Source organism: Magnolia sinica, chromosome 1 (assembly GCF_029962835.1).
Source record: "Magnolia sinica isolate HGM2019 chromosome 1, MsV1, whole genome shotgun sequence".
Lineage (NCBI taxonomy): Eukaryota > Viridiplantae > Streptophyta > Magnoliopsida > Magnoliales > Magnoliaceae > Magnolia > Magnolia sinica.
This window is the reverse complement of record NC_080573.1, coordinates 44,645,918-44,718,006: the sequence shown is the minus strand read 5'-3', so window position 1 is coordinate 44,718,006 and position 72,089 is coordinate 44,645,918. Positions and strand designations below refer to the sequence as shown.

At 38.9% G+C, this 72,089-nt stretch overlaps 2 protein-coding genes across 2 annotated transcripts; both read right to left on the bottom strand.

The window, feature by feature from the left end:
* Window positions 1–30,358: 30,358 nt before the first annotated feature.
* Window positions 30,359–38,457, bottom strand: LOC131246000 (mannosyl-oligosaccharide 1,2-alpha-mannosidase MNS2-like). Its single transcript, XM_058245848.1, has 7 exons — window positions 38,357–38,457; window positions 37,293–37,422; window positions 32,942–32,989; window positions 32,544–32,730; window positions 31,125–31,242; window positions 30,783–30,848; window positions 30,359–30,608 (listed from the first exon to the last, which is right to left on the bottom strand). The coding sequence occupies exons 1-7, from the start codon at window positions 38,455–38,457 to the stop codon at window positions 30,359–30,361; spliced, it is 900 nt and encodes a 299-aa protein (XP_058101831.1).
* A 221-nt stretch (window positions 38,458–38,678) lies between these two features.
* LOC131245992 (ribosome-binding factor PSRP1, chloroplastic-like) lies at window positions 38,679–65,621 on the bottom strand. The gene is made up of 7 exons (XM_058245838.1): window positions 65,586–65,621; window positions 65,343–65,438; window positions 64,647–64,840; window positions 63,110–63,163; window positions 39,208–39,418; window positions 38,983–39,126; window positions 38,679–38,906 (listed from the first exon to the last, which is right to left on the bottom strand). Exons 1-7 carry the CDS (start codon window positions 65,619–65,621, stop codon window positions 38,679–38,681), a joined length of 963 nt encoding a protein of 320 aa, XP_058101821.1.
* Between the last annotated feature and the right edge of the window lie 6,468 nt (window positions 65,622–72,089).

Below are 72,089 nucleotides of genomic sequence, written 5' to 3'. Positions count from 1 at the left end.
CTTTATGTACGAGAGTGTATACACACTTGCGCCTTTTCATTTTAAACCAAAGGATGTGTCCGTTCCGGTTGGTCGCACCTATTGGGTTTACACCCAATGGACCTAACATTTTTCCAAAGGGTGCTTAATGCACCACTTTGCAGTCTATATAAAGACTTCCGTTTTAGTTTCTAAAGTACGAAAATCATTTCTTATATTATAAAATCTCTCTCTATTCTTCTGGTCTAGTTTAAGAATTTTGTTGAGTTTGTTATTGAGTCAACTCAACACTTTTGGGTTAAACTGCAAGTGGTTCGAGCTTACGTATAGTGATTGCACTGCTGGGACTGAGTTATAGTCGTTGTATCCTAGAGGTCGATTACTCTAGAAACCTGTTGCACTTGGGATGCTGTCCAAGGGGAGAAAATTCGATTTCAAGCAGAGTAACTTGCGTCACACCTCGAGTCAAATATAAAAGTTTTCTATCTCTAATTTTCTTTTTCTTTTTTATTATTGATTTTTAATTGTTTATTTAATTCAACTAAATATTCCAACAATCTTGAAATCGAATTGTTAATTAAATACATTATGGCTACTGTAACAATAAATGCTTCCACTCTTAAAGTTTCATATATACTATCTAAATCATTTACTATAAATTCAACAAATTAAACTAAAGTAACATATGAAAATAATTATAAAAATTATATTCTAAACTCTTTATCCAATAAACTATATGACGTGTATGTTTCTTACGAGTCTGCTAAAGACATATGGATTTCTTTAAAAAAGAAGTACATTTTGGAAAATGCAGGCGCTAAGAAGTACATTTTCAAAATCTAGTTCATGAACTGTTGACAGAAGGAATTAAGTTGGATGAAGCATTTCTATCAAGAGCACTGATAGAAAAGCTATCGCCCTCCTAGAAAGAATATAAGAATAAAATGAAACATAAAAAGAATAGTGTTTCTTTGAATACTACTATCGTACACATACAAATAGAAGAGGCCAATAGAATCAGAGACCAAAAAGAAAATAGAAATAAATCAAGGACCAATCTTGTGAAATCAAGTCAGGAAAACAATAAGAAAAATGACAAATGTCATAACTATGGTAAACCTGGATATTATGCAAATAAATGTAGGCTTAAAAAGAAGAATGCAAACAATCAATTAAAGAAAAAGGGAAATTGCTACAACTGTGGAAAACTTGGGCGTCACATTAAAACCTGCAGGTTTAAGAAAAACAAAGATAAGTCGCAGACTAATCTTACAAAAATAAGCAATTAGTCTGACATAATAGTAGTTATGGTATCAAAAGTCTTCCTTATAAACAACTTTGAGTGGATACTAGACACTAGTGCAACTAGGCACGTGTGGAAGGATCGTATCATGTTTACCTCCTACCAAGTATCAGGAGATGATGAACAGGTGTTCATGGGTAATGCTAGAACATCTTCAATTATAGGAAAAGAGAAAGTACTTCTGAAACTCTCTTCTGGAAAGACTCTAATGTTGAATGATGTTATACATGTGCCTGACATTAGAAGAAACTTGGTCTCTAGTTCGCTCCTTAATAAGACTGGTGTCAAGTTAGTATTTGATTCAAAAAAGCTTGTAAAGACTAAGAATGAAACTTTTGTTGGTAATGGATACTGTAGTGATGGTTTATTCATTGTAAATGTATCCAGTGATAATAATAAGAAGACATCCAGTTCTATTTATATCGTTGAACCCATTTATTTATGACATAGTAGATTAAGTCATGTGAATGTAGTATTTTTGAAGAAAATGAAAAGATTAAGTTTATTATCTAATATATCTAATGAAGAATTTGATAAATGTGAAACATGCATAGATTCAAAATTCATTAGAAAACCCTTTGAACGAATAGAATGATTCTATGTTCTATTAGAGTTGATACGTAATGACTTAGGTGATTTCAGAAATCACATGTCCAGAAGTGGAAAAAGATATTACATAACTTTTGTAGATGACTACTCTAGGTTCACTAAGTTTCTCTTTTAAGAAATAAAGATGAAGCTTTAGATGTTTTTTCTAAGTATAAAATTAAAGTTGAAAATCGGTTAAATATAAAAATTAAAAGACTTAGAACGGATAGAAGATGTGACCATGAATCTTCTCAATTTACAGAATTATGTGAAAATAGTGGAATAGTTCACGAAACTACAGCTCCTTATACAGCAGAACAAAACGGAATAACAGAATATAAGAATATAACTCTTAAGGAGATGATGAATGCTATGTTAAATAATTTAGGCTTACCCTCAAATATGTGGAGAAAAGCAATTTTATCGGCTTGTTATATCCTAAATAAGATTCCTTCTAAATTTTCTGAACAAACACCTTATGAATTTTGGAATAATCATATTCCTAGTTATAAATATATTAAAGTGTAGGGTATCTTGCTAAAGTAGGATTATCTGAAACTAAGAAAAGAAAGTTAGGCCTTAAAATGACCGACTGTGTATTTATAGGGTACACACAAAATAGTGTAGCTTATAGGTTTCTAGTTTTAAAAACTAAAGATAATATTCTAGATCTTAATACAATTATAGAAGCTAGGGATGCAGAGTTATTTGAGAATGTATTCCATATGAAATCTAAATCTATAAGAACAGAGGAAGTTAATGAATCATATATCACGTCTACTAGTAAAAGTTCTTGTGAGCAAGTAGTAGAAGAGATACAACAAAAAAAAATACTAGAGTTAGAAGAGAAACTAACCAATGAGATATTTTTTTCACCTTCTTAGTAGAAGATGATCCTACAACTTATATAGAAGCAATTAACTCTCCAGATACAACATTTTGAAAAGAAGCAATAAATAATAAGTTAGAATCTATTTTATCTAATAATACTTGGGAACTTGTAGACCTACCACCTGCAAACAAACCAAGAGGCTGTAAATGAGTATTTAGAAAGAAACCAAAACCAGATGGAACTATTGATAATTTTAAGGCTAGGTTAGTAGCAAAAGGCTTTAAACAAAAGGAAGGAATAAATTATTTTGATACATATTCTCTTGTAACTAGGATTACAATTATTAGGGTCTTAATAGCGATAGCCTCCATATGTAAACTGGTGGTACACCAGATGGATGTTAAGACAACTTTCCTAAATGGATATTTAGAAGAAGAAATATATATGGAGTAACCTGAAGATTATAAGATATCAGGTAAAGAAAATAAAGTATATAAACTAATTAAATCACTATATGGTCTAAAATAGACTCTTAAACAATAGCATGAAAAATTTGATGGTGTTTTGAAATCAAATGGTTATCATATAAATGATGTAGATAAATGTATATATAGTAAAATTTTTAGAAATGATTATGTTATTATATACATTTATGTTAATGACATGCTTATTTTTGAAACTAATATTAAATTATTTATTAAGACTAAGAAATTCTTATCATCTAAATTTAACTTGAAAGGCTTAGGAGAAGTTAATGTGGCCTCGGGTATTGAAGTAACTAGGAAAGATGATGTTAACGTGTTATCATAATCTCATTACATAGAGAAGTTACTGAGGAAGTTTAACCATTTTAACTGTTTACTTATCAGTACTCCTTATGATTACAGTATGACTCCCATGAAGAATACAGAAAGTAGTATGTCTCAATTAGAGTATTACAGAATAATTGGTAGTGTCATGTATCTAACAAATTGTACTAGACTAAACATAGCTTTTACAGTAGGAAGGCTATGTAGACATACATATAACCAAACATAGCTTTTACAGTAGGAAGGTTATATGTAGACATACATATAACCCTGGAAAAGAACATTGCAATGTTTTGTCTAGAATTTTAAAATACTTAAAAGGCATTATAACCTATGTTTTACATTATAATAGTTATCCTTCTGTATTGGAAAGATATAGTGATGCTAACTGGATCAGTGATTCAGATGAGATAAAATCCACCGGCGGATGTCTTCATTATGGGTGGAGAGCTGTCTCTTAGAAGTCTACTAAGCAGACATGTATCGCTCGGTCAAATATGGAATTCGAGTTTATTACCTTAGAAAAAGCTGGATCAGAAGCCGAGTGGCTTAGAAATCTCTTGGGGCCCGTTTGGACGGGTGGATTGGAAGGGATTGAATGGTATTAGGGTGGATGGCATGGATTTCAAGGCAATGATGGTGTTGTCAGTGGATTGTCTTAAGATCCATGGAATTGCTATATCAAGTCTATTTGGCACGCTCGGCCAATCCCGGGATTAAACCTTCCCATCCCTTCCAATCCCTCGAACCAAACACGTCCCAAGTAAATTTGAACGGATTAGGGTGGATTGGATGAGATTTAAAGGTAATGATGGTGTTGTCAGTGGATTGTCTTAAGATCCATGGGATTGTTATATCCGGGGATTAGATCACCCAGTCTGTTTGGCATGCCCTGCCAATCCCAAGATTTAACTTGCAATCCCTTCCAATACCATCCAATCCCTTCCAATCCGCCCGACCAAACGGGCCCTTAACTGATATATCATTGTGTCCAAAGCCTATATCGGCTATGTCTATTCATTGTGATTGTTAAGCAGTTATAGCAAAGGTAAGAGTAAAATATATAATGGAAAGAGCAGACATATTAAGCTCAGACACAACATAGTGAAACATATATTGCGTGATGGAGTCATATCTATTGACTTTGTGAGGTCAGAAAAGAATCGAACAGATCATCTGACCAAAAGACTATCTAAAAGATTAGTCAATGATACATCAAATGGAATGAGGTTAAGCCTAATATATGAGTTGTTAGTGTCGGCAACCCAACCTATATAAGTGGAGATCCCAAGAGATAGGTTCAATGGGTAAACAACAAGACACAATGTAGACGATTGTACTAAGTTGTATGAGCCTCTTCTTTGGTGTATAATGCGAGCAGCAACATAGAAGAATGAATTTTTAGAACTCTTAATGGATCCATAGTCATATATTTGGTGGTGTATACAGTTGTTGCATACACTTGATGGAATTCACCTATATGTGTGTTGAGATGGAGGCCGCTTCCTATGAGAATTTAAGTGAATTCTCTAGAGCACTCGTGAAATTCAGATAATGGTGTATGGTCAAAACACACCAAACTGCAGAATCACTTGCAGAGGAAGAGTTGTGTGAGTGGCATGTACTTGCGATTTACATTAAAAGGATTAAAGTTCAAGACTATAGTGTCACGTAATTCATGTAAATCTATCTTGCTTACTCTAATGTTGGTTTAAGTTTATGATGACACTAACACCATTAAACAACTATTACTCTTGTAAGACCCGTATCCTAGTTCATACCATTCCGTAGGCTTCCGTGGTCCTTCCAGTCAAATTTCGGCAATCCTCGACCCATATCTGACGTTTGTGCGATCCTAAGTCGGGTCCCACATGCCAATGTCGGCTCGATTCGAAACTTGTACCTTAGCGACTGCGCCGTCGCCGCTGTTCTAATGCCACATCTTGCGCACCGAACCGATACTTAGGTCAGAAGATGTGGGCCCACATTCAATTCGAAGAAAACGCCACATATTACGAATTTTGAGGGAATCTCTATAATGTGTCTCATCAATCAATCAATCACCCAAGTCAAGTACACACCATACCCTAAGTACAACAACCCATCCCTCCTTTTCCCTTAAGTCAACTCTCTCTCCCCCCACCATCCCTCTTTTACAATTTTTCAAACAAACCCATCACCTTTTAACAAAAAAATCAAACTCACCCATACCTCCTATCCCCTTCCTTACATCATCCCATCCATATCATCCCATCACCCCTTTTTCCTTCTCATTTCTCAAATCTCCCAAGCATCCCACATCCAACCTCTCCTCTCCCAAACAACAACAACAAGTGTGAACCACTTTCCCTACCCTCTCATCTCTCATCCACACCATCAAAACCTCATCAACCTCCATCAAAAGAGAAGGCAAGGAGCTAAGGAGGCTAAGAGACCAAGGAGAAGGCCTAGAGGTGGGTGATCCACCATTGATTTCAACCTTGGGGCCACTTGATGTGGGACCTAAATGATGTATGCAATGATAGAGGGGCCATAGTGGCGGGGACCCTCTATCTCACCGTATATCTCTTTCTCTCTCTTTCTCTCTATCCTTTTCCTCTCCCTAGAATGTAGAGGGTCCCACCGAATTATGTAAAATCTACTCCATCCATTAAGCAGGGTGGCCCACCACATTTTAGGGAGATCTCATCTCTTAGACAAAAATATATGTAATATATTTATATATATACTATACACACACATGCATGGTGGGCCACGTCGTCCGTGTGAGACCCACCATAATGCCTGTGTTATATCTCTGCCGTCCAGCATCCCTAGACGTTGGACGTGAAGACAGTAGGGTGGCTAACATGGAGTGCGTGTACTAGCATGGGTGTGTACTAACTAGCTAGACTTGGGTGGGCCGCTCATGCAGGCCCCACCTTGATGCATATACTTAATCCAAGCCGACCATCCTTTTCCTCAGATCATCTTAGGCGTTGAGCCGAAAAATGGACCCAATCTGATTTTTCCTGGTGGGCCATTGAAAAGGCCAAGCTATATGTCCTAGAGGGGGGTGAATAGGACAGTGCCAAATAAAACTTATAACAGCGGAATAATAAAGAATATGATAGCCAAAGTAAATCACAATGTAGTAAATTAAAATAACCTCAAAATTCAAATCTTCAGAGGTTGATACAAACGTTGTTCTAAGGACAACCTTACACCAAAAACAGAGTTTATGGTAGGACAACCTTATTTCTAGAAAGATCTTTGTATCAAGTCTCAAACCGAAGAGGAATACAAAAAATAAATACAAACTGAATTGAAATAACTTGAATAAAAAATGTATTGTTCTAGGGACAGCCATACACCATAAAAATGGCAGGGCAACCTTGCTGGAACAACTTTCAAATGAATTGCAAATCAAGCGATAAAGGAATAGAAGAAAATAAATTCTAAACTATTACAACATTCCCACAATACTTGAATTAAATAATTACAACATTCACCACCAAACATACATCCCACAAAAGAATAATTAAAAATTAGAAGAATAAAACAATCAAACACAGGGGTTTATAGTGGTTCGCCTGTGTGTTCACCAATTGTTAAACAATAGCCACACAAAAAGCTACTCCACTCCTAATATCCTCACACAGGGGATATTAGCGTTCACTAAAAATAGGTTTTCCCAGGTTCACCCAAAACCCTTACAATTGTGTCTTTGTATGTGGGCTTACACAATTAAAAAACCCCACTTCTGAGTTTTCCTGGCTTTCCTCAGATAACCAATATAACAAGATTTTTCTGGCAAATCTTGAAAGAAACCAAAATAATAGAAAGAAATTTACAATATGTAAAATACCTGAATATCTCCTTCGTTGTAGCAGCCCGGTAGAACCAAATCAAAGTAGATGATTGAATGTCCAAGTTCAATGTCCAGTACTCGATTACAATGGTTCTAATTCTAATAGATTTTAAATTAAACCAAATAGGGCTTGCCTTAATTGATTTTGATTCCAAAGAAAGGGAATAATAATTCCTCTTATCAAATTAGATTGGAATAACAGAAACAAAATCAATTAAATAAAGCTAAGGAAAGAGAATATTAAATAAGCACACTTAGCTTAGATGGAGCACAGAATTAACTCTCAGAAGTTCGATGAAGATTGGCTTGAATGAATTAATTAAATCGATAATTTCTTCTGAGATTCGTGCACTATTTATAGGTGAGAAGATCGGGTCTTCGACTGGTCTAGAGTGTTCTTCGACTAGTCGAAGCCATAACAGATATTTGAAAAATCCGGCAGGATATGCTTTGACCGTTCTACAACTGGTCGAAGCTCTCCTACGACTGGTCGTAGGTCACCTACGACTGGTCGTAGGTTTCCTTTGACTGGTCCTAGGTCCAGAAAATCTTCGCTGGACTTCGAGTCGAAGATTGTACGACTGGTCGAAGATCAGTCGACACTGTTCCTACGACTGGTCGAACAGATTCCTGGACTAGTCGAAGGCTAACAGATTTTATCCGAAATTTGTAACAAACTCACGACTGGTCGAGGATTTTCTTAGACTAGTCGAAGCAAGTCTAGGACTAGTCGAAGAAGGCCTAGGACTAGTCGAAGAATAGACCAATCACATGAAAAATAAACATTCGGTTTATGTATCCGAAATGACCTACTTCTAAGGTCAACCTATGGTCAGTCAAACTTCAACCATGAAGTATGGACATTGAAACATTCAGAACTTGAGACCTTGAAGTATGAGCCTTGTAATCTTGATGTAGATCAAACCTTGATGTAGCTCAATCTTGAAAGTGTACAACCTGCCTTGAACTCTTCTTGAAGTCTTGCAGCTTGAGTCTTGTCTTGTGAGCTTTGCTTGTTGTGAGCGTAGCTTGTTCATGAATGTTGATCCTTGAAAGAGCTTCACTTAAGCAAGTTATATATATAACATAACATTGATTTTGGCACCACAAATTTGACAACAGACAGGGATAAAAACTATAGCACTTACAATCTCCCCCTTTGTCAAATTAGTGACAAAACACATAATCAAGATAAACAAGAGTAAAACAACTGGTTAATAATTAATATTCAACATTCAACACTCAACCAGTTTCAACATTCAACCTGATTCATTCAACAAGATCAAACATATACTCCCCTTGACTCCCCACTCCCCTTGAGTAACATAACCAAAGCTACTCCTCTCATAATCACATTAAGGACAAACCATTCTCCCCCTTTTTGTCACAATATGACAAAGGAGAACTAAATAAAGGAAGTCATGAGAGGAAACATGAAGAAGTAAGAGAGTATAGCAAAAGATTCATAGAGATACTCAAGATAGCATCACATATATCCAGCATAAATATTACATCAAGAACAAATATCCAGGATAAAATCCAACTCAAACTCAAGCAAATAAGTACTAAGTTATAAAGTTATTACAGACAAAAAGTCTCATAAAGACTAGTCAGAACTAGAACTTGATGAAGGAGTAGGAATAGAAGGATCAAGTTGGTGCATGCCTTTGTTCAAGCGCCTAAGATATTTGCGCATGTACTTGAATTGCAAATCATGAGCCACAAATATGTTTTCCAACTTAACATTTATATCCTCAACTTTACCCTCTAATGCACTCATACGTGCATCAACATCAGATGGTACAAAATCTAGATCATTTGCTAAGTCAGAATCCAGTTCCTCAAAAATTCAAATATCTTGCAAATTATACAAAAATTAGAATTCAATCTAGCAAATATATACACTATAATACAAGAAGGCATAAATTATCAATTTAAAATACACATGCCAAGATCAAATTTCATCTTTTTGAACCTGCTTTTATCGAGAGGTTTTGTGAAAATATCAGCACGTTGATCTTCAGTAGGAATATATTCTAGAGATATAACTTTTTCTTCTACTAATTCCCTTATATAATGAAATCTAATGTCAATATGCTTAGTACGAGAATGCTGAATAGGATTTTTTGAAATATTTATCGCACTGGAATTATCACAATGTAATAACATAAAATCCTGTTTAATTCCATAATTACTTAGCATTCGTTGCATCCAAACAAGCTGTGTACATGCATTACCAGCTGCGATATACTCAGCTTCAGCTGTTGAAAGTGATATAGAATTTTGTTTCTTACTAAACCAGGAAACTAGACAATTTCCAATGTAAAAACAACCACCACTGGTTGATTTTCTATCATCTAGATTACCAGCCCAGTCAGCATCCGAGTACCCAGCTAATTGGACACTAGTCTCATGAGGATACCAGAGACCGAGATTTACAGTACTTGCGACATATCTAATAATTCGCTTGACAACAATCAAGTGAGATTCTTTTGGATCAGATTGATATCTTGCGCAAATACCAACACTTAGTGAAATATCAGGTCTACTAGCAGTTAAATATAACAAACTACCAATCATACTCCAATAAAGTTTTGAGTCAACATTTTTACCATTAGAGTCTTTTGATAGTTTCAGGGTAGTACTCATAGGAGTATCGAAATTCTTGCCATTTTCAAATCCAAATCTCTTGATTAGATTCAAGGCATACCTAGATTGAGAAATGAATATTCCTTCAGGTTGTTGCTTTACTTGCAATCCAAGGAAATAAGTCAATTCCCCAACCATGCTCATTTCGAACTGTGATTTCATCAAATCTGCAAACTCAGTAGTTAAGTCAGTACAAGTTGATCCATAAATAATATCATCAACATAAATCTGCACCATTAAGATATGATCATTATGTTTTTTAACAAACAGAGTTTTATCAACAGATCCCATTTGAAAATTATGACTTAAAGAAAATTTCGTCAGTTTCTCATACCATGCCCTAGGTGCTTGTTTTAATCCATAAAGTGCCTTTTTAAGCCGATATACATGATCAGTATTTTTGGAATCTTCAAAACCCATTGGCTGTTTAACATAGACTTCTTCATGTAAATCGTCATTTAGAAAAGCACTTTTCACATCCATCTGATAGATCTTTATCTTTCTAAAACATGCAATGGATATAAATAGTCTGATAGATTCAAGACGTGCTACTGGTGCAAAGGTTTCATCGAAATCAATCCCTTCAATTTGAGTATAACCTTGTACCACCAGTCTAGCCTTGTTTCTAATTATATTTCCACATTCGTCAGACTTATTTTTAAAAATCCATTTTTGTTCCAATGATGTGTTTATCTTTAGGTCTTGGTACGAGATACCAAACATCATTTCTTACGAATTGGTTGAGTTCATCTTGCATCGCAACAATCCAGTTCTCATCAGCCAGAGCTTCTTTTACGTTAGATGGTTTAATTTGGGATGTAAAACATACATAATTACATATATCCTCAAGTTATCTACGGGTGCGAACACCGGTGAGAGGGTTTCCAAGAATTTGAGTGGTTGGATGATCTTTAACAGTCTTCAACTCAGAATCAATCTGATTCGATGAAGTATCGGGTTTATCAATGATTAGTACTTCATCATTATCTGAATTAGAAATTGGTGTGTTTAAGTGATCATCAATGACAACATTAATGGATTCTTGATCACACTAGTCCTTTTATTCAGGACCCTATAAGCTCGACTGTTTAAAGAATATCCTAGAAAAATACCTTCATCACTCTTCGTATCGAACTTTCTCAAATTTTTACGATCACGTAAAATATAGCACTTGCTGCCAAAAACTCGAAAGTATTTAATAGTAGGTTTTTTATTGAACCACAATTCATAAGCCGTTTTATTATTATCTTTGCTAGTGTATACTCGGTTAATAATATAGCAAGCTGTGTTGACTGCTTCAACCCAAAGATTTTTAGAGAGCTTCATGCTATTCAACATGACGTTAGCCATTTCTTGAAGCACCCTATTCTTTCTTTCTACAATTCCATTTTGTTGTGGAGTTTTGGGAGCAGAGAATTCATGTAATATTCCTTGGTCGGTACAGAACTTCTCAAAATTGCTATTCTCAAATTTCGATCCATGATCACTACGAATTTTACTGATTTGAGAAGATTTTTTAGTTTGAATCCTTTTGAGAACTTTTCTTACTTCATCAAGGGTTTCAGATTTGTCCCTTAAGAAGACTACCCACGTATATCTGGTGAAGTCATCAACTATTACCAAGATATACTTTTTACCACCACGACTTTCCGTTCTGGTAGGTCCTATCAGATCCATGTGGAGAAGTTTGAGTGGTCTTGATGTGGTATTTGAATTCACCTTTTTGTGTGAATTCCTTGTTTGTTTGCCTATCTAGCACTCACCACATATTTTATCTAATTTCTGAAGTTTGGGTAAACCTCTTACAAGTTCTCGTTTGCTCAATCGATATAAATTTCGATAATGTACATGTCCAAGACGTTTGTGCCATAAATCAGTCTCGTCTGTATGGACCATATAACATGTTTGATTAGCTGAGCTGGATTCACTAATAATATAGCAATTTTCAGACATTCTACATCCAGTTAATATTACAGAATCCTTATTGTTTAGTATTTCACAGCTTTGATTAGAAAACCGAACATTATGGTTATTATCACATATTTGTGATATACTAAGCAAGCTGTGCTTTAGGCCTTCAACGTATAAAACATTTTTAAACACAGGAAAATTAAAAAGTTGAACCATACCTTGGCCTATAATCTTGCAGTTGCTACCATCACCAAATGTGACTGAACCATCAGTCATATCTTTCAGATCGGTGAATAAAGCTTTGTCACTTGTCATATGCCTGGAGCATCCACTGTCTAGGTACCACTTTGAATGACTTGTTGCTTTGAAAGCAGTGTGAGCAACCAAGCAGGTGACTTTAGGAACCCATTTCATAACTGTTTTGGGTTTAGGAACATAGTTGGTCTTCTTTTGTGTACATTTGTAGGAATGACCTATAGAGTTAGATTTTAAGAGCTCCTTGAGTAAATCAACTATCTTTTCAGCTAGTGGATTTCGTTTCTGATTAAAGTTGACATGGCTGTTTCTAAGTTTTTAAAAAGTTTTTGAATTTTTAGAAAAATCTTGATAAGTACTTTTCCCTTTTGAGTTTGAGGACTCTCCTTTAACAAACATAGGAGGAGTATACTTTTGTTTAAGAGGTAAATTTTTATCATAACCCAACCCGGATCGATCGCCACATTTTCTTGATCCGGATAAAAGTTTCTCTAACTTTGGATCACCTTGGGCATATTTTCATGTGTCCTTTAAACTCAGAAGAGAAGATACTTCAGTTTTAAGTTTCTCAATTTCAGATTTTAAATCAATAATTAGGGAGTTTTTGAATTCCAAATCGCATTTTGATTTTTCAAAACAATCTGAAATTTGTGATTTTTCTAAGACAAGTGATTCAAAACAATTTTTGAGTTTAGAAAACTTTTCTTTTTGAATTTTAAGTTTGACAGCAATTTTACAACTTTCCTTATATAGGGCATTGTAAGCGTCTTGAAGATCATCTTCATTTTCACATTCACTATTCAGATTTTCTTCACTTGTAGAGTCATTATCTGAAAATGTGAATTTACCTAGAGTCATAAGAGCTTTAACCTCATTGCCCGACTCAGTTTCAGAATCTTCTGATTCAGAAGAACCTTCAGAATCAGATGATTCATCCCATGTAGCCAACATACCCTTCTTCTTGGGTTTGTCCCTTTTAGGACATCTATTTGCTAAGTGCCCATATTCTAGACAGTTGTAACATTGACTATCTTTCAAAGATTTTCGAGATTTGGGTCTAAATTTCTTTTTGTCATTTGATTTTTGAAAATCAATCCTTTTCTTGCTTTTGAAAATCTTGTAAAATTTTTTAGCTAAAAGAGCCATATCATCTTCTGAATCAGAATTTTCTTCTGAATTATATTTAGAAGATTTTAGTGCGATAGATTTTCCTTTAGGAGCTTTAAAGTTTAACTCATAGGTTTGTAGTGAACCAACTAGTTCTTCTACCCTCATATTATCCGTATCACGAAGTTCCTGGATCGCGGTTACTTTAGAATTGAACCGTTCAGGAAGTGAGCGTAGTATTTTTGCACACACTTTACTTTCTGGGATTTTATCGCCAAGACCCCACATTGAGTTTACAATGTCATTCAATCTAGTCTAAAAGTCCATAAACATTTCATTTTCCTCCATATGAATTTCTTCAAATCTGGTTGTGAGGAGTTGGACTTTAGATTTTTTGACAATTGTAGTACCCTCGTGTGTCATTTCTAATATATCCCAAGCTTGCTTTGCAGTATCACAGGAAATGATTCTTTTGAACTCATCCGATGATAGTGCGCAAGTAATTGCATTTAGTGCTTTAGCATTTGCACTACTCTCACTTTTCTGAAGAGTGGTCCATTGGTAATATGGTGTTACTTTCATTGATTTTGAACCATCAACCCCAGTAACTTCCATGATAGGAGGATTCCATTCAGTCACTGTGGCTTGCCACACATTTTCATCCATTGATTTGAGGAAGATCCTCATTCTGGCTTTCCAATAGGCATAGTTGGAGCCATCAAAGGGTGGAGGCCTTGTGACTGAAAGGCTATCAAAATTTGACATCTTAAATAGCTTAAATCGTTAGCTCAGGAATTAAATCCAAGAATAAAAAAGAGCTATTAGGCTCTGATACCACTTGAAAAGGCCAAGCTATATGTCCTAGAGGGGGGGTGAATAGGACAGTGCCAAATTAAAACTTATAACAGCGGAATTAAAATGAATATGATAGCCAAAGTAAATCACAATGCAGTAAATTAAAATAACCTCAAAATTCAGATCTTGAGAAGTTGATACAAATGTTGTTCTAAGGACAACCTTATACCAAAAACAGAGTTTATGGTAGGACAACCTTATTTCTAGAAAGATCTTTGTATCAAGTCTCAAACCGAAGAGGAATACAAAAAATAAATACAAACTGAATTGAAATAACTTGAATAAAAAATGTATTGTTCTAGGGACAGCCATACACCATAAAAATGGCAGGGCAACCTTGTTAGAACAACTTTCAAATGAAATTACAAATCAAGCGATAAAGGAATAGCAGAAAATAAATTCTAAACTATTACAACATTCCCACAATGCTTGAATTAAATAATTACAACATTCACCACCAAACATACATCCCACAAAAGAATAATTAAAAATTAGAAGAATAAAACAATCAAAAACAAGGGTTTATAGTGGTTCGCCTGTGTGTTCACCAACTGTTAAACAACAGCCACACAAAAAGCTACTCCACTCCTAATATCCTCACACAGGGGATATTAGCGTTCACTAAAAATAGGTTTTCCCAGGTTCACCCAAAACCCTTACAATTGTGTCTTTGTATGTGGGCTTACACAATTAAAAAACTCCACTTCTGAGTTTTCCTGGCTTTCCTCAGATAACCTATATAACAAGATTTTTCTGGCAAATCTTGAAAGAAACCAAAATAATAGAAAGGAATTTACAATATGTAAAATACCTGAATATCTCTTTCGTTGTAGCAGCCCGGTAGAACCAAATCAAAGTAGATGATTGAATGTCCAAGTTCAATGTCCAGTACTAGATTACAATGGTTCTAATTCTAATAGATTTTAAATTAAACTAAATAGGGCTTGCCTTAATTGATTTTGATTCCAAAGAAAGGGAATAATAATTCCTCTTATCAAATCAGATTGGAATAGCAGAAAAAAAATCAATTAAATAAAGCTAAGGAAAGAGAATATTAAATTAGCACACTTAGCTTAGATGGAGCACAGAATTAACTCTCAGAAGTTCGACGAAGATTGACTTGAATGAATTAATTAAATCGATAATTTCTTCTAAGATTCGTGCACTATTTATAGGTGAGAAGATCGGGTCTTCGACTGGTCTAGAGTGTTCTTCGACTAGTCGAAGCCATAACAGATATTTGAAAAATTCGGCGGGATATGCTTTGACCGTTCTACGACTGGTCGAAGCTCTCCTACGACTGGTCGTAGGTCACCTACGACTGGTCGTAGGTTTCCTTTGACTGGTCCTAGGTCCAGAAAATCTTCGCTGGACTTCGAGTCGAAGATTGTACGACTGGTCGAAGATCAGTCGACATTGTTCCTACGACTGGTCGAACAGATTCCTGGACTAGTCGAAGGCTAACAGATTTTATCCGGAATTTGTAACAAACTCACGACTGGTCGAGGATTTTCTTAGACTGGTCGAAGCAAGTCTAGGACTAGTCGAAGAACAGACCAATCACATGAAAAATAAACATTCGGTTTATGTATCCGAAATGACCTACTTCTAAGGTCAACTTATGGTCAGTCAAACTTCATCCATGAAGTATGGACATTGAAACATTCGGAACTTGAGACCTTGAAGTATGAGCCTTGTAATCTTGATGTAGATCAAACCTTGATGTAGCTCAATCTTGAAAGTGTACAAACTGCCTTGAACTCTTCTTGAAGTCTTGCAGCTTGAGTCTTGTCTTGTGAGCTTTGCTTGTTGTGAGCGTAGCTTGTTCATGAATGTTGATCCTTGAAAGAGCTTCACTTAAGCAAGTTATATATATAACATAACATTGATTTTGGCACCACAAATTTGACAACAGACAGGGATAAAAACTATAGCACTTACAGCCATAGCATAGAGAATAGTACTTTTACCATTGAAATACACTCTGAGATTTTCTATACACCAAAACTCATCGAATATTGGGCTTGATGGGTTTGTATCGAGCTATAGAGACCAATGGATGCGGGCCCTACCATGGAAAAACCACAGAAAAATCGATTTTTTTCAATATATATATATATATATATATATACACACACACACACACACACACACACACACACACAATAGCAACGTTGTTGCTATCAGCGTCTCTGACGCTGCAGCAAGCAGCGTCCACTGCTTTTGGGATGGCCCTGGTCAGTGGGCCCATCTCATGCCCCACCACGATGTGAGTCGAACATCAATACCGTCCATTTGGTGGACCTCCCTCCTAGCTATGGGCCACCCAAAATATTAGCCGTATATGTGACTTTGGTGGCCCACAATACAAGAAACAGTGAGGTGTGTGTGATGGTTGTTGGAGTTTAATAGTGAAGTGTGGATGGATGGTGAGGTGTGTACTGACGATGGGTGGTGGCTAACTGCGAAGTGTAGCTAATGGTGAAGTGTGAATTGGCAGATGGGTCCGTGAGACCCATCCATGCCGTCCATCTATTTTGATGGGCCACACCAGGATGCATGTGATGCCAGCCCTTGGACGGTGGGCCCCAGGTTTGCATGACCCTATCAACAGATTGGGTGGAAAATAAACATTACAATGGGCCCAGGTCCGTGTGACCTCACCAACGAGTTGGGTGGAAAATGAACATTATGGTGGACCCAGGACTTGTGTGACCTTATCCACAGATTGGGTGGAAAATAAACATTATGGTGGGTCCTACTTGGGACCCACTGATGTATGTATTGTGTCAACACCTTTCATCAGTGTGGACCTCCACCATGAAGTATGTGATTTATCTATGCCTTCCATCCTTATGGGACCTACCATGATGCATATGTTCATCGAAATCATCCAACCATTTTGGAGATTATCTTAAGGCCTGTGATGGAAATATATATATACAAGATAGATCTAAGATCAAGTGGACCATATTATAGAGAACAGTGGGTTTGAATGTCCACCATTAAACCCTTGGGAATTCTAATGGTGGAAATCCTTATCACCACTTATATTTGGGTGTGGCCCATTTGATATACGTGTGGCCAGTTGTTGAGGTCCACCTTGATTTGTATAAAGCCCATTGTTGAGGCCCATCTTGATGTATTTGTGGGCCGTCCGTTGAGGTCCACCTGGATACATATAAGACCATGTGACGAGGCCCATTTAATGTATTTATGGCCCATCTTGATTTATTTATGGTTGTCCATTGAGGCCCACCTTAGTATATACATATGGCCCATGTGATTAGGCCCATCTTGATGTGCATGTGGCCCATTGTTGAGGCCCACCTTAAATTGTATAAGGCCCATTGTGATGTATGCAAGGCCCATGGGTTATGGCCCATTGCAATGTACATAAGGCCCATTGGTGTGGCTCACTGATACGGCCCACTTGATGAACATAAGGCCCATGTGATACGGCCCATTTGATGTACTTAAGGCCCAATGGGATGTATTTAGCTCCATTGTAATGTGTGATTCCTCCATGGTGTATATAATGATGTTTGTAACGGGTCGTGCCTTGGGAGCAATGATGGTTTGACGTCCACATTGTATGGATGATGCTGGTCAAATGTCCGCGTTGTCACTCTCCCTAAGGCCCCTCGATAGGCCCATGCTTGTAGTGTGTAGGTTGTCTGGGCCCCTCTTCATTATGAATGGAGTCCATCACTATATAACATGTTTAGTATAGATCCATGATTCATAATCATACGCATCATATGTATGTTTGATATGAGGAGTGACTGATCATAGCATATACCCTCGGGCAGATTATTTATGGGCTCCTTAATAGGTGGAGTTGCCCTACATGAGCGCGTAGTACATGCAAGACTATTACATGACTAGTAGTGTGATTCATGCACTTACATTTGTGTGATTATGGTTACTGTATGCCCTAGCAATATCAGGGCTATAGCCTTCACAGACACATCGTGGCTGGCTGGATTGGATACCGAAAATATTATTTCTAGCATCGGGGCGCCATAGATGTCCTTGGGTAAAAATCTCTAAACCCGATGGTATTAGAGGATGACTCCAACGTCGAAACCAAGTGGATACATGAGTGCGCGAGGGCCGTATACCAGTAAGTCGTGTCTCCCACTGTTTCGTGGTCGGTTGGAAAGGAGTGTGACCTTATCCGCCTGAGTGAGGAGAGCAATTTCTAGGTTGAGTTTAACTAGCTTGAGGAATCGGTCCGCTATCAACGAACCAGGCCCGATATTGGCAGGCGGATAGTGAGGTCTCTTCCACTCTCCCAGTTATGTATCCGGATAAAGGCGGTAAGCTGGCGTAGAGTGTACTAGACCCCGGTGATTATCCAGAATGAGAGTTGTACTGATATTTGATGAGCTGTATGAGGTTCTTGATGAGGATTGTCATGCTTGAGTTGTATCTCGCATCGCATGGTCTTAATATGGCTGATAGCATTCATATCTTGCACCGCATAGCCTTGGTATGACTGTTTGCATTCATGTACTCATTAGCATGATTCCGCATTACTCTAACCTTGCATTCTGAGCATGCTCATATTGTGCATACACTTACACCACCCTCTAAGTTTTCTATAAGCTTATGCACGATTGATGCGTGCAGGTGACGTCAGGACGCAGCGATAGTCTCGCCGTAGTTGGAGCGTGCAGCCGAATTTCTAGAGTTTTTGTTACTTTCATTATATTGTATTTTTCCTTTCATACGCCTTGTACTCAAAGTTTTTTATCATAGTAGATTTTGTGATGGTATTCTTGTGGTTAATGTTTGTGGGTTATGCTTATGGTTATACTTGTACAGAATCAAAATTATATTTGAAATCCTCCTTATAGGATCCTAGGATTGGAACTTGGTATTAGATGCCAGGAGCTGAAAATGGGCTACTACAGAGGTTGTCGGCGCTGGATTCGGCGATCGGAAATTTTGTGAGCTCGGTTTTCGAGTTTGGGGCGTGACAACGCTTTAACCTGAAAGATTTTTATTTTGAAACATGTGGAGGATTGTTGTTTTTTGTTTCAAAATAAACATTAAAATTTGATTTTCAAATTTTTTGGTTTCCCTTTACATTTGAAATTTTGGTGCTTTTGGGTTGTAAGTTTTGTCCTACATCGAATTTTTCAAAGAAAATCTTCTTGTATATAAGATAGGCTTTTTACCTTGGGGCTTGAGCCCCATTCAGGGGGCATGTGAATTTGGTCCTAGGGGAGGGGGGGTAGCTCTAATATATACCAACGACCACACATGCATGCGCGCACACTGCAGCGAGTCGAGTCCGAGTCTGTATTCATGTTCGGCGCGCTTGTGCGTGATGCGACGCGATGCAAGGTGGTGGGCTAGGCTAGGCATGGGCATGGGTGCGGGTGCAGTATGAGCGCGAGTGTACTCGTGTAGGTGCGTGTGTATGGGTACTCGTGAGACTTTATTTGCAAAAGTGTACTCGCACTTGTGCCTTTTCATTTTAAACCAGAGAAATGTGTCCGTTCCAGTTGGTCGCACCTATTGGGTTTAAACCTAACGGACCTAACCCTTTCTAAAGAGTGCTTAATGCAGCACTTCGAAGTTTATATAAGGATTTTCATTCTAGTTTCTAAAGTAAGATAATCATTTCATATATTATAAAACCTCCCTTGGTTCTTCTGATCTAGTTTAAGAATTTTGCTGAGTTTGTTGTTGAGTCAACTCAGCACTTTTGGGCTAAACTGCAAGTAGTTCGAGCCCGCATATAGTGAGTGCACCGCTGGGACCAGGTCATAGTCATTGTATCCTAAAGGTCGATTGCTTTAGAAATATGTTGCGCTTGGGACGCTGTCTAAGGGGAGCAAATTCGATTTCAGGCCGAGTGACTTACGTCATCTCTCAACTCAAATATATAAGCTTTCCATCTCGAATTTTCTTTTTCTTTTTAGTTCTCGATTTTTAATAGTTTACTTAATTCAACCAAATATTCCAACAAGGTTTGACTAGGTGAGTCCATTGGGTCGAGTTGACTGGGTTTGATTGGGAGAGTTGAATGGGTTTGTCCGGGTGAGTTGATTGTGATTGATTGGGTGAGTTGAGTCTATTTTAATTATTGTCGGCTCATGGTGTACTGTTTTCAGTGGGTTAAATGGGTTTTGCATGTCAGACAGACAGTCGAGTCAAGTTTCCAAGTTTATAAACCATGTTGAGGATTATTAGACATAAAATAATAATAATAATAATAATAATAATAATAATAATAGATCACTCTTCCCTTAAAAGAGTAAAACGAAATTATTAAGCTGGAAGAGAGTTCTAATGTTATTAAAAGCAAAGAGGAGCTCGAACGTACGGTTCTTACCAATGAATTGCAAAGTAGGTCTATGGTCCAGTAATCCAAAGTTTGGTATGATGGGTCTCACTCTAGATGGTTTATGCACGAAAAATCTCATAATGAAAAATATTAAACCTTTAATAAGTGGCCAAGGCCTAAATGATTAATGAATTAAATAAGAGAAGCCTTAAGTCTAACTGGTTGCAATTACATGAGATTTTGCAAAAAAAAAAAATGCATGATTTGACCAAAACGCGTTATTCAATTGTTTTTTTTTTTTTTTTTTTCACCCTTTTGCTATTTTCTCGTTCGCTTGTCTTTGTTATGTTGCACCATCAGGACCTTTCACTATTTTCTCATTCACTTGCTTTTGTTTTTTTGCACCATTAGCCTTTTTTTGTTCTTTTTTCTCATTCACATGTCTTCCTTATTTTGCATCTTTAACTATTTTCTATGTTTCAATTCTTGTTGTTGAGGATTGGTACCAAGATCACAGCTCTGCACTTTCTTAAAATCGTGGTGACGCATTCACTGGGAATACATGCATGCATGTATGGCCATCGGACCATCCTGACAGCATGAAATCATATTAATCAAACAATCCCAACTGTCCAGTAGAGGCAACTGTATCAAGAGTACTCCAAAATAGAATGAACTAGGTAATCTGTAGCCTACATTTTTTATTGCATGGATGTATATATGCAAATGGGTGCAATGGCTGGGGCACATGTGAGTGTATGCGTCACATACAAACCGTCCATTGGATACATCCCGAAAATCTGGTGGGCCCCAGCACAGGTAACAAGGTGGGAGGAGGGGACTCCTACTCTTGATTCTTACTGGGCCCACCTGAGCTACAAAACAGCCTGATTTTTGTCCTGGCAGATGAAAGGTTTGGATGGTTTAAATTCCATATATATACACAATGGTGGGTCCCTATGCAAATAAAACGTGGGCATCCACTCTAAACATGTCCTTTTTATTTTGGCCCACCTGAATATCCTTTTGAGCTAATTCGTGAGCCAAGGGATAATGTGAGGCAACCATCTGATGGAGGGATTGGATGTTATGAGTACATCATGTGGCCACGGCCGCTTCTGTCCCTTACCACTGGAGCGCATCTCCTGGATGACTGATCCCAACCTTAGAACATAATACAAAACCTTGACTGGCACAATCTCAAGACAGTTGAATTGTGGAATATGGTAGAGCCCGTCACCAGAATACATGTGGCAGGGGTTAGCTACGAATCAGGCCTTCCATCTGGCGAGCCATATCATGGATGGTCCATGGTACAAAAATCATGCCAACAGGGTGAATGGCGGAGATTTTATTGCTATTGAACAAAGTTCTCATAAAAGTGACAGCTAAGAGGCCTTACATGGTAAGCCCCACCGTCTTACATGTAAATTGCCATGTTGGCATGATTGTAGCCCTTCCTTTTTTCTAATTTTTAGAAATAAAGATAGTTTTAAATTTGGGCCACCAGTGGATAGATTCTCTCACCCTTGCAAAATGGAGATGTAGGTCAACAATGTATCAGAACAGAAGTTTCTGAAAAACTTCCAAATTGTGGAGAGAAGTAATAAAAATAAATAAAATATTTGGATGTGTCTAGAGTTAGAAATAGACTCTGGGCTTTTTGCAATTTCGATTTTCTTTGTTGTCAAAACAACGGGCTTCCCATTCCCTGGACATTTGTCTTGTCTTGGAAGTAGCGTCACAGCCTCTATGGACTAGTCTCTTTGCAAAAGAAAATGCATACCTTGTGTTACCGGCAAGGATCTTTGTCCTTCTTTTTTCATTCTCTGCGTCTGACTGCCTCTCTGGGCTGCCCAGATAGTGGGCCACTCAGGCAAGGGCATATATAGCCTGTTATTGTATTTATTAATCCTAACCATTTAGTAGGGAGAAAGCTATCAGATTGGATAATTAAGCCTCTTAATCCAACAGGCTAAATAAAATAGTTATAATCATTCCCTAATTAATGTGATCACTCTTTTAAGTTCTGATCCACCTCAATGGAGCCTACAATTTGTATGGTCTGTATGGTGTGCATGGAATATGGAAGAGCTCCTCATCACCAGTTATGTGGTTGGGGTATGTATGAGTTAAGACCATCCATCCAGTGACCCACTCATGGTTAAAAATCCAGACCAAATTTGGTGATTTTTAGCCATACAACCAATGCCAAACTGAGAAAAATAGCAAAAATAATTTTGTTTGGACCATCTTAACCGTTCACTCAATTGTTATGGAAATGGAGAGACCAGTTTTTTATTTACGGAAAATGGTTCTAATCTACACCTTTGCACTATATGGGCTCTGTTTTTTATTGCATTTGTCTTCATCTAGAATTGTTTTTATTGGACCTTCTTACCATATGATTGTGACAAGGAAAACTAATGGTCCATATAGACTGTGGGAACTAGTGTAATTAATAATTTTACAGCCCATCTTGCGGGTCTACTTTGTATTGCATGTCTTCATCTTGAATTGCTTTGATTTTATTATCTTAACCATATGATCATTGCAAGGAAAATTAAGAATCCTTATTGATTGTAGGAGCAGGTTTAATCATCAATTTGCACCGTCCATCTTGTGCATCTCACTTTTGATTGCACATGTTTCTCAAGAATCACATTGATCAAATCATCCTAACCATCTTATTAATTGTTTGAAAAATGGATGGCCCACTTGATTATAAGAGAATTGATCTAATTAATATTTTAGATACACTTCATGTGGTATGGACGGTCCATATTGTATGTAAAGAAATGGATCAAGTAATCAATTTTGGATTGGAGTTAGGTTAGAAGGGTTCTTTTGAAAAGCTAGCTCCATTGACAAAATGTGTTTCCAATTACATAAAATTTTGTAGAAGAAGCGTGCTTTGACCAAGACACCTCGTTCACTTGTATTTGTTATTTTGCACAATTAAGCCCTTAGGCCTTTTTGCTATTTTCTCATTTTGCACAATTAAGCCCTTTGGCCCTTTTGATATTTTCTCATTTTGCACAATTAAGCCCTTGGACCCTTTGCACCATTAAGACTTTAGCTATTTTCTTGTTCTTTGCACCATTAGACCATTTTTTGTTATGTTTTTATGCCTCTATCCTTGTTGTCGAGGAATGGAAACCGTGTTATGCCACAGCTTTGCACTTTTTTAAATGTGTGGTGATCACGCATGCATGCATGTGCGGGTATCTAGACAAGCACTTTTTTAATATAGATGTATGCAATGGGTGCAATGGATGAGGTATGCTCTAGTACAACTTGGGAGATGTGGGCCACGAGGCTTATGTCACATCCAAACCGTCCCTCGGAAACATCCCTTAGGTTACCCACAAGGCTTGAAAATCAGTTTGATCTAAAAATTATGATGGGCCATAGCAGAGCTGCAGAAGTTTAGATTCCATGTACATAAAATGGTAGATCCCCTACACAAATCAAGGGTTGGCATCCCCTTTAAACTTGTCCCGGCCCTTGTTTTGGCCTGCTTGAGTTTCCTTTTGGTCTGATTTGTGAACCCCAAGTATAATGTGAGGCAAAGCATCTTATGGATAGATTGAATGTTATCATGAATACATAACATGGGATCCACTTCTACCTGTACCACTGGAGCCCATTCATGGATGACTAACCCACCTTTTTAGAACATGAGGCAGAACCATCACCCGTACACTCTCTAGATAATTATGTTAAAGCCCCTTACCAGGATCTATGTGGCCATGTCAAGACCTTCCATCCAGTGGGCCCTATCATGGATGATCCATGGTACAAAATCATGCTAATATGATGAATGGTTGAGATTCTATTGGTACCCGACAAAATTCTCATAAAAGGGATGGCTAGGATATCTGATTGGTGTCGTTTGTGGAACATGGCCATACATTGTATGCCCCATCTTTTCCATGTAAATTGCCACGTTGGTATGGTTTTTCCTCTTTCCTTTTCTAGTTTTTATGAATAAATATAAAGATAGTTTTGTTAGTGGTTGCGACTGAGGGGAGACGGATGTCAATGTCGTAGTGTAATAGAAAAAAAAAAAAAGTTTCGGAAAAGCTTTGAAAAGATGAAGAAAATTAATTTTTTAAAAAAATAGTGATAAAAGGTTAGGTTTGAGTCCAGATATACCAAGGGATTCTTGACTTTTTGCAATTTTTTCTTTTGTTTGTTGGCAAAATGACAACTTCCTATTTCCCACATTTCAGCATTTTTGCCTGTTTAGGCATTTATCTTGTCCTGAAATGGAGCCACAATCTATATCGGCTACTTTTCTTTGCAAAATCAGGTTTTCTTTGCAAAATCACACCAGACGTCTTTGATTTTCTATTTTGATTGCAGGAATCTTTGTTATAATGAATTTGAATTGGCTATTATGCGTGTCTCACTTTATATTGCATGTCTTTGTCTTAAATTGCTTTGATCTGATCATCTTGAGCATAGGATCATTGCAAGAACAAAATGATGATCCATATTAATTGTAGGAAGAATCTGCATCCTCTGCTTATCATAAATAAGATTTTAAAAATAAATAAATTCTGCATTGTAATTGGTCTAGGGTTCGAGTATCCATAGGTGGTGAAAGCCCACTAGGCTTGAGTGTGTGGGGGTGTGTGTGCGTGTGCAAAAAAAATAAAAAAATAAAATACAGTATGTGATAATGTGCCTAGTTACATTGCAACAAATATGAAATTCCTGTTGGTTGCAAGGATATGGACTCCTGTAGAAATAGGTTTAATCATCAATTTGGACAGCCCCATCTTTCACGTCCCATTTTTATTGCACTAGTTTCTCAATAATCACATTGATTAAATCATCTTAACCATCTTATTAATTGTTTGGAAAATGGATGGTCATATTGATTATGAGAGAATTGATCTAATCAATATTTTGAATGCATTTAATGTTGTACCAATGGTCCATATTGTATGTAAAGAAATGGATCAAGTAATCAATTTTGGACCTGAGTGAGGTTAGAATCACTCTTTTGAAAAGCTATCTCCATTGCAGCTATGAACTGAATTTGTTTGCAATTACATGATATTTTGTAGATGAAGGTGTTCTTTGAAAAAGATATTTATTATTTTGCACAATTAGGCCCTTTTACTATTTACTCTTTCACTTCACAATTTTGCACCATTGGGCGTTTTCTCATTCACTTGTCTTTGTTATTTTGCACCATTAGGCCCTTCTTGCTAGTTTGTATACTTCAATTCTGGTAGTTGAGGATTGAAAATGAAGATCCACTACAACTTTGCACCTTTTAAATACTCAGGTGACCCACTCAGTGAGCACACATGCATGCATGTATGGCTATCTGCACCATCCTGGGAGTGGGCCACTGCAGTTGGGGTACAATACGAAATTATATTGATCAAACAATCCTGTCTGGTAGATAGCAAAATGAAGATAGATGCAAATAATCAAAATAAATTACTTTTTCTTAACTCACTAAATTCAACTCCACTTTTATATAGGGAGTGCAACTGAGTAAAGAAACTAAAGTAATTGACAACCAAACCCTAACTTTATAGATTTCTTATTGTAGAGTTACTTAGTGTTACTATAGAGCAGTGCATGGTCTGATTGCACAACTGGTACTATGCTTCAAAAAAGTAATGACAAATCTCGAGAAAAGATTTTGATTAAACCATTTACCTCCATCATGCCTATGTGGACAGCTGAAACCATTAATGGCTGGAAAGGAAGAAGAAAAGCAGATGCTGCCATTAGTAATTTTGGATTCTCATTCCCGAGAACATTTGAAAGACGCTGCAGAAAAATGCCCATTTACTGCTTAGAACTATTGATCTAGTGGACCACTATGCATATGCCCTGCCCTGTAAGCCAATCTGACCACACATTACCACTGTGCATTTACGTCCACTATGCATCTAATGCATAATTGGCATTCTCTTCAACTTTTTTTTCTTTTTTTTATTTTATTTTTGTAAATCTGGGGTCATTGCTCTGTTGGGCCCCACTTGGAGCGATAACATTCGCAATATAGGGGCTACTCTGGTTTTCCTAGGGGACTTGGGTCTGGGTTTCATTTTATCCTTTGAATGTAAGGATGTGTAGGGGTGTCAGTTTTCCTAAAGGACTGTGACTGAGCTCGATTCCTTGTCTGAAAATTCCAGTACAGTTGACTGCATACAATGCAAGAATCTGAGAACAAATGGATTAACAATTTGAAAAGGCCATGCTGCTTAATCTTTCAATTGAAGACTTGCAACCCACCAACCTCTCAGAAAAAAGTAATTGGCTGTTGACTAAGCGATTGAGGATTTCCAATGTTGCAGTAGAGTATCTGCATAAGAAAAGGACCAAATTCAGATCTCATCTCAACAAATGCAAATTTCTTTTCTGGTTTATGTATATATTAACAACTGAATCACCTGCAAAATCAACGAGAATCAATGAATAGTCAAAGATAAGGTAATATTGTAGGACGGGAAAATGAGAAGAGAAATTGCAAACCTGGGCCAGCAGTATTTCCTCCAATGGCCGACATAACCTGGCTGAAAAAGGTTGTTCAATCACCACTTGTTCCTGTGGTGTGGTCCACCTGGATCTGCTTCATTTTTTGTCTCATGCCCTAAAATGTGCTGGAAAAACAGATGTACAGGCTTGATATAAAACATGTATATCACAGTGGGCAGCTTAGTCATTAAGAAGATCCAACAAAAATCAAATAATGAAAAAGAAACAATAATTAAAAAATGTCACATGGCATAGACGGGCAGCTTCTCTTGTTGTTCCATATAGCAACCCCACAACCTCACCAAGTTCCTGTGATGGAGTTTTGCAACCAATGCAACCTCATTTTGCAGTTCCTTTGTTCCTTGCAATGATGTTCTTGGACAAGTTGAGAATACTAGACCTTTCATCAGAAGACAATAACAGTTCTATAAATAGAGGACCAAACTGATTAAAGCAACGAAATAGGAAAATGGACATGATAAATAAGGTGATGTACTTTCTCCTTGTCTTATTGAATTAACATCACAATCACCAGGTTCCGTTTCTTATAGAAGAGGGACAACAATCACCAACTGATGAAAACATGTTTTGTGCAAATCTTTTGATTGAAGAAACAGGGGAATGACCATGCAATTTTGGAAATGGGACCAAAACTGGGGAATGACTATGCAAAGGTGATAGCACCACAAGACATTGTGACCTTTGGTGGACCATGCTCACTTGCTTATTTTGACAGCACACAGCTGAAGGTATAAATACACCATCTGTTAATTCACTTATGAAATCATGTCCTATTACTTTTCAAGCTAGTTGTTGATGGATCATTACCCCAAGTATTTGTTTTTCTTTGACAGAGCAAAGTGGCAGAAAAAATCAGCTTTGGGAATTTCTTGTAGTTAGTTCCTGAAGCAAGAGAGCTTATTCATGACTTCTATGGAAGGTAAGTAAATATGAGAATCCAAATGATGCCTTGTTTTGATATCCCCAATCTGCATAGGGTTTACCTTATGGAGGCATGTGATTTCAAGATGTCAGATTTTGGCATTGTTTTCTTATTCTTCCATCAGGGATCTGAAAGTTCCAGCATGTGCTAGACATAGCAGATAAATAGTCCCATCAAGTCAGGCTGTATCCAGTACCTAGACTAGTGTTACCCATACCTGTAACAACTGTATACCCAATGTTCACACCCCAAGTGCAGGGTTGTGATGTAGTAATAAACTCGGTAAGACCGAGGTCGAATCCACAGGGACTGAAACCTGTACGTTATCTGAAAATAACCAGATCTAGAACTAGACTAAGATGCGATCTAAATCAAATAGAATTTAAGGAATAATTATGGAATAATTATCTAAAACTTAAGAAATTCAGAGGAAGAAAATTAGGGATTCAGAGGATCCACTTGTAGAGATCAGGGAGATCTTATGCCTGCTTCAAAAATCATGAAAATTAAACTGAACTTCTTCTGATATAATTTTAAAGAGATGAAAGGTATATGAATTAGAATAGATTCCATCACCAAACCATGCCCAGGAGACAAAGTCAATAACAGAATTAAATTAATTACCAACCAATCAGATGATTATGAAGGTTAGGAAGGGTACCGACATCCGACCATGCCCAGGAGACGATGGCGAACAACAAGGCTTCCTGACGTCATAATCAAAATAAGAAAAAAGAAATACTCAAAGCCATTGCAGACCCATTGTAATTTCAGTCACAACAGACCATTAAAGACTAAGAAAAATATTCCTTTAATAATCAACTAAAATCAACATCAGTTCAGTCTAAATAAAAGGCACAAGCAAAAAGGTCCCCCATCACACTGCAAGCTTCACCTCTTAGCCCTAGCTAAGAGGTTCAGCCGGACATGGATGGGCTGGATCTCTTAAAAACAAAATAAACAAATTAAAATAAAAATAAAAGGAAAAAGGAAAAAAAACAAAACTCTCTTCACGCGTCAAAGGATGTCTCCAAATTTCCCTCTAAAAAGCTCTCCTCCTCCTTTCACTTTTTCTTTCTTTTATAAGCTAAAAGGACGTGGGCCGGGAGAGAGCTGAAGCTCCTTACGCACGTTGCTGGAGTTGGAGCCGTCCTCTCTTCGCAGTTCGAATCGTAGCAGGAATGGATTTCTTATGGTGTTTTTCTGGTGGGGCCCATTCTCGGTTTCAGACAGGAGATCCACTCCGTTCACCAGATTCTCCTCGAAATTTCGACCGGAGATGGTCGGTTCTGGTCGTCCGTTGATGCGGCCCACTGAGATAATCAGGCTGCAACGGCAGTTAAACGGTCTTCTTGCGATCACTATAACAATCATGTGAATGTACATGGCCGCCAAATATCAGCATGACTTCGATTGATTTTGGAATTCCTATAATATGAACCGGTCGGATCTTCCTCTTGGCCAGCCATGGTGGCCCACCTGGGTCGACAGATCCAGCCGCAGAACAGAGCTTACGCAGCTCTGTTCGCACTGGTGGGATGGTGGGGCCCATTATTGATGTCATCGGAGAAATCCACCACGTCCATTACGTTCTACTCGAAAAACCGGTTGGAAAAGACTAGTTTTGGACGTCCTCTGATGTGGTCCACTGGATTTCTTATTGCACCGCTCGTCCTACTTTTGAAAGGCAGGGAACCCATTCTCGCTGTCTTTTGCAATTCTGTCCTCTAGGCTATGATAAGAGGAAGCGTGGTCTTCTGATGGACGGTCTAGATCAGACCTTTGGAGCATGTTGGTGGCCCACAAGATCGGACCGCGATCTCTGTTTCATAACAGAAACAGAACTTCGTTTTTGAAGAGGAGACGTCCAGAGGACGGTTTGCCATGCAAGTCTTAGTGCAAAAAGTGTACTATGTACACTGTATAATGATTATGAAAAATCCACACCATCCATCTTGTTGTCCATTTCATTTGAGCCGTGGGGGCCGAAGTTAAAGAGTATCTGGACAGCGGGTGGGCCCTAAATCAGGGTTTTATGGACTGATCTGTTAGTTCAGCCACTTTCACGAGGATCCAATGGGTGAAATTTGACGTGTACGGTTAGTTTTTGGTCCTCAAGCTACGTATAAAGTTTCGAGCGAAATGGATGGTGGGAACCCTGTGATCTTGCATTCTGGACCAATTTTCGGGCCACTTGAGCTTCAGTTTCCCGATTTCCACGGATTCCCGGCGTGTAGTTCCGTCGATCTTGGTTCCCTGAAGTCCGTCCCTTGCCTTTGTGCATTCTGAACGTTAAATCCGTGCTTTTAGCATCCCGATCCAGTCTCAGCTCGCAATTCCACCTTGCAACACAAACATGATTAAAATGGGTCATTCCATGGTACCATGTTCATAAATCCAGGCAATAACTGGGTCTGATATGTAATATTTGACCCTCAACACCCAACAGTATTCCATCATCCAAAATCAAGTGCCTAGGCCTCTCAGTGAGGTTCCACAACAAGGAAAAAAATACATGCAAGTGGAGGGAAGAAGTTCAAATACCCCTGTCCATCCCTGATTCCATGGATTCCTGTGAGCCAAGTTAATTCTGTTGTAAGGAATCCTGGAAGCTGTATCCCATGCAGGTAGCAACCTATCTGCAATATCTTTAGCCTTTTCAAGAAATACTCTGTCCCCCGAGAGATCATATGCACTTAGAAGCCCACCAACAACTCTGGGATCCATTAAACATAGAGACAATGTGTAAGCTAAAGTGACAGACATCATGTTAGCTGTCTATCAACTAGTGTTATTATGATAAGAACTCTCATAAGCCACAAAACTTCTTTCCATAAGGAAAGAAGATGAATTACACAATAACCCTAAAAATTAAACCTTATAATGCAACCTTATGGTTGTCTCAAAAACGCCAGCCTCATAATCCTTGTTGAAATCCAATGAATTTGCAACCCACCTGACATAAAGAGACAATATGAATTAAGACCAAATCAACAACAGTAATCTAATTATTTAAGCATGGTTCTGAAGTTGTTGGTAACTACATGCTTAATTGATACTACATAACTGGTAAGGGAATTTTTTAAAGGAAATCTGAATGCTTACTATTTCAGAATCCGAAGCCTTTGCTACATAGAATCTTCAGTCTTAGAAGGTATCCAATGTCTTGTATATGGATAGTGGAATCAATGGTTCATTTAAAAAGAAAGCAGACGCACGAGTTAAAACTCACTCTCTGGCTTTTTGGAACTGCTGGTGTAGACCCGTAACGTACAATGTATCAAGAGAATCCAATAAGGTTGCTCCCAGACCACTAAAGCTATTAACACCATCCTTCGTCTGTGGTTGAAACAAGAAGTACAAAACATATCGGCTGCGTCAGGCTTACATGAATGGTAAAGGAACAATAGTTTTTTCAGTAAAAAGGAAAAACGTCATCGGTGCTTGAAGAAAGCTAAACATCAGTAACCTTGAGCTGTAGCTCACTTCCATATTTTAAAAGTTCAGAACTAGAATTGAATCAAGAGCCAAGACAGACCCGGGTAAGTCAAGCCAAAAAAAAAAACAGTTGCATTCGTCAATAAAAATGTACAATTAATCACAACCATTAATATAGAAAGTAGTACTGCAATGTATGACATGTAACGGAGGGAACATTACAAAAAGATGCTACCTTTATAAGTAGATTAAAAAGGGAAATGAAAAGCCCATAAATTCAAGAAAGCTTTAACTTTTTAGATGTAATTTAATAAAGGTCCTTCATCAAAAGGATACTTTGGGCGTTCCAGGGTCTAAGCAAGGGGATCCTTCATCTCCTTTCCTCCTTGTGGTGGTAGTTGAGGCTCTAAGTAAAATGATGGAAATGGTTAGACTGGAGGGTTCTGTAAGGGATTTCAAGGAAAGGTTCTGAATATCGGTGTCACGGGATATATAGGCTGGGCCCAAAAACTGATATGCTATGAGGTGTATTGGACCTATATTAGACAAAATCTTTTTAGGCCATAAATTTGAAAAATCATCAGGAAAATAGGAAAAATGTAAAACACCAGAATCTATCCCGTTTATGTGTTTTCTAAGAGGAATTCAATGGTGCATCAAACAATTCAAACAATTCTTTGATAAGAATGTTGTTTGTCAGCTTGGCCAGATGAACGTCAACCAAATAGACCTTAATCTAATACAAAACAAGCATGAAGTTGTGGATTAGGGCCCACTACATTGAAATACAACAAATAATGATTACGTTTAAAAAAGAATGAAAAAAATGAAAGAGAAAAAAAAAAAAAGGTAATGGTTTGCCTACTTCTCCACTTTCCCCACAATGGTCAATTCCATTTTAATTTGTCGAACCCCACTCAAATCTTGTATTTTGATTCCCAAAATATGCGTGGAGCTATTCTAACTTAAGTTTTTAAGCTTCTCCATGTTGAAATTAAAAATAAAATAAAATAAAATAAAATAAAAGAGGTGGAAAATGAAAGAAAATTGAAAATAAATTCAAAAGCGTGCCTTTATGGATGTATCGACGCCAATATGATCTCAAGATTCTTCTAGGTGGTCTCAGGTCTCAAAATTAATTTAGAAAAATGTGAGAAAGTTCATGGTAGTGATAAAGAAAGCAATATCATGAAACAGAGCTAACAAGCCTAAAGTTCATCTTGACCCCAGGCATACTTCTCGTAAGAGGTCAATGCGTGAAGCATAGCTTCTTTTACTTTCTCTCTTCGCTCACTATCAATGGGATCATCAACATGACTCTTCTTGGTGGATTTGCTAAATTTGCCACCCAAGTCGATGTTTCGACCCGCATCACTCAAAACTTTCTTTAACTCATTCAACTGCATGAATTGTATACAACTTCAGTAAATATGGCTCAGTCCACTAATTTGAAAAGGAAAAAAAAAAAAAAACTTGAAGTATTATATGGTGTGTCAGGAAGCCAATGGTCAGTAATCTGAAAAACACAAAATGGCACTGATATTGCTAACAATAACAACAGCAATAAAAGCCCAATTCTGTACAAATGAAAGAAAATGCTATAAATCTTGCCTGATTCTGAAGTCGGCTCACTTCCGCATTTAGTTCAGAAACCTCTACCTGCGAATTAAAATGAAGTGTTTGTAGTCCCAAAATTTGAAGATGGTTTCACTTACAAGGCTCTCAGTATTAATGGATTCTCAAGCAAGTATGAATCATCCATAAGAAAGAATCTAAACAGCTCCAAAATACACAAGCAAATGTGTCACGCCCCAAACTCGGAAATCGGGCTCACAAAATTTTCGATCGCCGAATCCGGCGCCGACAGCCTCCGTAGAACCCCATTCTCGGCTCCCAGCGCCCATTCGTCAGGTTCCGATCCTGGGATGCTACAAGGAGGATTTTTCAACATCAGTTTAATTCGTAATAAGCATAACCAAAGGCATAACCCACAAACAACAACCAAAAACTCCATCACATTTCCACTATGAGCAAAAACTTTACAAGTACAGTGAGCATAAAGGGAAATACAAGGATGATGAACAAAAACTCCAAAATGATCTGCCACGCGTCTAAGCCTCAGCGCTGCTGCGATCCAACGTCACCTGCACGCAACGGTCGTGCATAAGCTTATAGAAAGCTTAGAGGGTGGTGAAAGTGTATGCTCAAGGTGGTAATGTAGTTATGCAGTATCAGAGTAATGCGGAACATGCTGATGAATGCCAAGAATCCCATTAGCCGTACCAAGGCCATGCAATGCGAAATGCAACTCAAGCATGCAAATCCTCATCTAAGTCCACATATCAATACAGCTCAAAATCTTAAATATCACCGGGGTCTAGTACACTTCAAGCCAGATTGCCGCCCCATCGCGCGCAATAAGGTGAGTGGAAAAGACCTCACTATCCGCCTGCCAATATCGGGCTCGGTTCGTCAATAGCGAACCCATTTCTCGAGCTGGTCAGACTCAGCCTAACATTGCCCCCTACTCTCGGGCGGGTAAGGCCGCACCCCCTTCCAACCGACCACGACACAGTGAAAAGCGCAACCATCTGGTAATCGGCACTCAGCGCTCATGCACCCACTCGGTCTAGATGTTGGAGCAACCTCTTGGTACCATAAGGGTTTAGGGACTTTCACCCAGGGATATCTATCGCACCCCATGTAGAACAGTATTTTCGGTATCCAATCTTGGCAACCGCGATACGTCTGTGGAAGCTACGGCCCTGATGTCGCTAGGGCGTACAGTAACCATATCACTCAATGCGAATGCATGAATCACACTATCCATTCATGCAGCAATCCTGCGCGTATCGTACGCTCATGTAGGGTAACACCCCTGTATGGGGCCCCTAGACAATCTGCCCGAAGGCATATGCTATGATCAGTCATTTCTCATATCAAGCATACGTATGATGCATATGATCATTAATCATGGAACTAAACATGTTATATAGGATGGATGATAATCATAACAAAGATGGGCCTAGACGGCCTACACATCAGACGTACGAGCCTAACAATGGGCCCTAGGGAAAGTCATAATGCGGACATTTAACCACACTATACTTGCAATGTGGACGTCAAACCACCATTGCTCCCAAGGCATAGCTTTGACGTAAACATCATTACATAAATCATGTTGGGACTGCACATTGCAATGAACCTTAGGTATATCTCATTGGGCCTTCAATACATCAAATGGGCCGTATCATATGGGCCTCATGTTCATCAAGTGAGCCACATCAATGGGCCACACCAATGGGCCTTATGTGCATTGCAATGGGCCATAACCCGTGGGCCTTAGAATGCATTAAATGGGCCTAATCTCATGGGCCTTATGAGTATCAAATGGGCCACACCAATTGGGCCCCATATGTACATCAAGTGGGCCTCAACCCATTGGCCCCATTACATCTTAATGGGCCTCGACCCATGGGCCCCTAATGCATTAAATGGGCCTTATATATATATATATATATATATATATATATATATATATATATATATATATATATATATATATATATATATATATATATATATCAAAGTGGGCCTTGCATATACATCAAAGTGGGCCTCAACCATGGCCCACAAGTGAACTGAAATGGGCCTCCCACCGTCAATAAATTATATATAATATAATATATATATATATATATGTAACATATAATATTATATATAATATAATATTATATATATACATATAACATATAATATTATATATATAATATAATATTATATATATAAATATATATACACACACCAACACACACACGCGCCCACACACACGCACACGTACACAGCAGGCCCACCGTCCCTGGACGGTGGGAATAAAACACTTGCATCACTGTGGGCTCCATGTGGGGCCCACCATAATGTTTACAGTCCATCCAAACCGTTGATAAGGCCACGTGGGCCTGGATGAAGGGCGACAACAATTTTCACCCTGATCCAAAACTTCTGTAGACCCAAAAAGGGTTTCAAAGGTAGAGGCTCAATTCCACTCTTTCCTACGGTGTGGGCCGCCTGAGTCTTGGATCAGGCTGATTTTTGGGGTGGGCCCACGTCAGGGGGTGGCCCACCCTGTGAACGGATTAGATGGTAGATAAACCTCAAGGTGAGGCCCACGGCTGCAGCCGTGGGTGGCTGTACGTAGGCCCGTCCGCCCGGACGGTGTGCGCAGGCGTTGCTTGCTGTGTCTGACACAGCAGCAGCAGCTGCTGTGATATTGATTTTTATTTTTATTTTTTTTATTTCTGTTTTCCTGAGGATTTTACCGGTGGGGTCCACATCCAAACAATCCACTCTGTCCAATGGCCCTCCATGGCTCTAGACAAGCAAAACAAGCCCAATATTGGGCCTGTTTCGGCGTATAAAAGCAATAGAAAAGGTTTTAATGGTGAAGACTACCATTTGCTACGGTATGGCCCGCCAGGACCTCGGGTTGACACCATTTTTTGGTTCAACGCCTAAAATGAGATTGAGAGGGGAATGGACGGCGTGGATTGAAGACATACATCAAGATGGGGCCAAAATGAGTGGACCCCTTCCATTGGCTTGGAACCAAGCCAATATTTGTGTTTTTCTACGGAACGTCCAGCGTCCGTGGACGCTGGACGGTTGGCCGTGCAAGGTGGGCCTGCTCATGTGGGCCACCACTGATGGATGGTGTGGGTACAATACGAGCAAAGTGGGCCCCACTTGTAGGTGATTTGGATGGGTTACATACCTTGTGATGGGGTCCATTTAAGTGGGCCACAACCTCATTATCATAATAAAATAAAAGGGAGAGAGATAGAGAGTGAGACCCGCGTGATGGAGGGACCCCGGCACTATGGGCCCTCCCTTGCACTAAATCATACATCAAGTGGGTCCCATTACATGTGGATCCATGAAATCGAAATCCAACGGTGGAGATCCCTTCTCCACTAAAATAGACGGTCTAGATGACCCTAAGCATGCAAGGAAATAAACATCATGATGGGGTCCATGGAGAATGGCCCCATCATGGAATGATCATGATGATCCAAGTGGGCCATCGGCCACATCTTAGGGTCCAAAGTGAGATCCAAACCATTGATCGGTTGGTCTCACTTGGCCCATCATAAAAATATCAAAATCTACCCTATCAAGGCACCCACCACTTGATCTTCTTGCTCCCTTGGCTTCCTTAGCTCCTTGTGCTTCTCTTTGATGGAGGAAGATGAGAAATGGATGGTTGAGATAAGAGATCTAAGGATGGAAAGGTGGGCCACACATGCATTTTCTCACCATAGGAGGACTCATACGTATGGATTTTTGCTTAAGGGAGAGTTTGCAAATGAGAGAGACTTGTAAGGGAGAGAGAGAGAGAGGGAGTGATGGGTGATGGAGTGATGGATGGGAGAGAGGGATGGGTGTAAGAGACTTTTTGACTTTTTTGGCAAAAGTTGTAAGAGAGGGTATGGGTGGTGTAAGAACTTTTTGACTTTGGAGTTTGCTTGGGAAATGGTGAAAGGTGATGTGTACTTGACATGATGGGATTGATGGGATTGATTGATTGATGTGACACCTCGTAGAGATTCCCTCGGAATTCGCACGCGCGACGTTTCCTCGCACCGAACGCTGGCCCACAACTCCCGACCAGAGCATCGCATCAGCGCGCGAGTGCTGCATCGGAACCGTGGCGATGACGCGGTCGCTAAGGTATAAGTCTCGGGTCAAGTCGACTCAGGTTGATGATGTGTAACTCAGGATTGTGCGCAAACATTGGATAAAGGTTGAAGGTTGCCGGAATTCGACCGGGAAGACCGCGGAAGCCTATGGAACGGTACGGTCTAGGATACGGGGCTTACAAAATGAGACTTGGACAGCTAGGATAAAAGAGAAAAGCTTAAAATCTGATTTTAGGAAGTCCATTGCTTTATGGAGCAAACCTGACAAGCTGTGATGCAACAGATGGGTTGTGAACTTTAGGAGAATCAGGTTTGACACCACCCTCCAACAAGACAACTCTATCATCTTCATTCACTGTTTCCTTTCCCAACTCGACCAGATTGACATCAGAATGCCTACCAGGAAAGAAGGAACCAGTCCAATCATAGAACAACATAAAAAAGAAACAGATACCATGTATGGATGGATGCCAATTACTAAAAAAATGCATGCAATAGGAATCAAAGCATGCCTGAAAGATGGATGAGTTTGTATTTGTTCTTGCTAGACATGGCTGATGTTTCTACCCCATGATCTCTGTTTTTACCTTCCTAGTTCTGCCACACTTTGCTTTGACAGCATTAGGAAACAAAGCATGCATGAACAGACTCAGTTCCACTTCGGTGGACATTGTTACTGGTATTAGTGACTTACATCTCTACCATATATAATGGGAGTAGCATTTGGCCAATTTTACCCCTGCAATTAGTCATTGCGAGTAGCATTAAAACGTAGTTTTTTTTTTTGTGGCTGACCCTTCAACTGAGGGGTAGCTTGTCCTTTCAATTCATTGATGAGAGTAGCCCTTTCCCACTTCTCTTCCTCTGTGTGTAGCCCACACATGAGCATGGTATGAGGGGGCCGTGCAACAAAGACACTGTGAGCCCCACCATGATGACTGCATCACATCTTCATCATACATCTATTTCACTGGTTTATGTTACAGTGTCAGCCCAAAAAATAAGGGAGATCTAAAGTTCGAGTGGGCCATAACATAGGAAAAAGTGGGCATTGTTGCACACTGTTGAAACCCAACTCTCTTTCTCTTTGCATGTAGCCGCACCCTAAGTATATGAGACCCCACTGCTTAAAAAGTGGTGGTGATGGCAGATGGTAGTTGAGGCAAACTGAAACAATTCTTCTTATTTTTTCTTTTCTTTTGATTAGAAACAAATAACCAATGATACAGGGAAAATATATTCCAAGAAAGAGAAGTGCAAAGAAAAAAATAAGTGCAACTTTCATGTTTTACTTGGAGCAGCTAAAGAACATTATGGTTTAAATACTAACCTGAGCAAAATAACTCGCTCACATGCCAACCTCCTCTTTACAGACAAAGTAGCTTTTTGGCTTTCAACAGCCATCCCAAGCTGCATTTCAGTTCCCTGCATTTGATATCAAGTTCTGAATGGATGAACATAAGCAATCTGACAAAAGATGTCAAAGAAAAGCTCGAAGATTGTAAAAGAGAAAGAACATGCATGTGCCCCTACCAATATTAGATCAGCCCCATTATTATTATTATTATTATTATTTTAACAGCATCTAAATTAGCGGAGAAGGCTGATGAGTGGATCTAACGTCATCCATGTGTGCACTTACGTTTCTCCTTCTACTTGAGGACGTCTCTGTCCCCTTCTTGAGGAACCAAATCAAGATTCTCATCCTGGACCTTCAACCGGTTAAACCCCTTCATGTGTCGTCCATGATCAGAATCCTTCTCCTTTATCTTCCTCAATTTCCTCTGTATAATCGATGACACGAGATCTATGCTTCCGTAAAGCGTCTCTGCATTTTCCTCTGCACGCACCACTCCATGCTTCTTCGTGAACAGCATCACCTACAAAATTCCCTAAAACCCCTAAAAAAAACACTACCAAAGAAGCAAAGAACTACGGAAATACCACTGCACGCACCTCGCACCTGTGGAGCTTGGTGCCTTTCCCAATCTCACCGCTGCTGATGGACAGCTGGACGTCTACTTCTCTAATGAGTTGGCTGTGCTTCTGTATGGCCTTCCTGACCTTATCTTTGATGTGGCGTTTCACTACTTCTGTGAGCTGTAATTATTGAGCAAATGGCAATGGATTTCAGGTGAGATTTTTACTTGAGTTTTCTGAAGAGAGAGACGGAGAATTTACCTCGAGATTTTTGCCTTGGACTATCAATCGGACAGAGGAGAGAGTGCCATCCCTGGACATGCGGACAGTGAGGATGTTGGGAGAGGAGGGTTTGGGTTTGGGTTGAGAAGGAGAGAGGGAGAGAGAGAGGGAAAAGGAAGGGTTGAGGAAATGGGAATGTAGAGATGAGATGTTACGGTTTGAAGAGGAGAGAGAGATTAGAGTTTTAGTGTTGAAGAGGAAGAAGAAGAGCAGGATGAGATTGGAGATTTGAAGAGAGAGAGAGAGAGATGCGAGACGAGAGATTGAAGAAAAGGGGAAACAAAAGAGCCCTAATAACGTGGAAAGACGATACACTCCTGGGTTTTGAAAAATGTGGCTGCACTTGAAAACGGTTTAGAATAGTGTGCAATTAGAAACGGTTTAAAATTGTTCCTGAACCAAAGCCCTAGCCGTTCCTAATAAACGATTTTGTTGTGATGACATGTTCTCAATTTGTGCGGTACCACTTGAGCTCATCTAGATGGTTGACTGACCCAACGTTAGAACATGATGCATGATGTAGAGCCATCACTAGTGCATTCTGGAGATAGTTGAAGTGGAATGTGTAGAGCCCTAGACCAGCATACATTTGGCAAGGGTTTGAATGAATCAAGACCTCCCATCTAGTGAACCCTATTATGTGCAGTCACTATTGGGGGACCGTGGAAGCACATAGATGAATCTAGGATAGTAATCCAATTGGACCAAGCAAACACGAAAAGAACACATATTTTAATGTGGATAAACCCTTGCGGGAAAAAACCACGGCACAAAGCCACAAATATTACTATGAAAGCATAAATTACAAAGAGAGAGTTTACCCGATTCGAACAACATCAAATATCACCCTTGCTAGACCCTTTGAGACTCTGGAATGAATATGAAACCCTAATAATACTTCCAAATCTCGTTTACACCCATATATATAGCATTGGGAAGAATCGTAAATGAAATCGAAAACAAATTTCACAAAGCCGACGGATGTGCAAAAAACTACGTAAAACAGTTCGATGTCATCAAACGCCCTTTGATGTCATTGACACTTAACCTTCGATGACATTAAAGTCACTTCAATGGCATCGAAAAACCACCAAAACTATCCAGAGACAACATGAATTTTTCAGAAATCTTCGATTGCTCGACCCAGACTCAATGGCATTGAACACATTTTTGATGTCATCGAACACTCCTCAATGTCATCGAAAAATGGCACCAATATGTCCAGCAACCAACAGAAAATTCAAAAAATACTCGATAGCATCGAACCTGTCATCAACAGACTATTGCATAACTGATTTAAGACATCTATCAACAACAATCTCCAATATGTCTTCAATCTTCAAACGTGTAGTTTCTTGTCATCTTCTCTTATATCTGCCTTGCATCATACCTTCATCAACGCTTCTTGTGCACACTCCGTCCTCCTTTTATGCCATGGCCAAGCCCAGAGAAGTCACACAGAACTTGAACTTCTCTACAGGAACTACCTTAGTAAGCATGTTCGTCGAATTCATGCTCGTGTGAATCTTCTCCAGAGTCACGCCTCCTTCAAGCACTCGTTGGATTAAATAGTGTCGAACATCAATGTATTTAGTACAGGAGTGATAAACATAATTTTTAGCTAAATTGATAACGCTCTTGCTATCACAATTAACCGACACGACTTCCTGTTGAAGCCCCAATTGATATATCATACCTCTCAACCAAACACATTCATTAAATGCTTATGTCACTGCCTTAGAGTGCCTAGAAGGATATATGGTGCAGGGACTCCTCACCTATATTTTTTGGCACCCTATCCTTCAAATGGGCGGTCCTGTCAAACTCATATTGTTTAGAAATTTTATTCCTATTGTAAAAATCCCACAAATGATCCCCTTAAATTTGAAGTTCATCACAATGAGAGAGTCTAGACGATCTCGTTTGCCAATATATCACATGATATTGATGTTCCTAGCTCTAGTGAGGAAGTCCCTCCTTTTCGACTAACATGATTCACAGCCAAGGAGGAAATGACCCACGCGTTATGCAATGGTAAAAATGTCTCATGGCTAGATTGGTAATGCCCTTAGGCATCCCTCATGTCCCATGAATTTAGGATTTTACTTGTCATATTTCTCACAAATGTCTATCTGAGGAAAGGGAATCGAGTCGACCTCATGCAACATGTGGTCAAGACTCTCTATCATGTTAGTCAAGGGCACGAGTTGTGCCTTCTGACCCGGATCATGGATGAGCTGCATTCTGTGATAGTGGGCACAACATTGCCTCGCTCCCATTCGGGTTCTTAATATCCTAGCTAGCTCATCGCTTAGGTCTTACTAATAATGAAGAGGCTACTACTAAACCTACTCCTATCAATCACGCCACATTTAAGAAGATGAAGCTACCAATGTCAGGAGTCCCAGTGCCGCAGCAATCTCCTACTAACCATCCCATTGCCGACATCGGAGCCACTCCCACTACACTCGAGTCCTCTCAAGCTGATCCCTGTTGCGATCCTGAGGATGTCTTTGAGGCACCTCCCACAGTTCCTGCAAAGACTCCAATGCCTACTCATCCTCTAAAAACTTCTTATCACATTTGATGCATGCTTCAGTACCATGAGTAGATTCTAGCTGATCAAGCTCATCTCCATATAGGACAGGCTTAGCTTCTAGCTAATCAAGCAGCCACAATGGAGCATTTAGCACATTGAACAATGGTTTGATTCTCTATGACGATCATCTCGCCTCTCCGACGCTCCTATGGATTTCAGACATGGACGAGTTGTGAATTTTGACCCAGGGTCAACCACCTAGTCTTAGATGTTGTTATGTTGATGTTTTATTGGTGTTTTGCTTGTATGTTGACCATCTTTGAAATGGAGAGCTTGCATTGTCCTAGAAGAGGGGTGAATAGGACAATGCCAAATAATTGAAACAAGTGCTGAACATATAAATAATACAAAGATCTCAATTGCTTGAGTATTAAAACCTTTATTCCAAATAATTCGTACGACAACCTTCACCTAAAATTTTAGGCAGGACAACCTTATTTTACAAATGTTTTTAAAATCAAAACTTTAAACTAGTAAGAGTAAATTAAAGAATTACAACATTTACCACACAACTGAAATAATTAAATACATCCAGACCACCAAAAATAAAAATAAGGCATTCACCACATGGAACAAAGAATTATAGTGGTTCGGTGCTTTAAACATAGCCACACCTACTCCAGTCCTAAAATTACTTTCCTCGTAATTTTGACTTTCACTATAAAAAGATTTTCACTAGGTCACCTTAATAACCTGATACATTCCTTGTGATTTTCATGGGCTATCACAATAAAAACCCAAATTGAGATTTCCACAGGCTATTTCAGACAAAACCTCAACTGAGATTTTCACAGGAGATCTCAGAAAAACCTAAACAGAGTTTTAAAAGGTATACTTATCTTCAACCGTAGAGGACGTAGCAGAAGCTTGTAGCAGAAGGACCTCTTTCTTAAATATAGATGGTGCCATATTCAGTCGGATAGAAAGGGTCTAGGGTTCTATAGATTTTAATATTTTTAAACCCAAATATTACTTAATTAAATTCTCTTAGATCTCAAAGAGGAGTATAGTTTACTCTCTTAGATTAAACTTAAAAGATTTGAAACTAAAGGGAATTGAATAAGCTATTAAAATAAATTATAAATACCAACCAATGGTTTGTCAAAGACTTGATTTTTTCTCTCTTGCAGAAGAATTTGAATAATTAAATTGTGTAATTTGGAATGAGAGAAAGCCTCAATTTATAGGCAAAGAAGTTAGAACTTCAAATAGCCTGAGTTCATCGGATTCTATTTAATGGATTTCGAATTGCGCGACAAAAGAATTATCCAAAATTCAGCTGGCTCTAGGTCAAGTTCGGCTGGCCGAACAGCATAATTCTGCTAGCCAAATTTGCCCTTCGACTAGTCAAATTCCCACGAATTCCAAAAGTTCATATTGCTGGAATTTCACCCGAACTTTCTCAGGCTGGCCGAATTTCAAGCTCGGGTTAGCCAAACCGAAACTTGGGCTAGTCGAATTTTTAACAAAAGTTGTTATTTGTTTCGGGCTTGAAGTTGTGTTGACCGAGGAAGCTTAGGATGGTTGAACCAAAAGTTAGGCTGGCCGAATTCCAGGCAAAAATAAATGTAAAACACATATTTAAACACTTTTGAAAAGCACCTAGTCGTAAGGTCTTTCTATGGTTTATACTACCCGAGATGCATCAAATATCTAATTCATTTTGGCTTAAACTTTGTTTTGAACTTCATCTTAAATTTGGACTTGATCTTTTCATGAACATAGACCAATCTTAAGCTTAATCTTTTCTTAAATATAAGCCAATCTTGAGCTTAATCTTCTTTTAAACATAGACAGATCTTGAATTTCCACCTTGAAGTAGTTTTGTTTCACAAAATTTGACAATCTATGTGTGCTCAACATCCTAGCACTTACAATCTTGGTCATAGGCCATTTTTTGGATTGACCGAATATGTGTGTATGTATCTGGATATTGGGCTGCACTCCCTATTTTTTTCGTTAGTTGAATACATATATTATTGATATTGTTAAGTACTTATCATCCCATATGTTCAATGATTCTCTTACGCTTTTCGATATGTCTTTGTGCTAACCAAAATTGATAAAAGGGGAGATTGTAAATGCATTAATTTGTCAATTACCATGAAGTCAGTTTCTTCAAGTTAGATGTGCCCCAATCAAGTTAAAGAGTTCAAGACTTGAAGATTCAAAGCATGCGAAATGAAGACTCAAAGGCTTATGCATGTACTAAAATCTAGATAAACCAGTAAAATCCTAAAACCCTTCATTAGGTGGCCTAAACAATCATAAATATTTCCCAATCCATCTACCTAAGCTCAAGTGTCAATTAGATTAGGATGAACTTTTTAGAAGAAAGTAAAAAAGAACCGAACTTGAAAATTTCATTAAATGCAGAGAGTATGTTGCTATCGACCCGTGGACAGCCTCCTCGATAGGTCGACAAGTCGAAATACATAGCTGACAAGTCGAAATGCCCAAAAATAAGATAGAAAAGAAAATTGATATTTCTGAGGATTTCGACCCATATATGACATGTTTCGATAGGTCAAAACAAGGGTCGATGGGTCAAAAACAAGGGTCGGCAGGTCGAAAATGCAAAAAACTAGACAGAGAATGAAACTCATAATTTGGCATATTTTGACCTATGGATGAGATATTTCGACGGGTTGAAGAAAAATTTTGACAAGTCAAAAGGAAGGGTTAATAAATCGTAAGTGGCAAAATATGGACAGAATTAAAAGAATACTCATAATCCTAAATATTTCGACCCATAGATGGATTATTTTGACAAGTCAAAAGTCAACTTCGACTGGTCGAAAAGAAGCGTCAACAGATTGAAAGTGGCAAAAAGTGGACATAAAAAAATATTGTGCCACTTAGTTTTGATCAAGGTAATTATTTAGGGCCGAGTTTGATTAAGTTTATGACATTAGCTATATCTCCAAGTCTTACTTGTAGTAGTATATCTACAATTTCAATAATATTTAACGACATCTCGCAATTAAATCATTTCCCGTCACATTACATTTAAACAAAAAATACATTAATGTACATATCTATAGGGAAAGTATGATATATTATTCCTTTGGTATTGAAAACTTGCACTTCCGTCGATTATGACCCATTGTTTTGCACCTTCCGCACTTTACTATTTTTCATTTCTCTTAACATGAAGGAATTCTTGTCTTTTTTGGTCTTCTAACTGACCTCTTCTATCGTAGGGGTTTAATTTTCGCACAATACTGCCTGAATTCATTTGATATTTTTCATTCGCTCTTGCCACATACTGGGTACACAAATTCGTTATATGTGATCTGGTAATTTTGTGTCATATAAAATGGAGAGCAGTAGGTATAATAAGGAAGATTATACTTTATACATACTTAAAGAACATGCAAACAAGGCAACTCTTTGACGTCAAACTTGCGATATGTATACGAAAGCTCGCCGAGTTTAACTATGTCATTACAATATCCCACAATATAATACTCGTCTCGAGATATTATATGACAATGGACATCACGCACCTTCGGTAGAAGACCTTTTAGTTGTTTCTCTACCCATGGTGTCAATGGTCTAATAAATGATTATGCAGATTATCTTCTCTTCTATAACATTTCTTGGATCTTAAGTATGATTGTCTCTATCAATATGATCATAGGTTATTCTCTTGCTTCTTTGAACAAAGTATTAACGCACTTCAATATGTTAGTCGTGACCAAGTTGAATATTTTTTCTATAAAATATGAGATGCCCTTCTTTCGAATCCTATTTCTATTAACTATGCATGTACTGGGAGGTTAGCCATTTCGATATCGTGCATTAACTTTTCAAAGTAAACCTTTATGCACGTCTTTACAGCCCACCAATAATATTTTTCTAATAACTTATCTTTAAATGTGTCAACCAAGTTTTTATAAATATGATAGGCGTTGTAGCCATTGATTGCATATAGGAAGACTTCAAGGACTTCTTTCATTAAATCTTTCTGTCAATCTAATATAATGACAAGACCTGGAAGATACCAGCCCTAACATACAATTGAGATGGGTAAGGAACTAATTCCAATTACTATTGTTTTCTAATTCCCAGATACCAAATGTTATTGGTAGGATATGATTGTATCCATCCAAGGCTGTAGCCACGAATAAAACACCCTTCTATTTACCTTTTAGGTGCATCCCATCGATGGCCAACACCATCAATAAAGAACTTTAAAAACTGTCACTCACTGTCCGAAAGCAACAAAACATCTCTTGAACCTACTTGTCCGTGGATTAACAAGCATGACAATTACCATCCTTAGGTTGACCCTCCTTTGCTCATGCAAATAGACTCGGAGTGCATTGTAAAAGTGTTCATGAGATCCCATTTCGCACTTGTTTGCAATCTCCTCAGCCCACTATGCCTTCTTATAACTGATAAGAATATTATATTTCTCATGTATAGCCAATTAATGTCACTCAGCCTTAATCTCATGCACTGCTTAATACGATAAGTAACCAACTCACTAGCTAACTTACTACTTGCTTGTTGGTGATTGCTATTCATCAATGACATGCCACATGTGTGTTTGGATGTGTAAGTCCTTATCTTAAATATCCCATCATCATTCACCATTCATTCACAATTATCTTCAAAACACACTACGATGAATCTCTTGAATGACGAGTATAAAACCCTATATTAGAAGTTTTTACGAATTGTAAATTGGCTTAAAATATATTGGCATTATCTCTTGTCCTTATAAGTTTATCCAACGGCATCTCAATCAAGTCATCCAATGAATCCAAATATTCTAACAGATATGTATTGATGAATATGTCATCCTCAAAAGGCAGATTAACTTGACCAGTCATAAAATTTGATGTTCGAGGCAGCTCAGGCAGTGAAATACCGCTTAGACATACACATTCATTACTGGTGGTGGAGGATGAAGGCACGTGTAGTCTTATAGATAAAGGCGACGACATATATTCACATTTAAGGTCAAAGTCATCTACCCAGCTAACGGTACGTTCCTCACATAAATTTTCATCTTCGAAAGGTACATTAACTTGATCAGTCATGAAGTTTGATGTTTGAACTAGCTCGGGTGGTGAAATCTCGCTAAGACATACTCATAAAATGATGCCATATATTCACATTTTAAATTAAGGTTAGCTACCCGGCTAATACCACATTCCTCACACAGATTTCCAACTACAGGGCCATCATGTTCAACATCACTACAACCGATGGAATTTTCGTGAATTGTTTCATTAATGCGCTGCATTGTCTCTATGATTAACGACATGTATGTATTTGGATGCTTCGACTATGCTTCCAAGAACACTCACACATCTTTGTTGTCTTCAATTTCAAATGGAAGGATTGATTGGTTTGAGCATGGGTACAATACTTTCATCCTAATATCATAATCCTTCGATGTGGTCTTAATAATTATGTACATTTTAGATAGAAGCTTCTCATATGTAGTCCCAATGCTTAAAGCAATATTTTTTACTTTCCAACCTTAAACGTATATCCATTGTCTTCACATGTTAATTCCACATCGTAAGAGCATACGATGATTCTCGCATCTATTAACTGGAAAAAAAAAAAAAAAAAAAAAACGTCAAAATATTCTCAGTGAATCGTTACACATTAAAGTTTTTTTGCTGTCAAAAGAAATTGAGAAATTCTCTTCTATGGACTTCAAAAAAGTATAGTGAAATTAATCGAGTTTTCTTTGAATTTCAATATACTCAGTCAATTTAGAGAGAACTCGATCAATATTTACCTGTACTCGGTGAATATTTACTTGTACTCAATCAATATTCACATGTACTCGATGACTTTGCCCCTGTACTCGATCGATTTTTAATTGTACGTGGTCAGTATTTATCTATACTTGGTGATTTTGTACCTGTACTTGGTCAAGTTTCACCTATACTCGGTCAATTCCTTTATACTCGGTCAATTTCACCAAGTACAATGATATAACCCAAAAAATAGGGGATTTTTTATCTATAAAAAAAAAAAATAGTACAATATTAGTTTTGAAATGAAAAATAAAGTTTTAGAGGACTTAGTTAAACTGGTCAAGAGATATTTCTCTTTCTTCGTTTGTATTTTTTAGCCGTTTCATTGCCTTTTATTTTCAAGGATTTGTTAAGCAAAAGCCCACTTCGGATGACAGTAGCTGGCGTGACTGTGGGTGGGCATACAGAAAGATGCTTATTTCTTTCACGAAGCAAACAATTACATGAGCATGAGATCCACACCACCCATCAGACGTGCCACCTAATGTTTAACCTTGACCTGGACATTAGACCGATTCACCCTCAAGTAGGCCTCACTACAGTAGCTGACGTAAAATCATGACTAGAACCTCTGAATTCCTATGGTGCAGATCTCTTGAGCTTCAGACAGCATCGTTTTTGATACATCTCTTTATCACGGTGATTTGCATCAGATAAATGGATTGGATGGAATCTGTAAACCATGGTGAGTCTCAAACTCAACTAGTGGTAGTTCTTCCCTATCGATGTGGCCTACCCAAGTAATGGAATGAGCTAATTTTAGAATTCTAGGATGAACAAGAGGTCACACACCTGATTGAGGAAGAGGATCTCATGTGCGATTATCCTCACATGTGGCTCTGTTGGTAACAGGCTCATTCCTGTAATAGAGTGAGGCCAACACGGTTTTTATTTTTTAAAGGATACCCTCCTCTGCAGCAATGGACCTCGTGTTTGAAATAACAAGAGATTTTGAAACTGAAGGCCTACTTGGAGTACATATCATTCACTTGTTCGGAGCATTAGACCCTCTTTCTTTTTCCGCAATTCTTGCTGCTGAGGATTTAAGACGGAGAGATCTGCCACAGCTTGCACCTTTTTAAAGTGCCGTGATGACCATTGACTGAGCACACGCGTATGCATGTCTGGCTACCATCTTCAGGGTGGGCCACTGAGGAGTGTGCGTAGCATGAAGTCATATTTTTTTTATATCAAACAATCCTAACCATCCAATGAAGTAGACCAGGACTTCACCGATGGTCAGGCGTCCAAATTCATCGACAACCTAAATGGTTAGGATGAGCTAAGTTCATCATGTGTTTCAGGCTCTACCCCATCTATGGTTGAGCCTACATTTTTGTATGGTCTGGAATACCATTATATGTGTGCAATGGGTGAATAGATGAGGAGGTGCTTACAGTGATACTAGGTAAAAGTGGGGCGTATGTGGTGTATGTATCACCTCCAAACCGTCCATCGGATATGTCCCCTTAGGTTACGGCCAAGGTTTGAAAATCGGCTTGATCCAAAACTCTGATGGACCACAGCCCAAGGAACAAGGTGGAAGGCCTCTCTAACCCTGGGTTCTCACAAGGCCCACCTCAGCTGCAGAGCAACCTGATATTTGTCCTGACATTTCATATAGGGCAGATGAAGAGTCTGGACGGTCTAGATGCCATATAAACAAAATGGTGGGCCCCACACAACTCAGGGGTAAGCATCTCCTCTAAATTTGTCCCTTGTGTTGCGGCCCACCTGAGTTTCCTTTTAAGTTGATTTGTGAACCCTACGGAAAATCAAGGGAATATATCTGATGGAGGGATTGGGTGTTGTGAAAACATAACGTGGTCATCCATATAAATGACTGTCCCAACTTTAGAACATGATGCAGAACCATCACTAGCGCACTCTCAAGACAGTTGAAGTGGAATATGGTAGAGCCCCTCATCGGCATACATGTGGCCAGGGTACATATGAATTAGGGCCTTCAATCCAGTGGGCTGTATTATGTATGGTCCATGGTATTATAAAAAAATTAAAAATAATTAAAAATAAAATAAAAATAAAATAAAAATAAATCATGCCAATAAGGTGAATGGTCGAGATTCTATTGGCATTGGATAAATTTCTCGTCAAAGTGATAGCTCGGATATCCAATTGGTATAGTTTATGAAACATGGCCCATCCATGATAAGCCCCAACGTTTCACGTGTAGATTGCCACGAAGGCACGATTGCACCTCCCTCCTTTTCTAGTTTTTTTTTTTAAAACTAAGAAATAAAGATAGTTTTCTTGGTGGGCCCAATAGTGGATGAAATCTCTCCCACTCTTGCAAACGAGAGATAGACGTCAATGATGAAAAGGAAGTTTACGAGAAACTTTGGAAAAGTAGATAGACACTAATTTTTAAAAATAAAAATATTTAGGTGTGCCCAGATAGACAAACGGACTCTCCGCGTTTTGTAATTACGGTTCGGTTTACTTCCAATTTCCGACGTTTGAGCATTTGTCTTACGTTGAAGTGGGCCACAGCCTCTTTGTACCAATTGTTTTTGCAAACTAGGTATTCGTTTGGCAAAGCCATGGAAAAACAAAACGTGGCGCCCCTAAGTCACGGTCGACAGCCTCTTTCCCTATCTTTTTCGGTCCCCGCATCTGACTGACTCGCTGTAGCATGCGGATAATAGGCCAAAGAGGACAGAGCATAGCGTGTTATCATGTTGATCAAACCATCTTAACCATTTAGTAGGAAGAAATATATCAAATGATGATTAGGGCTCCTAATCAAACAGGATAAATAAAATAATTATGATCATTAACTAATAACTAACTAATGTTCTCTTTTGAGCTCTTCACCTCTCCCATTGGATCCTCCAATTTGCATTGTCTGCTCCACTTTTTCTTTGTTTTTTTGCATGTGTCTTCGTCTAGAATTGTCTTGATCCAACCATCTTAACTAGATGATTGTTGCAAAGAAAATTGAGGATCCAGATTGATTGTACGAATGAGTCTAATCATCAATTTAGACTGTCCATCTTGCCCTTCCCACTTTTGATTGCACATGCTTCTCAAGAATTAATTGATCAAATCATCCTAACCATCTATTTAATTGCTTGGGAAATGAATTGCCCATATTGATTATGAGAGAATTGATCTAATCAAAATTTTAGGTGCACATTCATGTAGAGCGGGTCGTGGATAGTTTCATGGCCAAGATGGATCAAAAAAGGCCCGGTCGGCGACAGAAGTGATCCGGACCGTCAGACCTTAAATCGGGTATATCTCAAAATCCGGAATGAGTTATTGGACGTAAAATTTTCAATGGTAGAGGTTCAATCAAACTATTTCCTATAGTGTGGTCCACTTGAGATTTTAATTTGCTTAATTTTTGGGATCTAGTCCTAAAATTATTTGTTAATATTGATTAAAGGAGTGGATAAAATAAATAAATAACAGTGGACCCCACACAGTTTACTCAGTACGCTTAGGGTACTGAGTTACTCAGTACGTAATCCGCTTCCGGCATGAAATCGGATTGCGTACTGAGTTACTCAATAAGCTTTTATCGTACCGAGTAAACTCAGTTGGGCCCACTGTTAATGTATGTGGTTTATCCACACCGTCCATCCATTTTTACTGATAATTTCAGGGGTTGATACCAAAATTGAAGTGAATCCAAAGCTCAAGTGGACCATTAATTACACAGGAAACAGTGTGGAATAATGATTTCCACTGTTGAAATATTCCTAGGGTCCAAATTAATTTTTATTTGTCATCCAACCTGTTCATAAGATCACAAAGACATGGATGAAGAGAAGCCACAAACATCAGCTTGATCTAAAACTTCTTTGGCCTCCAAAAAATTTTCAATAGTAGAGATTCAATCAAACTGTTTCCTGTAGTGTGGTCCACTTGAGATTTTAATTTGCTTAATTTTTGGGATCTAGTCCTAAAATTATCTGTTAATATTGATTAACGGAGTGGATAAAATAAATAAATAATAGTGGACCCCACACAGTTTACTCAGTACGCTAAGGGTACTGAGTTACTCAGTATTCAATCCGCTTCCCTATGGCATGCGGATAATAGGCCAAAGATGACAGAGCATAGCGTGTTATCATGTTGATCAAACCATCTTAACCATTTAGTAGGAAGAAATATATCAAATGATGATTAGGGCTCCTAATCAAACAGGATAAATAAAATAATTATGATCATTAACTAATAACTAACTAATGTTCTCTTTTGAGCTCTTCACCTCTCCCATTGGATCCTACAATTTGCATTGTCTTCTCCACTTTCTTTTTTTTTCGTCTAGAATTGTCTTGATCCAACCATCTTAACTAGATCATTGTTGCAAAGAAAATTGAGGATCCAGATTGATTGTACGAATGAGTCTAATCATTAATTTAGACTGTCCATCTTGCGCTTCCCACTTTTGATTGCACATGCTTCTCAAGAATTAATTGATCAAATCATCCTAACCATCTATTTAATTGCTTGGGAAATGAATTGCCCATATTGATTATGAGAGAATTGATCCAATCAAAATTTTTGGCGCACTTTCATGTAGAGCAGGTCATGGATAGTTTCATGGCCAAGATGGATCAGAAAAGGCCCGGTCGGCAACAGAAGTGATCCGGACCGTCAGACCTTAAATCGAGCATATCTCGCAATCCGGAATGAGTTATTGGACGTAAAATATATGATTTTGGTATAGAACGAGCTACTTAAGCCACCCAACTCAGCTATGCCAAGTTGCACAAGCCGGATTTGCGAAATACCCCCAAAACAACAGTCGTTTCCCTATTTTAATTCCATTTTTACTATAAATAGTAAGTTTTAGTTTGATTATAACTCTTCATCCATTGGGCTTTAGGAGTTGTGCCCAACGTAAAAAGAGATTAGAATAATTAGGAGAACAGCTTGGTGAAGCCAAATAGGACACTTTCTATTTTTGGCCAAAAACCTTGCGCACTAGTAGACATCATGACCATCTATAAATAGTAAGTTTACTATTTATAGTAAGTTGCGCATTCCAGGAGTTTTAGTTATAGTATGATTATGAAATTTTTCTCATTGCCTGGTATCCCTCTTTAAACGGTTGTGAACTCGTTTATTTCATTCATCAATCAAATTATGAATTTATTAGATTTTTTTTTATTTTTCTTGCTTTCTTTCCTCGTGGATTCGAGAAGTCTCTGTGAGGAGTCCAGAGAAGCTCCATGGATTCAGAGTACTTATCCTTGAGGAAGACGGTGATCGACCTCATCACATTCATCCCTACTTCAATTGGTATCAGAGCGAGGATTCCCCTCGAGCCGATGGCAAATAAAGAAGGTGTGAACCAAAATCCTGTGGACGGTGATCCACGGATTCATTATCTTGCGAAAAGAATGGAAGCTTTCCATCAGGAGAGTCAGTTGATTATACAAGGGCTGTAGGCAACCCTCAACCATCTTGCGGATGCTACTTCCACCCTGAGCCCTAGGCGACACTCTACCGCTTATGGTTGCTCCACCGCCTGTGGTTGTTGTACGACACAACCCCTATTTCCATAGAGTACTACCAGTGGTAAACCGTAGGGCTACACTAGATGATTCAAGTTCTAGCGATGACAACCTTAATGAAGGCTTTGCCCGATGACCAATCCATGGAAGTGATCATCTAGATCGTGTTGAAAGAGACTATCGATGTCACGTCCCAAACTCAGAAACCAGACTCACAAAATTCCCGATCCCCGAATCTGGCGCTGACAGTCTCCGTAGTACCCCATTCTCGGCTCCTGGCACCCATATACTAGGTTCCGATCCTGGGATCCTACAATGAGGATTTCTGACGTACATTTATCTCGCAAGAAGCATAACCATAAGCATAATGCACAAAAAAAAAAACATCACCACATATCCACTATAATAATAATAAAAAACTTTAAGTACAATGCATAAGGGGAATACAATATCAATATCAAAAGCACCAGAAGACAGCTGCACGCTCCAATCTCAATGTTGTTGCAGCGTTCTAGCGTCACCTGCACACAACGATCGTGCATAAGCTTATAGAAATCTTAGAGGGTGGTGTAAGTGTGTGCGCAAGGTAAATGTCAAGTATGCAATATCAGAGTAATGTGGAAACATGCTGGTAAGTCCATGAATGCTATTAGTCGTACCAAGGTTATGCAATGCAAGGCATGAATGTTATCGGCCATACCAAGGCTATGTGATACGAGGCCTACGTAGCGAAATATCATATGCGAGATGCAACATAAGCATGCCAGTCATCATCTGAATCCACATAATAATACAGTTCATCTCTAGAATATCACCGGGGTCTAGTATACTCCAAACCAAATTGCCGCCCCATCGCGCGCAACAAGGTGAGTGGAAGAGACCTCACTATCCGCCTCGCCAGTAGTCTGTCAATACTTACCCGGTACGTCGATAGCGGACTCATTCCTTGAGCTGGTCAAACTCAGCCTAGCTTTGCCCCCTCCTCTCGGGCGGGTAAGGCTATACCCCCTTCCAACCGACCAAGACATAGCTAAAAGCGTAGCCTCCTAGTATTCGGCACTCGATGTTCATGCATCCACTTAGTTTAGACATTGGAGCAACCTCCTGCTACTATAAGGGTTTAGGGAATTTCACCCAAGGACATCTATCACGCCCTATGTACAGAAAAGATTTCCAATGTCCAATCCTGCCATCCACAATATGCTTATGGAGGCTACGGCCCTGATGTCGCTAGGGCGTACAGTAGTCATGTCACACAATGCGAGATGCATGAATCACACTATCTAGTCATGCAGCAATCCTACACGTACCGCGTGCTCATGTGGGAGCAACTCCGCCTATTAGGGAGTCCTATAAACAATCTGTCCAATGGCATATGATATGATCAGTCACTCCTCGTATCAAGCATACATATGATGCGTATGGGCATGTATCGTGAAGTCATACTAAGTATGTTATACGATGATGAACTCTACTTATAACAAGGATGGGCCTAGACGGCCTACTCATATCAAGAATGGGCCTAACAATTATGGGGCCCTAATGATTTGGGTTAGCCCACTAAGGAAAGATGAGAATGGGCCTAACAACAGGCCTTAGGGAGGGTTACAATACGGACATTTAACCACCATTGCCTTTACAATGTGGACATTTAACCATTATTGCTCCCAAAGCATGACCCATTATAATACCAACTAGGAACATGAATGGGCATCATAAACATCATGGTGGAATCACATATCACAATTGGGCCTCATGTATATCACATTGGGCCTCACACAAGGGCCTCACATACATCTCAATGGGCCTCACTCAAGGGCCTCATACACATCACAATGGGCCGCACATGTACATCACACTGGGCCATATCTCATGGGCCTCAAATACATCACAATGTGCCACATCCCATGGGCCTCAAATATATCATAATGGCCACATCCCATGGGCCTCAAATACATCACAATGGCTACACCCATGGGCCTCAAATACATCATATTGGGCCTCATACAAGGGCCTCACATGCATCACATTGGGCCTCACCAAATGGGTCACATATACATCATGTTGGGCGTTACACAAGGGCCACAAATACATCATATTGGGCCTCACACAAGGGCCCATGGGCTAGGCATAAGGGATGGATAGTGAGTGCATCACATACATCATAGTGGGCCTGATGGGGCAGCCCATATAGTCTAGAAAATAAATGGGCAGCATGAGTATTAAAACACATACAACATAGTGGCCTGCAAAATGGGCCTAAGCTGGGCAGCCTGGATACAACATACATCATGGTGGGCCTATTGCATCACAAAAATGGGCCCCACCACTGATGGCCAGCGTGGATATGGAACACATACATCGGGGTGAGTCCCACCGCCCTGAGATGGTCAGACGGACGACGTGGATGTACAACACATATATCATGGTGGCCCCACATCCTTACTAGATGGTTTAGATTAAACACCTACATCAGGTGGGGTCCATGGGTGGACAGAGTGGATACAACACTTACATCATGTGGGTCTCACCGTCCAGTCCCTGGACGGTGCAGATACACACATATCATCAAGGTGGGCCCCACATATCACCATCTAGGGATGGACGGTGTGAATATACAACACATACCTCAAGGTGAGCCCCACCCCCATATGTGGAGCACATGTAGGGTGGGTCCCACATCTAGAAAATGGACGGACAGTGTGGCTAAAACACATACATGAGGTGGGTCCCACTGTCCAGTAGATCCGACGGTGTGGATATACACATATACATCATGGTGGGGTCCCATCGTCCCTGCTGGACAATGCTGGACTCCACACGTGTACGTAGGTCCCACCGTCCAGTCAGGTGGACAGTGTAGATATAACTCATACCTCATGATCGGACCCACAAAACTTGTTGACGTCAATACAGCAGCTATATAGCTACTATAACGTATACCAGCCAATCCGCATCCATAGCATGGTGGATCCCACTTGTTGGATGTAACATGTCATCAAGGTGGACCCCCATGTCCAGTGGGCCACACGATTAGACGGTGTGGATCTAATTCATTCATCAATGTGGGCCACAACAGGGAGAGAGAGAGAGAGAGAGAGAGAGAGAGAGAGAGAGAGAGTGCGATAGAGGGGAGGGGCTCCGCCACTATGAGCCCTCCCTAGGTGGGCCATGTAAATATAATACATACATCAAAATGGGTCCTAAATTATGCAAGGTCTAGATAACCTTTTCACAATGGAAAAAATAAACATCATGATAGGGTCTATGGAGAATGGCCCCATCATGGGAAGAACATATGAATCATGGTGGGCCATCAGCCATGCCTAGGGTCCAAAGCAAGATCTATACCATCAATCGATAGGCCCCACTTGGCCCATCATAAAAAAAACACAATCTAATCCTACAAATCACCCACTGATTCCAGTTCTTCTAGGCTCCTTGGAATGCTAAGCTCCTTGGCTTCAACTTAGACGAAGGATGAAGATTGAGGGGCTAGGATGAGAGATTAGGGGATAGGAAGTGGGCCACACTTGGCTCTTTCTCTCCTTGGGAATTGCTTGGATGCCCACTCCTTGGTTGCTTGGAAAATGGTGGAGAGAATGAGAGGGAGAGAGAATGTGATATGATGAAAGGGATGGGATGGAGTGATGGGTGTGAGTAACATGAGAGTTGACTTTGGGGGATGGGTTGTGTACTTGACTAGTACTTGATTGATTGATGTGATGGATTGGGTAAAGATTCTCTCGGGATTCGCAATGCCCGGCGTTTTCCTCGAAATAAATGTGGGCCTACAACTCCTGACCTGGTATCGCATCGGTGCGCAAGACGCGGCGTTGGAATCACAGCGACAGTGCGGTTGCAATGGTACATGTCTCAAGTTGAGTCGACTCAGATTTACAGGATGCGACTTAGGGTCGCCCATAAATGCCGATTACAGGTCACAGGTTGCCAGAATTTGATGGGGAGGATCGCGGAAGTCAAAGGAACGGTACGGACTAGGATGCGGGCCTTACAATCAAGGTAAGGCTGAACTTTCTAGTTTTAATACTTTATTACTCATAGAAGATTTCCTCGATTGGCTAGCCAAAGTAGAGAGATATTTTGACTACGTAGATGTGTCAAATCATAAAAAGATAAAATTAGTAGTGTTTAGATTAAAATCTAGTGCTTTTGTATGGTGGGATCAATTACAACTCTCACGTACCCGCCAGAATAAGGCGCCCATCTCATTATGGCCACGGATGAGATGTCTTCTTCGATTACAATTCCTCACCAGTGATTACGAGCAGATATTATTCAAGCAATACCAGAATTTCTGACAAAGAAATCGAACCATCACAGATTACACTGAAGAATTCTAACAATTGGCAATACAAAGCGATCTGTCAGAATCTGAGTCACAGAAAGTGGCACGATTTATAAGAGGGTTACAATCAACAATCCAGGATGGAGTTCAGATGCACCCAGGTGAGACCGTAGATAAAGCGGTTCAGTTGGCAGGTGTGACAAAAACGCAGCTTGCAAGAGTCTCTTATTGGCCTTATCCTTCAACTCGACCCCGCATAACGGGTCCCACAAAGGATCTAGTGATGGCACGATGAAAAAAAACTAGTATGAGAACGTCCTCAACTTCCCACAACCGCAAACCATGACACGAGAAGTGGCTCATCTAGGCTTCAATGTGTAGCACTCACAACAGTGGGCCCGAGTAGAATTTTAAATCCTTAAGTTCAGCTAAGGTTGAATAATTGTTACCGTTGTGGCCAACCGGGCCATTTATCAAACACCTGTCCTCAATGTCCCGCGGCACACTTGGCCATAAACGAATGGAGCATTGAAGGTGAGGTCGCAGAAGAAGACTCTAGCTTTGATTAACATGAGCAAGCCACTAAGGAATGAGCAAATGATAATGAGTGGACGATTCAAGATTATGGCAAATCTTTAGTTGTAAGGCAATTACTGTATACCCCACGGAAGGAATTACATCTAGAACGACACAATATATTCCGTATACAGTGCACTGTCAACGAAAAAGTCTGTGACGTGATCATAGACAGTAGAAGTAGCGAGAACATTGTCTCAAGAGTGATGGCGGACAACTTGCAGCTACCAATAATAAAACATCATTCTCTGTACTCAATTGGCTGGATAAAAAAGGTAAACGAGACCAAGGTAACTAAACAATGCACTGTCTCGTTTTTAATTGGCAAATATTATAAGGATCAAATACTTTGTGATGTGATCGATATAGAAGCATGCCATATGTTACTCGGTCGACCATGATGCGACCCATCGAGGACGAGACAAAGCCTACGTCTTCGTCAAGGATAGTCAAAAAATAATCCTTTCCCCTATAACACCAAAGAACTACCCCGAAGCCTCTAAACTAGAGAAGAGTTATCCCCTATCCATTGGGGATTTCATGGAGAAATTCAAGGATATCGGTGAGGTATACGCCATAGTGGTGAAGGGCAAGGAATCAAAACCCTCAAACATTCCTTCGAGTTTAAGACTATTGCTAAACGAATTCAAAGAGGTCTGACTAAAAGATTTACCCGATGGATTTTCCCCATGAGGGACATCCAACACCACATAGACCTCGTCCCTGGGGATAACCTGTCCAACTGCCCTCATTATTAGATGAGTCCAAAGGAGTGTGAGATACTTCAGGGGCGAGTGGAAGAATTGATCCGTAAGAGTCTCTTGAGAAAGAGCATGAGCCCATGTGTCATACCAGCAGTATTAACGCTAAAAAAATGGAAGCTAACGTATGTCTGTCGATAGTTGAACAATCAACAAAATTACCATCAAATATTGGTTCCCAATACCGTAGTTGGACGATATGCTCGATATGCTAGAAGGGGCCAAGGTATTCCCTAAACTAGACCTAAGGAGCGAGTACTATCAGATTCATATCCAACCTGATGATAAGTGGAAAACGACATTCAAGACCAATGAAGGGTTGTATGAGTGGCTAGTCATGCCCTTCGGTCTATCAAATGCACCAAGTACTTTTATGTGTTTGATGAATCAAGTTCTAAAACCGTTCATGAAAGTGCCCTTACTCGTCAATATACGTGAGTATTGAGTCGGTCAGTCAAGTGAGCCTCAAGAGGAAGATGTCAAGATCAAGACTCAACAAGATGAAGGCATACGATCATACTTAAAAAGGTAAATTAAGTCTCGTCTTCCTAAAAAAATCCCTGACAGGTATATGCCCCTATAAGAACCTAACTTACCCACAACTTCTGAAAATTTCTGGTAAGAATGGGTTACTTTTTGCACTTTAAGTATTAAGGAAGCATGGAACAAACAGGAAAATCATATGCCCTATCGAGTGTATCGAAATGCAAATGAAGACATATTCGATGGAATCAAACATCATTTCATTGCATCGAATGCAAGTCCATACTGTCTGGCAATAAAATGAAAACATGCTGTGAATTATTAAATGCTCTAAGTGCTCCTCGATGACATTGAAACTTATGTTTTGATGACATCGAATGATATTCGATTGCATTGTCCTTGGGCTTACTTCTTCCAAAAATCCAAAAATACTCGGAGTGCTCCTCGATGTAATCGAACCTACTTCGATGGCATCGAGAATAAGTTATCGATGTCATCGAAACTAACACCAGTTTTTCCAATAAGCTTTCAAGGAAAATCTAATTTTCTTCGAGCACATTGAAGACCTTTCAATGTCATCAAAATTCAAATCTCGATGGATCGAAAGTCTATTCGATTGCATCGAATGAGGGACAAAATTGTCCAGCAACCATTGTGTATATTTCAAAAAGAATCTCGATGGCATCGAAATGCACATCGATGACATCAAAGGATGTTCGATGAGATCGGACAAGAATCTGTCCTAAACCCAAATAAATATCTTGTGTAGGAAGTTGATGCAATCAGAGAAGGTTCGATGACATGGAAATTTAAATTTCACTGGCATCGACAATGTTAGATTTCTGCTTTTTTTACCATTGGGATTTCAACTTTATAAATACATATGACTTGCCGCTTATAAAATGAACTAAAATTTAAGAAAGTTTCAGAGAGTTGTTATAAGGATAAATACCTACATCCTCGTTCCCTCTTTCCCATTAGAGTTCATCATTCAATCATTTGCACAAGCATTTACTCATATCATCATTGCTTAGATTGAATCATGAACTCTAACATTCATTGAGTTTCTAGCAACATCATTCATGAAAAAATCACTGTGCTGAAACTCTTGAATGCTTAGCTCATGGGAATCTTCTCTATGTGTTTAAATCATATCATTTAATAGAGAAGAACAACCAAACTCTAAACCTCACAACCTCGGAGCATTTATCAAAACATCAGAAGTGGTCACGGTTCAAAGGAGCTAAAGACTCTTCATCAACATAAAAGATCTTCAGATTGTGCAAGAAAAGAGCTCACTCACTTATTTATAAGTACATGGACTCTATTAAGTCTGAAGCCCTTTCCTTGTGTAAGATTGGGATTTAGAGTTTGAGTGACAAACTTGCCAAGACCTTTTCATAAGCCCTCCAACGGGAGAATACATTATCCTTGTGTAGGATGTGTTTGCCTTTTGTAGGCGTTACCTTGTGTAGGCTCCTAAGTGTGTCCTTGTGTATGACTTGTCGCCCTGTGTAGGCACTTAAGGTAGTAATCTTGTGTAGGTCCCTTAATTAACCTTGTGTAGGTTGTGAAGGTTCATGGTCAACCTGATTTAAAACCATTTGATAGTGAAATCCGGTACACTCTAGGAGAGAGTGTGTCCGGCAGGACTGGAGTAGGTAAGTAGCTGAACCACTATATATGATTGTGTTTATGATTACTTTTTATGCATTGATCTAATTATGCTTATGTCTATCAAATGATTATTATGATACATGATTTAGTAAATGTATAAGTATTAATAGGAATCACATCTCATATACTATCATATACACTATCTTTATAGGCTTATTTTATTACATGGAAATCTTGTGTAAGCCTATGTGTTTTAGACCCTCTATTGGCCTGGATGCCATTGAGTTACTTTGCCTTACTCATCTTGATTAACGTTAGGCATTGTGTGTTGTTATAAGAAAATAATTTTTAGAAAGTCTTATTCACCCCCCTCTAGGACACTTGGACATACTTCCGTACTTCAGTAATAGCGGTTATACCATAATTTCAGTTCATTGGTAGATTTGTGGTAGTATATTTTGATGACATACTTATATATAGCTAGGATGAGATGGAGCACAGGAAACATCTTAGGCAGGTGCTACAGGTCCTAGAAATTAATAAGTTGTACTTCAACTTGAAGAAGTGTAGCTTTTTAATGGATAGTCTGTTGTTCTTCAGATTTGTTATGACATCTATGGGCATCCATGTGGACGATGAAAAGGTGCGAACCATTATGGAATGGCCAATCCTGACAAATATTCATGAGGTGAGGAGTTTTCACGAGTTGACGACCTTCTATCATCGATTTGTGTGAAATTTTGGCACGATAGTCGCACCTATTACAGAATGCATGAAAAAAGGAACGTTTCAGTGGACCGATGAGACTGACAAGAGCTTTCATGAAATCAAGCATCGTTTGTCCACAACAACGGTCTTGGTGCTTCCTAATTTCAACAAGCCATTTGAGGTTGAGTGTGACGCTTCATATGTCGAAATTGGAGGAATATTATCAAAGGAAGGCAGGCCGGTAGCCTTCTACAGCGAGAAGCTCAGTAAAGCTCAAAAGAAGTAGTCGACGTATGAGCTTGAGTTGTACACAGTCGTTCAGGGGCTACGACATTGGTGGCATTATCTTATTCAAAGAGGGTTTGTTCTGTACACTAAACATCAAACATTAAAGTTTATTAATAGTCAAACTAACATAAATCATATGCATGCTAGATGAATTGCATTTTTATAGAAATTCACATTTGTTCTTAAGCACAAATCAAGGCGGCAAAACATGGTGGTTGATGCACTTAGCCGTCGTATATCACTACTTGTTATAATGAGCAATGAGGCTGTCAGCTTCGACTGTCTCAAGAAGCTGTATGCCGAGAATGTTGACTTCAAAGATTCTTGGATGAAGTGCCAAGAAGGTCATCCCAATGACCTTCATATATATGATGATTTCCTCTTCAAAGGGAATCGATTGTGCATCCCCCAAAATTCTCTAAGAGAGAAGATTATTCAGGAGCAACATGGAGGTGGTCTCGGTGGACACCTTGGGTGAAACAAGATGTGAGATCTGGTCTTTGGGAGGATTTATGTATGGACTTCATGTTTGGTCTCCCACGAACACAACGTGGCATAGATTCAGTGTTCATAGTGGTAAATCATTTCTCCAAGATGACGCACCTTATCTCATGCAATAAGATCCTCGATACAACACACGTGGTGAATTTATTCTTCAGGGAGGTCGTACGGTTACAGGGGTCCTCAAGACCATTACTTCTGATCATGACACAAAGTTCATTAGCCACTTTTGGCAGACTTTGTAGACTCAATTCAATACACGACTTCAATTCAGCAGCGCCTACCACCCACAGACTGATCGACAGACTGAGGTTGTGAATCACACATTAAGAAACCTTATTCGCTATATTTCAGGAGAAAAACTGAAGCATTGGGATTTGGCCTTGTCTCAAGCTGAGTTTGCATTCAACAATATGGTGAACCGCTTGACAGGGAAATCATCGTTCTAGATTATTTATGGACGAGTACCTCACCACACACTTTACTTGGTCCCTCTACCCAAGCTCCCAGGCATGAGTATTGCAGTAGAACATATGACAAACATGATCATGGGCATCCATGCGGAGGTGCAGACTAAGGTACATACTTCGAACAAGAAGTACAATGAACAAGCAGCAAGCATCGATGACAAAAAGTGTTCGAGGTGGGCGACTATGTATGGTCCATCTGCCAAAGAAAGATTTCTGACCGAAACATACAACAAATTGAAGAATAAAAAGATTGGACCAGTACCAATCATTCGAAGGATCAGTGACAATGCTTACATTATTGATCTTCCAGATGACATGGCGATCTCACGAACTTTCAACGTTGCAGACCTGACCAAGTATCATGAACCAAAGCAGGACGAGAACTCGAGGACGAGTTCTTTTTAAGTGGAGGGGATTGATGTAGAGTGGGTCGCAGACAATTTCATGGCCAAGATGGATCAGAAAAGGCCTGGTCGGCGACAGAAGTGATCTGGATCGTCAAACCTTAAATCAGGCATATCTCGCAATCCGGAATGAGTTATCAAAAGTAAAATATATGATTTTGGGGTAGAATGATCTAATTTAGCCACCCACCTATTTATGTCAGGTTGCGCAAGCTGAATTTACGAAATACCTCCAAATTGACGGTCGTTTTCCTATTTTAATTCCGTTTTTACTATAAATAGTAAGTTTTAGTTTGATTATAACTCTTCATCTGTTGGGCTTTAGGAGTTGCGCCCAACATGAAAAGAGCTTAGAATAATTAGGAGAACATCTTGGTGAAGCCAAAGAAGACACTTTATTTTTGGCCGAAAACCTTGTGCACTAGTAGACATCACGACCGTCTATAAATAGTAAGTTTACTATTTGTAGTAAGTTGCGAATTCTAAGTGTTTTAGTTATGGTATGATTTTGAAATTCCTTTCATTGCTTGGTATCCCTATTTAAATGGTTGTGAACTCGTTTATTTCATTCATCAACCAAATTACAAATGTTTTAGAATTTATTTCTATTTTTCTTGCTTTCTTTCCTTGTGGATTCGAAAAGTCCCTATGAGGAGTCCAGAGAAGCTCCATGGATTAGGAGTAGTTATCCTTGAGGAAGACGATGATCAACCTCATCACGTTCATCCCTGCATCACACTTCATGTAGTACCCTCTTTTGATTGTTGAGAAACAACAGCCATTGAGCTGGCATCATTAATTTGAATAAACCAGCAAAATAGTGATTTAGGCGAAAACTCGTTTTCAATGCGATCATAGTTACTTTGCAAATTCTTCCAAAAGCATCAATCCCACTCATCTCCCATGGATTGCGAAAACTATAGAATCAAACTTTGATGCCCCATTATGGATTTATATATGAGTTGATAAAAAAAAAATTGATGCAGTGGACATAATACAAATTAATATAATGAAATCATACATTACAAGTATCTATGGAGCACCCATTACACACAATGACATAATGTTAAAATAGAAACATAATGATATATATTTGTTTTCTAGAAGTAAATACATAAACTAACTCACAGACATGTAATCAAATGAGATCAGATGATCTCTAACTTCTTACAGTCGAAATTTGCACATCAGTCTTTTATCAATCTCTTCGGAAGTAAACTGTGACCCCAAAACCCACAACCATTGCCACTGATCCTATGGTAGCGAGTATAAGAATTTTAATAATAACAATCAAACATGGGATGTTTGGGCGAACGATCTTAAGTATGAGTATGCAACTCCCAAAGATAAAACTAGCACACATTGATATTATAGAGGCCTTGAAGAACAGCTCATGAGTCGAACTTGTTATTTGATTTCCGATAAACCCTGCCAAAACAGCTATGACCCCACCTGTGGCAATCTGAGTTGCCAAGATTGCAACCCTTGATCCCATCTTGAGGTGTTCTGCTTGTGTCTCATTTTCTGATGGCAGTGATAAATCCACTTCAAAATTTAGACTTTCTGCACCTACATCAGCCTGCTGGCGTATTGTAGTCCCGTTGCTGGTTTCACCATGAACCTATCAATGGAAAATTAGTTTAAACTCATTTTTCTCAAAGAATGATACTAATCATAAGAAAAATAAAAATAAAAATAAGAAGCCTAACTTTTATCCAATAAGCCTCATATTCATTCCTTGGTCCATCATGGATGGGACACTTGTGGAAGAATGGATGGATCATCGTCTGGTCTGTCGATTTGGGAGCTCTATAGTTGATGGACAATTGTATAGATATTGCATCAATGAGGCACGTAATCTTATTCGTCTGACTCAGATGGGTAGTTTTAAAATGGACAGTTCATAAAGAAAAAAGTAAACAGGCCCATATTCAAGTAAGATAATCAACCACTGGAATTTTCAGTCTTACATGGTTTTGTGTAGACGTCCATCTTAGGTTGGCCAAAACAAGATGGATGGTCTATATTAATTTGCAATGGAACATAGTAATAAATATGTACTAATAGAAATTATGTTCCGGTAGAATGTGAAAATTTTTTGTTAAAAGATTAATTGCCAATACCTGGGATTGACTTGGTAGATCAAAATTCAAGTTTTGTATTTCTATTTGTATTTCAGGTCCTGTACCGCTGTCAGCAGCATTGGGATCTAGATGTTGCTGTAAGACGAAAAACAATAGAACAAGGAAAAGAAGAAAACATAGATGTTATGAAGCAGCGTTTTTTATTAATAGAATCAATACAAATACACAGGAAAACCAAACATAACACACACACAAAAGAAAGAAGTGAAGACGTCCTTGTACCTGTGTCATTTCATCACCCATCACCAGCATTTTCATTTTACTTAACATTTCAACGATACACATGTAACAAAACAGGGGATAATGTCTGATTGAAGGCATGATTCGTTCCTGAAATAAAAATAAAAATAATAATGAAGAGAGATAAATCGTTAGTGTTGAGAGCAAGTGTATAGAAATCATAGTTCAGTACCCCCAAAACTCAACTCGACTTGGTGTCCAGGTAGGTTGAGTGGACTTGAAGCAGAATCGAATGAGTCTTTAGTTGACTCAACTCATTAACATATAAATGAAAGTGTCTCAAGTGTAATAAATACTTATATATATAATAATTAAAGTCAAACACATCCTCTACTTATGGCCACTGTCTTGATTTGAGTCATGTTAAGTAAGCTGAGAATTCATTTCGACTCAAAAAGCCTTGTCAAGTTCAGACTGAGTTTTATAGGAAATGGGCTCAAAATCTCGTGGATTTGAGTTGACTCGGCAGAGTTTTAAGTTGGGAGCCACTTGAATTTTAGAACTATGGAAAACACCTGGACAAAAATTCAAGATTGCCATTTAGGTAAAACGTAACCAAGTTCAAACACACGACAGTTGAGAAAGGGACCATCCATCCACGTGAGAAAAAGAGATGAATTAGGTACTAGTAAAAGACTTAATAAAAAAAATAGAGTCAAGTAAGATTGGATTGATTGTTCAAGTCCACATGTGACCCAGTTGGATATCAAACCAATGTGTCATCAGATCCAAATAAATTATAATTGATAAGATGATCATGAGTCTGAAAGATCTAGTCCATGGGCTCTCACCCTTTACTTCTCATGCCTCTCATGATCAATCTCATCACACAATCCTAATGATCTCAATCCGTGGCCCATGAACTAGATTTTCCTCATCAATTATAAGAGCAAGTACTGATCAGTCATTAATCTGGACCATCAATAGATAGGTTCCCCAGATGATGGGACTAGATTCAGCAATCCATCTCAGTCGTCCTTGTTAATTATGTCAGCATCTACAGTCACTGAACAGAGATCCATAGGTTTCTTGGCCCACAGGCCAACATGGAAATTTTGTATAAAATCCGGACCATTCATTTTGTAGGATGCATTTTTTTAACCATGTTCTGGACCAAAAATCAGGGTGCTCTACTCATCTGATAGGCCAATAAGTACAAGTGGCATAGGGGCATGATTTGTTTGTTCTTCAAGTGGGCACTATCATGGATGGTTAGAGAAAAGGACCAACAGTCATGAATCCAACATATATGTTTGCCCCATCAGCATATAGACGGTTGTAAGGAACTCCACAGTAAAATTGGCAGGTGCATGTATGAAGCAGGAGCGTTCATCTAATGCCCCACACTGAATGGTGAATGGTAAATTATTAGAAAAAACCAAACCAATAAAGTGATTGTAGTTAACATTATAATAAATAAATAAAATTAAATTAAATAAATAAATAAAAGAAAAAAAAAAAAAAAGGTTACATTGAGATTCTCAGGACAAAATTACAGAAGAATTGATTGCTGGGATAATGCCATCAATAGATTGTTTGAAACTATGAGGCCTAGAGTAGGGCCGACCAAATGAAAAGTCACAGTTGGAGAATTTTAGGGGAGATTTTAATATATATATAATGGGATAGTAATGGAACACTTGTGCCTGTTACGACATAAACAAATGCAAAAGTATAGTAGTATTACTACCAAGGTATTCAATAACAGTAATAGCGGCCATAATAATTCTATAAAGTTTGAATTCCTCTTAAAGGAAAAAAATGCATTTCGTTCAAATCAGGCGTTACAGGTGCATACCATGCAAAAGGCCATTATGAGCTTGATGTAATCATTTTTAATACCATGATCATTACAATTAATGAGCCCAAATGTAAGTGTAGAGAAGGAAATGTAATTAAATTATTTATCTTTCTGATCAAAACAGGACAAGAAATGAACTTACTTGAAGTCTGTCTTTCTGCTCAAGATAGGAGATAATCTTCAAATGCACGGAGAGAGAGAGAGAGAGAGAGAGAGAGAGAGAGAGAGAGAGAGAGAGATTTGTGGGATAGCAAGATATGTATGGAATGAAAGCATCGAGCAGGGCCTGGGCCTTTTATAATAGGAGGTGAGTATACAGGACACGAAACAGAGTGGATGGGAGGACCTGAGATACAAACTGAAAAGCTCCTTTGCGGGAATGGAACTATAAGATTTTGCAATTACATAAGATTTTGCAAAAGAAGATGTTCTTTGACCAAAATACCTCATTCATTTATCTTTGTTATTTTGCACCATCAGGCCCTCTTGCTATTGTCTCATTCACTGGTCTTTGCTATTTTGCACCATGTGGCCCTTTTGCTACTTTCTTATTCACTTGTCTAAGTAATTTTGCAGATTCGATTCTTTTTGAGGATTGGAAATCAAGATCCACCGCAGCTTGGAACCATTTTAAAACTGTGGTGACTCATTCACTGAGTAAACACGCATGCATGTATGGCTATCCAAACCATCCTGAGAGTGGGCCACTGAGGAGGGGGGGACAGCACAAAATCATATTGATCAAACAATCCCAACTATCCAGTAGGTGGAAACAAGGCGTGCCCCAGCACAGGTAACAAGGTGGGAGGAGAGGACTGATCTTACCCTTCATTCTCACTGGGCGCACCTGAGCTGCAGAACAGCTTGATTTTTGTCCCTACCTTTCATCTAGGACAGATGAAGGGTTTGGACGGTCTGGATTTCACATACACAAAATGGTGGGTCCCTATGCAAATCAAAGTTAGGCATCCCCTCTAAACTTGTTCTTTTTGTTTTAGCCCACCTGACTTTCCTTTTGGACTGATTTGTGAGCCTAGTGATGATGTGAGGCAACCATCTGATGGACGGATTCAATGTTGTAAATACATCATGTGGGCTCCACTTCTGTTTGTGTTCGGCACCACTGGGGCCCATCCCATCGATGACTGACCCCAACATTTTAGAAAATGATGCAAAACCATCACTTGCACAGTCTCAAGACAATCAAAGTGGAATGTGGTAGAGCCACTCACAAGCATACATGTGTCCGGGGGTAGGTAGCATGAAATCAGGCCTTCCATCAGGTAAGCCCTATCATGGTCTACGGTACAAAAATCATGCCAACAGGTTGAATGGTCGAAATTCCAACAAAGTTCTAATAAAAGTGACAGCTACGATATCCTATTGGTGTAGATTATGAAATATGGGCCATACATGGTAAGCCCCACCGTTTCACATATAAATTGCAATGTTGGCATGAATATTGTAGCCCGTTTTTTTCTTTTTTAGTTTTTACAAATAAAGATAATTTTACTGGTAGGCCCAACAGTCGAAGAGTGGATATATTCTCTCTCACATTTGCAAAACGGAGATGTATGCCAACAATCCATCAGAACAGAAGTTTCCCAAAAAGTTCAAAAAGGTGGAAAGAGACTAATTAAAAAATAATAATAAATAAATAATTGGGTGTGTCTTTCCCACGTTTGAGCATTTTCGCCTCTTTAGACATTTGTCTTGTCTTGAAGTAGTACCACAGCCTCTATGGACTAGTCTCTTTGCAAAACAAAATGCGTGCCTTATGTTACCGGCTGGGATCTTTCTATTTCTTTTTTCATTCTCTGCATCTGACTGGCTCTTTGGGCCGCCCCGATAGTGGGCCACTGAGGCCGGGGCATAGCGTGTTATCGTATTGATCAAACTATCCTAACCATTTAGTAGAGAGAAGGCTATTGGATGGATAATTAAGTCTCTTAATCTAACAGGCTAAATAAAATAATTATGATCATTAGCTAATTAATGTTCTTACTCTTTGAAGTTCTGCACCACCTCAATGGATTTCCATGCAGTATGCGAGGTATGGTGTGCATGGAATATGATAGAACTCTTCATTACCATTTATGTGGTAGGGTTATGTATGAGTTAAGAACATCCATCCAGTGACCCACTCATGCTTAAAAAACCAGACCAAATTTGGTGATTTTAATTTAGCCATACAACCAATGCCATTTAAACTTGAGACAAATAGCAAAAATAGTTTTGATCGTACCATCAAAACCGTTCATTCAATTGCTGTCAAAATGGAGTGACCATTTTTTATTTAAGGAAAATGGTTCTAATCTACACCTTGAACTGTGTGGGCTCCACTTTTTATTGCATGTGTCTTCATATATAATTTTTTTTTATTCAACCATCTTACCATATGATTATAGTAAGGAAAACTGATGGTCCATATTGATTGTAGGAACTGGCGTAATCATGAATTTGGACATTCCATCTGGCAAGTCTCCTTTATATTGCATGTGTATTCATCTTCAATTGCTTTGATCTGATCATCTTAACCATATGATCATTGCAAGGAAAATTAATCATCAATTTGGACTGTCCATCTTACATGTCCCAATTTTGATTGCACATGTTTCTCAAGAATCGCATTGATCAAATCATTGTAATCATCTTATTAATAGCTTAATAGCTTGAAAAATGGATGGCCCATATTGATTATAAGAGAATTGATCTAATCAAATCACATTATATTATATGTAAAGAAATGGATCAAGTAACAAATTTTGGACGAAAGTGAGGTTAGAATGGTTCTTTTGAAAAGCTAGCTCCATTGCATCAATAGACTAAATGTGTTTCGACTGGCTTGAAATTTTGCAGAAAAAGGCGTGCTTTGACCAAGACACCTCTGTTCACTTGTATTTGTTTTTTTGCACACTTAGGCCCTTTTTACTATATTCTCATTCACAATGCTTGTTACTTTGCATCAATAGGCCTTCTTATTTTCTCATTCACTTGTCTTTGTTATTTTGCACCATTAGACCCTCTTGTTATTTTCTATGATTCCATTGGTTTGATGAGGATTGGAAACCGTGATATGCCACAGCTTTTAATATTTTCAAAACTGTGGTGACCCATTCGATGTGCACACACGCATGCATATGTACGGGTATCTAGACCATCCTGGGAGTGGGCCACCAAAGATGGGGCACAGCACAAAGATATAATGATAGATGGCAACTGCGTTGATGTGCTTCAGGCTCTACCCTATATCTCTTATTGAGCCAAATATATATATATATATATTATTTTGTTTGAATGTATGCAATGGGTGCAATGGATGAGGAGGTGTGCTCCAGTAGTACCAGGTAGATGTGGGGTCCATGTGGTGTATGTATCACATCTAAGCCGTCCGTCGGATACATCCCCTTAGATTACTCTTTAGGGCCTGAAAATTATCTTGATTAAAAAAAAAATGGTGGGCCTTAGCACCGGTAATAAGGTAGGAGGGGATTCCTACCCTTTGATTCTCACTGGGCACACCTGAACTGCAGAAGTCTAGATTCCATATGCCAAAATTGTGGATCCCGACGCAAATCAAGGGTGGACATCCCCTTTATACTTGACTCTCTCGTTTTAGCCCACCTGAGTTTCCTTTGGGCCGATTCGTGAGTCCTAAAGATAATGTTACCCAAATCAAGGGCGGACATCACCTTTATACTTATCCCTCTCGTTTCAGCCCACCTGAGTTTCCTTTGGGCTGATTCGTGAGCCCTAAAGATAATGTGACGCGAAGCATCTCATGGACGGATTGGATGTTATAAATACATAACATGGGCTTGATTTCTGCCGATGCCACTGGACCGCATCCCATTGATGACTGACCCACCTTTAGAATATGAAGCGGAACCATCACTTGCACGCTCTCCAGACAGTTGAAGTAGAATATGGTAGAGTCCTTACCAGTATACATATGGACATGGTTACGTATGAATCAGGACCCTCCTTCAAGTGATTCTATTGGTATTGGACAAAGTTCTAGTAAAAGTAACGGCTAGGATATCTGATTGGTGTAGTATGTGGAACATGGGCCATACATTGTAAGCCCCACCGTTTCTGGTGTAAAATCCCTGATGGCAGGATGTACCCCTTTCCTTTTCTAGTTTTTACTAAAAAATATAAAGATAGTTTTATTGGTGAGCCCATCAGTGAATAGATTTATCTCTCACCCTTGCAAAGGGGAGATGGACGCCAACAACATAATGTAGCAGAAGAAAAGTTCCAAAAGCTTTGAAAAAGTGGAGAAGAATAATAAATAATAATATTAACAAAAGTTCGGGTGAGTCCAGATGTGCAAAGGGACTCTATGCTTTTCGCAATTTTGCTTTTATTTGTTGAAACAAATGACAACTTCCCACTTCCCAAATTTGAGCATTTTTTATTGTTTAGGCAAATGTTTTGTCTTGAAGTGGAGCCACAATCTCAGTCTGACTGCTCCTCTTTGCAAAACCAGGTGTTCTTTGAAACAAAAGCAGTTATCTTTGATCTTCCATTCTGATGGTAAGAATAGGTGTAATCGTGAATTTAGATTATCCATTTTGTGTCTCACTTTATATTGCATGCATGTCTTTCTTTTTAATTGCTTTGATGTAGTCGTCTTAAGCATGTGATCATTGCAAGGAAAAATGATGAACCGTGTTGATTGT

Coding starts and splice junctions, on each gene's coding strand:
- LOC131246000 (XM_058245848.1), bottom strand. CDS start 38,457: ATGCAGGGAACTGAAATGCAGCTTGGGATGGCTGTTGAAAGCCAAAAA. Junction 31,243..32,543: donor TGCCTGGGGTCAAGATGAAC/TTTAGGCTTGTT, acceptor TGTACTTCTTGT/TTCAACCACAGACGAAGGAT. Junction 30,609..30,782: donor GTTTTTGAGACAACCATAAG/GTTGCATTATAA, acceptor AATGGATCCCAG/AGTTGTTGGTGGGCTTCTAA.
- LOC131245992 (XM_058245838.1), bottom strand. CDS start 65,621: ATGAAAATGCTGGTGATGGGTGATGAAATGACACAG. Junction 65,439..65,585: donor TGGGTGATGAAATGACACAG/GTACAAGGACGT, acceptor TTCGTCTTACAG/CAACATCTAGATCCCAATGC. Junction 39,127..39,207: donor TCCAAGGCAAAAATCTCGAG/GTAAATTCTCCG, acceptor CAATAATTACAG/CTCACAGAAGTAGTGAAACG.